The sequence below is a fragment of the Columba livia genome, chromosome 2, assembly GCF_036013475.1.
Source record: "Columba livia isolate bColLiv1 breed racing homer chromosome 2, bColLiv1.pat.W.v2, whole genome shotgun sequence".
Classification (NCBI taxonomy): Eukaryota; Metazoa; Chordata; class Aves; order Columbiformes; family Columbidae; genus Columba; species Columba livia.
In genome coordinates this window covers 67,062,943-67,129,380 of record NC_088603.1, presented here as the reverse complement: position 1 = coordinate 67,129,380, position 66,438 = coordinate 67,062,943, and the positions used below count along the sequence as shown (strand labels likewise).

The window sequence follows — 66,438 nt, the reverse complement described above, 5'->3', positions numbered from 1 at the left end:
TTTCTTACCGCTGATCTATGTTGTTTAGCTTTGGAGGTTTACTTTTCTTGGTTTGGCTGGGTTCTTTGGTTGGTGCTGTTTTCTGACGCTTCTTTAGCACTGGTTGCGTTAGTTTGGTTGAGGTTTCTGGTTTTACGAGCTTGGTTCAGTTTGTTGCGGTCGTTTGAGGTTGGTTTGAGGCAGGTTCTTTGAGGGTGGTTGTGAGAGGCTGGTTGTCGAAGGCTGGTGGGTTCAGGTTGCTTGATGTAGGTGATTTTTGGTTGAAGGTGTCTTCCGTTGGTTGTTGTAGGTGGCGTATCTGAAGCTGTTTTCGTTGAGGCCGTTTTCAGTAGTTTGGTTTAGGTTTGTTTAGATGATTTTAAGTTGGTTGGTTATTTTAGGTTGTTTGTTTTCAGTAGGCGGTTTAGGTGGGTTGGTGGGTGTCTGTGTTTTCAGGTAGGTTGGTTTCGGCAGGTTTGGTTTACATTGTTTAGGTTGCCTGAAGGGTTTCTGTTGAGGTTGGTTCAGGTTGTTTGGTTTAGGTTGGTTTAGTTCCTTTTTGGTAGGTTGTTTTAGGCAGTGTTTTTTACGTTGCATGTTTGAAGATGGGTTCCTTCAGGTTGGGGTGGTTTAGATTGGTTGTTGAGGGTGCTTTAGGTGCTTTGGTTAGATTTACATGGTGTTTTGTTGGTTTTAGGTTGTGTCTGGATGATTTGGATGTGACTGCAATCTCGCTGGGACATGCGTCCCCCCACTAATCACCAGGCTCGATGGGGCTGTTTGTGCTGTCTCAGCAGATGTCCCCGTCCTCCTTCCCTGCTCCACGTGTTTCCCTGCCTTGCTCAAAGAGGACGACCTTCCCCGCTAGAGGCGAACCATTGCTAGGTCAAGGGGATACGGTAGCTGCGCTGTGCTTGAGAACCTCCAAACAAGCTCAGGGTCCATTTGTAGGAGAACCTGGGGTAGTCAAGCTTCCAAGACTGCAGACACATCCAAGTGAGACACTGCATGGGGTAGGGTGGCTGGTGGTTGGAGTTTGGTTGTTGAGGTTTTTTAGGGGGTTTTAGCTTCGTTGTTGAAGTTTAGTTGATTTAGATTGGTTTTTAGCTTGGCGATTGTAGGCTGGTTTCAGTGGTTCTATTTAGCTTTGGGTTGTTTGCTTGAGGTCATTTTGGTCAGGTTGTGTCATTCGATTTCCTGTTTTTGAGGTTGGTTTAGATGGGTTGCTTTAGGTAGTTTTATCCTTTATCAGATTGTTTTGAAGTTGTTTGAGATTGTTTAATGGTTGTTTTAGGTTAAGATTGGTTGGTTTGGGTTTGTTTAGCTTGTTTGGTTACAGGTTGCTTGAGGTTGGCTGAGAAATGCCGGTTTATGTAGTTTTAGATTGTTTTAGGTAGGATTTTTTAGATCATTTGGTTTGGGTAGGTTTGTTTTAGGGTGTTTAGGTTGGTTTCTTTTGTTTGGTTTAGGTTGGTTTAGGTAATTTGTCGTAGATTGTTTAAGGTTCTGCTTAGGTTGTAGGTGGCTGATTGAAGTTTTTGAAGGCAGACTGGTTTAGGTTGTTTAAGGTTGGTTTAGGTGAGTTGTTCTGTGCTGGTTTAGGTAGGCTGTTCTAGCTAAGTTTAGGGCCAACTGGTGGAGCAGCAGGCGCCCAGCCCAAATGGCCCAAAGAAGCCGTGGGAAGGGGCCGTGCTCAGCGCTGCAGAGGAAGGCAAAAAAGCCTTCCTCCCCCCAGCTGCGGGGCACGAGAGGCCATCTTCCTGGTGCTTGAGCAGCGGGCAGGAACCGAGCCAAAAGGGCCCAGAGGAGCTCTGCAAAGTGGTCGTGCTCAGTGCTGCAGAGGAAGGCAAAAAACCCCCGGGGACCAGTGCCAATCTGCCCCGGGGGAAAAAATTCCTTCCTGACCCCAGTGCTGGCGATCGGCTGTTCCCTGAGCATGTGAGCCAGACCTGGCTCCTCGTCCCATGCACAGGCTGCTCACGCCCCCCAGGACCTGCCCAAGCCCTAGCCTATCCTACCCTGTCCTACCTCGAGCCGGAGCCATCTCCCGGACTTCCGAGAGTGCCCAAATGCCTCTGAGCTGATGGTCCTTGGGGGCAAGACTCCTTCCTGTGCCTGGTGGGACACCAGTGGGTGTTGCAAGCACAGAAGAAATGCCCTTGGTCTCTCCACTGCTATCCAGCTCAAAAGGATTTCCATCCGTGAGCTGAGCTTGGAAGGTGGCCCTGCCCGCAGATCACCTTGCAGTGGAGAACCTCCAGCAGCCTCATGCAAGCTCTTCCTCCCTCAGCCCCTGCCCTGTGATTCCACCAGCTCCTCAAGTGCTTCCTCCGGGATGTGTTGCGGCTGCCCCCGGGCCAGCTCTGGCAGTGGACACGGGACCCGGCTGCTCCTTTTGGTCCTGCTCGGGGCATTGTGAGCGCTGCATTGCCGGGTGCTGGCATTGTGACACGGGGGTGACAGAGCCACGCGTGTGCAGTCCCGCCCACCCCAACTCCGCCCAGCACCTTTGGGAGGAAGCCTTTGGGGTGCTGGCCCCAAATCAGTCCCTGTCATCTACAAGACAGGGGAGTAATCAACCTAACCGTGTCCCTCTTTTGCCAAAACACAGTGTGGATTTGTTGCCAGTCCAGCCTTACTTCCAGTACTTCTTCCTACAGCCCCGTTACGAATTCCTGCCCAAACCTGGGAAGAAGAAACAAAATGCCAGAGATTACTGAATGCACCAAGAAGACACAACAGAGATGACGGAGGAAAACAGCAAGAGGGGAAGGAGAGGAGGAGCAGAGGACACGTAAGCAAACAAGATCCTTGAATCTCACCCCATCCGAGGAGTGATAGAAGGGTTCCCAAAGACCAGGCTCTGAATCAAAGCATACCTCGTCAGCTTCTGTCTCCAAGTCTCTCATTTGCTGCTCAGCCTCAGGTCTGCTCTGACAGTAGGCCACACTTCTCTGCCTCATTTCAGCATCTGGATGCTTCAGAAGAAATGTGTGAGCTGCTGCAATAGCCTTTGCAAGGTTGTGAGCCTAAACAGGGATGGGAAAAAGCGGAAGGGGGGGAAAAGGGTTAATGGGGGAAAAAAAAATCAAAGTTTCCCAGTTTTTTCAACAAATCGATTATTGCTGCAGATAGCATAGGTGATGACTTGAAGTTAACAGAAGAGCATTTTTCCCCTCCACTTGCCCTGTTCATGAAGCTGACAAGGCAGAAGCATATACTGTTGCTCCTGTGTGGGATTAGTCTCACAGCAATTACTGAGGCCAGCCTGTGACTGCTGACCAGGAGCCATCACTGCCCGTGTTTACACGGCGTTCGTGTCACTTCTTGGCCCAGCAGCACGCAAGACAATATCCCAAGAACGTATCTGCCTGATGGTGTTACAGAGTTCGAGCAAACGGCAGGGACCTGTGTGTGATCTGCCGCAACAGCTTTTGGAAGGTCGTGAGCCTAAACAGGGGTGGGAAGAAGAGGAAAGGGGAAAGAAAAAGTTAACTGGGAAAAAAAATCCACGTTTCCCACTTTCTGTCAACGAACTTTCCTGCAGCCTCTCTATTCCCCAGCTGACATCTAGGGAAGCCACAGTCTCAGCAGATACAATGTTACACTAGAACTGATACAAATCTTTGGTGGTTTTTTACTAGAGGAGCATGTTTTACTAGGAGCGTGTTACTTTTAATGCCAAAATCGATTATTGTAGCAGATCGCATCATAATGATTGTAAGTTCAAAAGACGACTTTTTCTCCCTTCCTCCCGTACTGCATTTCTAGTATTTACAGAGGGAGAGAGAAAGGAAAAGGCTGAAGTATTTGTAAAATGTTAAGAAACTTTTCCTTTTTTCAGGCAAGGTGCAGGTCCCACGGTGTCCTTTGGTCTCCGACGTTCTCCAGTGGCGTCCTGTGGTTTCCAGCGGCCTTCTTCGGTCTCCCACGGTCTCCAGCGGGCTTCTCTGTGCCTGCATTTATAGCTGTTATTGTCTATATGTACATATTTTTCTAAACTATATTGTCCATAGACACACATATAGGGAGAAGGAGAGAGAAAACCAAAGTCTTAATTGTTTGCTGAAATGTGAAAACCTTCTTCCTTTTTAAACCAAGACACAGAGCCAATGGTGTCCTGTGGTTTCTAGCGGTGTCCTTCGGTCTCCGGACGGTCTCCTGCAATCTCCAGCAATCTCCGGTGGTCTCCTGTGGGCTTCCGTGTGCACACATTGATCGATTTAATTTTCTATTTTTACATGTCTTTATAAACTATACAGTCTGCATACACATATATAGGGAGAAGGAGAGAAAATTTGCCTCCGTTTTTAACGCAAACATTTGTCCAAAGGTGTAAGAACCATGTCTTTGAATTCCCACAATTCCTTCCAACAGACGTTTTATTTACTTCAAAAGAACCACCCTCAGAGGAGGAATCCCGCCACGGCACTATGGGACGAGGAGCAGGAACAGAGGTAACATAGGACCCATCTCAAGTTGGTTTCCACAACTCTCCCCAAGCACAGGATGTTTCGGAAAGATGGACCCAATTGGAAATCACTCTGCGTGTGAAATTGGGACCGTGTTTTTGAAACACGCTGTAGTATTGCTGGAGACACATCCCCTGGTCCCTCTGCTTCCAAATTTGCACGAAGCCTTGTATCAAGTCCCAAGCTCCATTCAAGAGAGTCTGGTTAGGCACTGGCAAAAACAGTGAAGAAAGGAAAACGAATATCCAAAAAATCCCCAAACGTATGCATATGACCAACCATACATCAGTAAAAAGAAATCAATAATTCAATAAAGAACACTGATAGTCAACAGAAAACGAAGGGACAATCCACCGGGTGCTGATCCAGTGCTCTTTCCCCTGCTGTACTCTTTGCATTTCATTAGTGGCTTCGCGGTTGCTCCTGTCACCTGCCTGCGCTGACTGGCACAGTCCCTGTCACTGCCCCAGCTGGCACTTCATCCCCCTCTGCTGCCGGATGGCACAGCAGCCCTGCAGCTCCGCAGCGAGTCAAGCCCAGCGTTGCATCTCCCTGCCCTGGTCACGGCGAAGGGCTCCTGTGCCCAGCCCGGCAGGGCAGCGGCATCAGGTGCTTGCAAAGGTTGCATTTCACTCCAGGAGCCGAAAGCCGAGTTGTTGGGAGTGACCTGGGAACTCGGCTCGTTTGAGAGCCCAGCCTGCAGCCCCGGGACAGCAGCAGCTGTCTGTCCCTCCTCTGAGAGGCGGGGGCGTTTCTGGAGGGAGCGTCACCCTCCGAGGCAGAGGACAGAGCTTATGAAGGCTCGGTGCTTCTGGACTCTGACCCACCACAGGATGTGCAATGGCCGTGGAAGTGGAAACACCGATTTTCTTTAGTGCTGTAGTGTGAAGAATGCAAAACGTGTTTGAAGAGACAGTGCTCTTTTGGCTCCAAGCCAATTCTAGGGATGTTCAAGCGTTTCCGGAAACGGGTGTTCTTGCCACAACCTTCTTGTGAGTTAATGAGAAAATAGGGTAGGAAAAAAATCAGCACATCAAGTAGCTGTGACACACAGCACGGAAAAGTCTCCACCGGCCACTCCACGCACAAGAAAAAGCCCGGTGGAAGGGCGGGGTGGCTCATCGGGGCCACCGGGCTGTCGGCAGCGGTTGTAGCGGCGGCAGCCCCAGGGGGCTGCCCGGCTGGAGAAGAAGGGACAGGGGGCGGGAAGAGTTTTTCCTCCAACTCTCTCTCGGGAGCAGCCAAACCGCGCGACTCCCGCTCGTTCCCGCCTTTACCGGAACACGGGGCGGGGCCGCGGAGCGACGGCTCCGCCATCCGCTCGTCGGGGCTCCTGGGTCGGTCTTTGCGGGAGGCGGCTCTCCCGGTGCCCGGGCTGGGCTGCGCTGGGGTCCGTCTTGTGCCCGGCGGGCGGGCGGGCGGGGAGGGCGAGGCCGCTTGTGGGCACGCGTGGGTGGCGCGGCCGACGCCGCCGCTTGGCGGGCAGCTGGAGCGGGGGCAGCGGGTGTGCCCGCCGGGTCCGGCGGTGTCGGCCGGTACGGGAAAATCCCGTAGAAGATGGTTCAGACTTGTGAGTATTATTTCTGCTTGTTGTTGCTGTTTAATCTTTTGTTTGCTGAGGGAAAACTTGCTGTAAGATCTGTGAGCAAAACGTGTTTTTGGAATATTTGCCAGCTGAGTGGTGTCTCCCTTGGACTTCATCTCTAGGGGGTGATCGGTTCAGGGCAGCCATACCCTTCTCCCCCCTCCCGTCTCGCACCTCCCTCCCCCCCCCCCGTCCACCCTCCCTCCCCGTCTCCTCCCCTCCCGCCTCTCCCCTACTCCCGCCTCGCCCCGTCTCCCCCCCTCCCGCCTCTCCCCGTCTCCCCCTCTCCCGTCTCTCCCCGTCTCCCCCTCTCCCGCCTCCCTCCCCATCTCCCGCCTCTCCCTTCCCCGCCCCTCCCGTCCACCCCCCGGTCCCGCATCTACCATCCCCCCCACTCCGGTCCCCCCCCGTCCCGCCTCTACCCCCCGTCCCGCCTCCCCTCCCCGTATCGCCCCCACCCGCCTCCTTCCCCCCCCGTCTCCCCGCCGTCCCGCCTCCTTCCCCCCCGGCTCCCCCCGTCTCCCCCACGTCCCGCCTCCTTCCCCCCCCGTCTCCCCCCCGTCCCGCCTCCTTCCCCCCCCCGCCGTCCCGCCTCCTTCCCCCCCCGCCGTCCCGCCTCCCCAACGTCCACCCGACTCTCCCTGACTCCCCCCTTTCCCGACTCCAAAACACTTTCAAGGACACAAAACACAAGGCATACAAGTGTTTATGTTCAGTTTATTTTAGCGTCTTGAAGGCTGGTTAGTTCCTTGCACTTCTTTACGGTTGGTTCAGGTGAGTAGGTCTATGCTGCTTTGGATAGGCTGTTCTAGCTAAGTTTAGGGCCACCTCGTGGAGCAGCAGGCGCCCAGCCCAAATGGCCCAAAGAAGCCGTGGCAAGGGGCCGTGCTCAGCGCTGCAGAGGAAGGCAAAAAACCCCCGGAGACGCTTGCTGTCCCACCTCGGGGGGAAAAAAAGCCTTCCTCCCCCCAGCTGCGGGGCACGAGAGGCCATCTTCCTGGTGCTTGAGCAGCAGGCAGGAACCGAGCCAAAAGGGCCCAGAGGAGCTCTGCAAAGTGGTCGTGCTCAGCGCTGCAGAGGAAGGCAAAAAACCCCCGGGGACCAGTGCCAATCTGCCCCGGGGGAAAAAATTCCTTCCTGACCCCAGTGCTGGCGATCGGCTGTTCCCTGAGCATGTGAGCCAGACCTGGCTCCTCGTCCCATGCACAGGCTGCTCACGCCCCCCAGGACCTGCCCAAGCCCTAGCCTATCCTACCCTGTCCTACCTTGAGCCGGAGCCATCTCCCGGACTGCCGAGAGTGCCCAAATGCCTCTGACCTTCAAACACTCCTTCCGGTAGTCCTGTCAAGAATTCCTGACCGAGCCTGGGAAAAAAACCAAAATGCCAGAGATGAGAATTACTGAATGCAACAAGAAGACACAACAGAGATGACGGAGGAAAACAGCAAGAGGGGAGGGAGAGGAGGAGCAGAGAACACCTAAGTAAAGGAGACCCTTGCATCTCACCCAATCAGAGGAGTAAGAGAAGGGTTCCAAAAGACCAGGCTCTGAATAACAAGCATACCTCGTCAGGTTTCGTCTCCAAGTCTCCACACTTCTCCTTTTATAAGGCAAGGTGCAGATCCCACGGTGTCCTTCTGTCCCCGACGGTCTCTGGCGGTCTCCAGTGGGCTTCTGTGCACAGACACATACATCTAGCTCTTATTTTCTATATCTACATATTTCTATTAACTCTCTAGTCTGCCTACAGGGAGAAGGAGAGCGAAAGGAAAAGTCTGAATGATTTGTGCAATGTGAAAACCTTTTGCCTTGAAGGCAAGCTCCAGCGCTGTCCTCGGGTGTCCTGGCGTCTGTGGCGCTGTCCCCCGCTGTGTGGTGGCTCCTGAGGACTCCTCCCGGTGCTCTGGGGCTGCCGAGCAGAAGATGGCAGCGACCCTCCTCGCCTCTTCCCCAGGCCCCAGGGCAGAGGAGATGCCCCGGCATGAGGGCCGGGGGTGCGGGCTGGGAAGCCGGGCTCACCTGTGGCTCCAGAGCGGCTGCTGGTCCGGCCCATCCCCCGGAGGTGGCTAGTGGCGGCTGCGGGGGCGGCGCCGCTTGCGGCCAGGCGCCTGTTTGGGGGCTCTGGGAGAGCCCCCGGCCGTCCTGCGGCGCTTAGGGCACTGCGGCGCCGGAGGCGGTCCGGCCATGCTGGTGCTGGGCCCCAGCAGCCCTGCCTGAGGCGGATCCACCTCCATCGCCTCCTCCTCCTGCCGAGGCGGATCCACCTCCATGGGCTCCGCCTCTTCCCGGGGTGGGTCAATCTCCATGGGCTCCTCCTGCCTGTGGGCGGTGCTGCTGCTCCCGCCAGGCAGCCGCCGTTTGGGCGGCGGAGCCATCCCAGGGGGTCCCTGAGCCTCCTCTCTCTTCTTCGCGTCGATCCGGCGCTGTCGTCTGCGGCCTCTTCTCTCGGAGCGATGGCGCAGCTGGCACAGCTGTGCTCCAACTGCCATCACAGAGGCTCGTGGCGTCCCCAACGGCCGCTGCGGTGGCCGGCATGGCGGCCCCCGGGGCCACGAGGCCCCATTGCGGGGCCATTTTGCTCTGCAGCCCTGTCAGTGCTTAGATTTGGTTTGCCTCTGCTGGAACCGACTCATCGGCCTTTTGTCTTCAGCAAAGAGCAAGAGCTGCAGATCTTTGGACAAGGTGTCTTAGCAGCACGACCAACCCGGTCGCTGTATTGCAGAATTGTACTATGCTAAGGGATTCTGATCTTTCTTTAGTGCTGTAGTGTGAAGAATGCAAAACGTGTTTGAAGAGACAGGGCTTTTGTGGCTCCAAGCCACTTCTATGGATGTTCAAGCGTTTCCAGAAATCCTTCTTGCAACAGCCCTCTTGTGAGTCACAGACTTGTGAGTATTATTTCTGCTTGTTGTTGCTGTTTAATCTTTTGTTTGCCGAGGGAAAACTTGCTGTAAGATCTGTGAGCAAAACGTGTTTTTGGAATATTTGCCGGCTGAGTGGTGTCTCCCTCGGGCTTCATCTCTAGGGGTGATCGGTTCAGGGCAGCCGTGCCACAGAGTAGCAGTTGCACGACTGATACTTGTAACGGGGTTCCTCATGGGTCGCCTTTATTTTGCGTGGGTTGCGTGTTGAACTGCTGGGTAGTTAGTTTGGTTTGACATTTCCTGAAGGTCTAGGCAAAGATTTAAAAAAAGGAGCGGACTTAAAGAGAAGTATGTATTATTTTGTCATGCCATGTTGCTATTTGAAACCTGTGTTGATTATTGGTGATATTCAAGAAATTGCCGAGACTTAGAGGGCAAATCTTGATGTGCTGAGCGGAAGAGTGCAATGGGTCTGTTTGGTTGCCAGGTGGCTTTCTTGACCCATGTGGCCAGTTTATCAAGCTTACACTGCACGCCTGAGAGAGTGAGAGAGATCCCCTCCCTCCTTAAATAATGACCGTGACGCTAATGGGATGAAATACTCGTATCGATCAGCCTGGATGTCAGTCCAGCTCTGTCCCATCTCTGTCCCCCTTCCCCGATACGTCACATCCGTGGGCAGAGCAGTCAGAATGTCCTTGGCTCTCAGACCGGCGCAATTAAAAACATTAGCTCTGTGCTGGGGTGTTATCTCGTGTTCTCAAACTAATTGAAAGGTTTCTAACTCCATGAAGAAAATGAGTTCACTTTCAGTCAAACCCGCACAGTTCCGGGCACGGAGCCCTCAGGGCTCTGTCAGGGCTTTCTTTTCTCTTCTGCCTTCCCTTCCCTTCCCCCCTGCCCGTCCCCTTTCCCTCTCCCTTCCTTCACCCTTCCCTCAAAACCACTTTCCAGGACACAAAACGCAATGGATACAAGTGTTTCTATTTTATTTTGTTTTGTTTTATTTTATTTTAATTTACTTCATTTTATGTTTTTTCGTGTTCTGTTATTCCATGTCATTTCCGTTTCTCACTCTTTTTCAGAGCCAATGCTCACAATCCTTAACACAAGCCCACGTGTAGCCAGGAGCAGGCTGATGCATTCTTCAGTTTAGCTCGAACAAACAGCCCTTGCGGGCTGGCAAAGGCAAGTCCCAGAGCTGCAGAGAGCAGCAGCAGGAATGGAGGCCAAGCTTTGCCAGGTTCCTGAAGAGGGAGGACCTTGAGAATGAGGCGCGGGACTGACCATGCACCAAAGAAGAGGTATGTGGTACTGTGGGATCTTTTCCAAAGCATCACATGTAGCGATGGCGAGCAGATGTTTTGCCTTGCACACCTTGTTTGGCTGCTGTGCTTCTTGGGCAGGGTGCACGAGAAGCGCTCTGGTCCCTGCCAGGCGCTGGTGTTGCCCGCAGGGAGAGGTGCCGAGTGGCAGCTGCGAATCCTTCCTGTTCCTGACAGGACACCAGTGGCTGCTCCAAAGCACTGGGTCCCCATGCAACATCTCTGCGTGCTGCTTCCTACATCTGCCTTCTTGGTCTGTAACTTGCTTGGGTTTTGCTTGTTTCTTTCTACCTTGTTTGGTGTTCTGTTTCTGTTGTTGATGTTGTTTCCATTGTTGTTTTGGTTTTGTTGGGTTTTTCTAAGTTGGTTTCATTTGGTTGGTTTAGGTCAGTTTATACGTTTTTAAGTTTGGTTGAGGTAGGGGGTCTTAGATTGCTTGTTTCAGGTTTGATGGTTTAGCTTGGTTTCGGTTGGTTAGTTTAGGTGGGTTGGTTTAGGCTGTGTGATGTGATTTTCTTACCGCTGATCTATGTTGTTTAGCTTTGGAGGTTTACTTTTCTTGGTTTTGCTGGGTTCTTTGGTTGGTGCTGTTTTCTGACGCTTCTTTAGCACTGGTTGCGTTAGTTTGGTTGAGGTTTCTGGTTTTACGAGCTTGGTTCAGTTTGTTGCGGTCGTTTGAGGTTGGTTTGAGGCAGGTTCTTTGAGGGTGGTTGTGAGAGGCTGGTTGTCGAAGGCTGGTGGGTTCAGGTTGCTTGATGTAGGTGATTTTTGGTTGAAGGTGTCTTCCGTTGGTTGTTGTAGGTGGCGTATCTGAAGCTGTTTTCGTTGAGGCCGTTTTCAGTAGTTTGGTTTAGGTTTGTTTAGATGATTTTAAGTTGGTTGGTTATTTTAGGTTGTTTGTTTTCAGTAGGCAGTTTAGGTGGGTTGGTGGGTGTCTGTGTTTTCAGGTAGGTTGGTTTCGGCAGGTTTGGTTTACATTGTTTAGGTTGCCTGAAGGGTTTCTGTTGAGGTTGGTTCAGGTTGTTTGGTTTAGGTTGGTTTAGTTCCTTTTTGGTAGGTTGTTTTAGGCAGTGTTTTTTACGTTGCATGTTTGAAGATGGGTTCCTTCAGGTTGGGGTGGTTTAGATTGGTTGTTGAGGGTGCTTTAGGTGCTTTGGTTAGATTTACATGGTGTTTTGTTGGTTTTAGGTTGTGTCTGGATGATTTGGATGTGACTGCAATCTCGCTGGGACATGCGTCCCCCCACTAATCACCAGGCTCGATGGGGCTGTTTGTGCTGTCTCAGCAGATGTCCCCGTCCTCCTTCCCTGCTCCACGTGTTTCCCTGCCTTGCTCAAAGAGGACGACCTTCCCCGCTAGAGGCGAACCATTGCTAGGTCAAGGGGATACGGTAGCTGCGCTGTGCTTGAGAACCTCCAAACAAGCTCAGGGTCCATTTGTAGGAGAACCTGGGGTAGTCAAGCTTCCAAGACTGCAGACACATCCAAGTGAGACACTGCATGGGGTAGGGTGGCTGGTGGTTGGAGTTTGGTTGTTGAGGTTTTTTAGGGGGTTTTAGCTTCGTTGTTGAAGTTTAGTTGATTTAGATTGGTTTTTAGCTTGGCGATTGTAGGCTGGTTTCAGTGGTTCTATTTAGCTTTGGGTTGTTTGCTTGAGGGCATTTTGGTCAGGCTATGTCGTTGGGTTTCCTATTTTTGAGGTTGGTTTAGATGGGTTGCTTTAGGTAGTTTTATCCTTTATCAGATTGTTTTGAAGTTGTTTGAGATTGTTTAATGGTTGTTTTAGGTTAAGATTGGTTGGTTTGGGTTTGTTTAGCTTGTTTGGTTACAGGTTGCTTGAGGTTGGCTGAGAAATGCCGGTTTATGTAGTTTTAGATTGTTTTAGGTAGGATTTTTTAGATCATTTGGTTTGGGTAGGTTTGTTTTAGGGTGTTTAGGTTGGTTTCTCTTGCTTGGTTTAGGTTGGTTTAGGTAATTTGTCGTAGATTGTTTAAGGTTCTGCTTAGGTTGTAGGTGGCTGATTGAAGTTTTTGAAGGCAGACTGGTTTAGGTTGTTTAAGGTTGGTTTAGGTGAGTTGTTCTGTGCTGGTTTAGGTAGGCTGTTCTAGCTAAGTTTAGGGCCAACTGGTGGAGCAGCAGGCGCCCAGCCCAAATGGCCCAAAGAAGCCGTGGGAAGGGGCCGTGCTCAGCGCTGCAGAGGAAGGCAAAAAAGCCTTCCTCCCCCCAGCTGCGGGGCACGAGAGGCCATCTTCCTGGTGCTTGAGCAGCAGGCAGGAACCGAGCCAAAAGGGCCCAGAGGAGCTCTGCAAAGTGGTCGTGCTCAGTGCTGCAGAGGAAGGCAAAAAACCCCCGGGGACCAGTGCCAATCTGCCCCGGGGGAAAAAATTCCTTCCTGACCCCAGTGCTGGCGATCGGCTGTTCCCTGAGCATGTGAGCCAGACCTGGCTCCTCATCCCACAGGCTGCTCACGCCCCCCAGGACCTGCCCAAGCCCTAGCCTATCCTACCCTGTCCTACCTCGAGCCGGAGCCATCTCCCGGACTTCCGAGAGTGCCCAAATGTCTCTGAGCTGATGGTCCTTGGGGGCAAGACTCCTTCCTGTGCCTGGTGGGACACCAGTGGGTGTTGCAAGCACAGAAGAAATGCCCTTGGTCTCTCCACTGCTATCCAGCTCAAAAGGATTTCCATCCGTGAGCTGAGCTTGGATGGTGGCCCTGCCCGCAGATCACCTTGCAGTGGAGAACCTCCAGCAGCCTCATGCAAGCTCTTCCTCCCTCAGCCCCTGCCCTGTGATTCCACCAGCTCCTCAAGTGCTTCCTGTGGGATGTGTTGCGGCTGCCCCCGGGCCAGCTCTGGCAGTGGACACGGGACCCGGCTGCTCCTTTTGGTCCTGCTCGGGGCATTGTGAGCGCTGCATTGCCGGGTGCTGGCATTGTGACACGGGGGTGACAGAGCCACGCGTGTGCAGTCCCGCCCACCCCAACTCCGCCCAGCACCTTTGGGAGGAAGCCTTTGGGGTGCTGGCCCCAAATCAGTCCCTGTCATCTACAAGACAGGGGAGTAATCAACCTAACCGTGTCCCTCTTTTGCCAAAACACAGTGTGGATTTGTTGCCAGTCCAGCCTTACTTCCAGTACTTCTTCCTACAGCCCCGTTACGAATTCCTGACCAAACCTGGGAAGAAGAAACAAAATGCCAGAGATGAGAATTACTGAATGCACCAAGAAGACACAACAGAGATGACGGAGGAAAACAGCAAGAGGGGAAGGAGAGGAGGAGCAGAGGACACGTAAGCAAACAAGATCCTTGAATCTCACCCCATCCGAGGAGTGATAGAAGGGTTCCCAAAGACCAGGCTCTGAATCAAAAGCATACCTCGTCAGCTTCTGTCTCCAAGTCTCTCATTTGCTGCTCAGCCTCAGGTCTGCTCTGACAGTAGGCCACACTTCTCTGCCTCATTTCAGCATCTGGATGCTTCAGAAGAAATGTGTGAGCTGCTGCAATAGCCTTTGCAAGGTTGTGAGCCTAAACAGGGATGGGAAAAAGCGGAAGGGGGGGAAAAGGGTTAATGGGGGAAAAAAAAATCAAAGTTTCCCAGTTTTTTCAACAAATCGATTATTGCTGCAGATAGCATAGGTGATGACTTGAAGTTAACAGAAGAGCATTTTTCCCCTCCACTTGCCCTGTTCATGAAGCTGACAAGGCAGAAGCATATACTGTTGCTCCTGTGTGGGATTAGTCTCACAGCAATTACTGAGGCCAGCCTGTGACTGCTGACCAGGAGCCATCACTGCCCGTGTTTACACGGCGTTCGTGTCACTTCTTGGCCCAGCAGCACGCAAGACAATATCCCAAGAACGTATCTGCCTGATGGTGTTACAGAGTTCGAGCAAACGGCAGGGACCTGTGTGTGATCTGCCGCAACAGCTTTTGGAAGGTCGTGAGCCTAAACAGGGGTGGGAAGAAGAGGAAAGGGGAAAGAAAAAGTTAACTGGGAAAAAAAATCCACGTTTCCCACTTTGTGTCAACAAACTCTCCTGCAGCCTCTCTATATTCCCAGCTGACATCCAGGGAAGCCACAGTCTCAGCAGATACAATGTTACACTAGAACTGATACAAATCTTTGGTGTTTTTTTACTAGAGGAGCACGTTTTACTAGGAGCGTGTTACTTTTAATGCCAAAATCGATTATTGTAGCAGATCGCATCATAATGATTGTAAGTTCAAAAGACGACTTTTTCTCCCTTCCTCCCGTACTGCATTTCTAGTATTTACAGAGGGAGAGAGAAAGGAAAAGGCTGAAGTATTTGTAAAATGTTAAGAAACTTTTCCTTTTTTCAGGCAAGGTGCAGGTCCCACGGTGTCCTTTGGTCTCCGACGTTCTCCAGTGGCGTCCTGTGGTTTCCAGCGGCCTTCTTCGGTCTCCCACGGTCTCCAGCGGGCTTCTCTGTGCCTGCATTTATAGCTGTTATTGTCTATATGTACATATTTTTCTAAACTATATTGTCCATAGACACACATATAGGGAGAAGGAGAGAGAAAACCAAAGTCTTAATTGTTTGCTGAAATGTGAAAACCTTCTTCCTTTTTAAACCAAGACACAGAGCCAATGGTGTCCTGTGGTTTCTAGCGGTGTCCTTCGGTCTCCGGACGGTCTCCTGCAATCTCCAGCAATCTCCGGTGGTCTCCTGTGGGCTTCCGTGTGCACACATTTATCGATTTAATTTTCTATTTTTACATGTCTTTATAAACTATACAGTCTGCATACACATATATAGGGAGAAGGAGAGAAAATTTGCCTCCGTTTTTAACGCAAACATTTGTCCAAAGGTGTAAGAACCATGTCTTTGAATTCCCACAATTCCTTCCAACAGACGTTTTATTTACTTCAAAAGAACCACCCTCAGAGGAGGAATCCCGCCACGGCACTATGGGACGAGGAGCAGGAACAGAGGTAACATAGGACCCATCTCAAGTTTGTTTCCACAACTCTCCCCAAGCACAGGATGTTTCGGAAAGATGGACCCAATTGGAAATCACTCTGCGTGTGAAATTGGGACCGTGTTTTTGAAACACGCTGTAGTATTGCTGGAGACACATCCCCTGGTCCCTCTGCTTCCAAATTTGCACGAAGCCTTGTATCAAGTCCCAAGCTCCATTCAAGAGAGTCTGGTTAGGCACTGGCAAAAACAGTGAAGAAAGGAAAACGAATATCCAAAAAATCCCCAAACGTATGCATATGACCAACCATACATCAGTAAAAAGAAATCAATAATTCAATAAAGAACACTGATAGTCAACAGAAAACGAAGGGACAATCCACCGGGTGCTGATCCAGTGCTCTTTCCCGTGCTGTACTCTTTGCATTTCATTAGTGGCTTCGCGGTTGTTCCTGTCACCTGCCTGCGCTGACTGGCACAGTCCCTGTCACTGCCCCAGATGGCACTTCATCCCCCTCTGCTGCCGGATGGCACAGCAGCCCTGCAGCTCCGCAGCGAGTCAAGCCCAGCGTTGCATCTCCCTGCCCTGGTCACGGCGAAGGGCTCCTGTGCCCAGCCCAGCAGGGCAGCGGCATCAGGTGCTTGCAAAGGTTGCATTTCGCTCCAGGAGCCGAAAGCCGAGTTGTTGGGAGTGACCTGGGAACTCGGCTCGTTTGAGAGCCCAGCCTGCAGCCCCGGGACAGCAGCAGCTGTCTGTCCCTCCTCTGAGAGGCGGGGGCGTTTCTGGAGGGAGCGTCACCCTCCGAGGCAGAGGACAGAGCTTATGAAGGCTCGGTGCTTCTGGACTCTGACCCACCACAGGATGTGGAATGGCCGTGGAAGTGGAAACACCGATTTTCTTTAGTGCTGTAGTGTGAAGAATGCAAAACGTGTTTGAAGAGACAGTGCTCTTTTGGCTCCAAGCCAATTCTAGGGATGTTCAAGCGTTTCCGGAAACGGGTGTTCTTGCCACAACCTTCTTGTGAGTTAATGAGAAAATAGGGTGGGAAAAAAATCAGCACATCAAGTAGCTGTGACACACAGCACGGAAAAGTCTCCACCGGCCACTCCACGCACAAGAAAAAGCCCGATGGAAGGGCGGGGTGGCACATCGGGGCCACCGGGCTGTCGGCAGCGGTTGTAGCGGCGGCAGCTCCAGGGGGCTGCCCGGCTGGAGAAGAAGGGACAGGGGGCGGGAAGAGTTTTTCCTCCAACTCTCTCTCGGGAGCAGCCAAACCGCGCGACTCCCGCTCGTTCCCGCCTTTACCGGAACACGGGGCGGGGCCGAGGAGCGACGGCTCCGCCATCCGCTCGTCGGGGCTGCTGGGTCGGTCTTTGCGGGAGGCGGCTCTCCCGGTGCCCGGGCTGGGCTGCGCTGGGGTCCGTCTTGTGCCCGGCGGGCGGGCGGGGAGGGCGAGGCCGCTTGTGGGCACGCGTGGGTTGCGGGGCCGGCGCCGCCGCTTGGCGGGCAGCTGGAGCGGGGGCAGCGGGTGTGCCCGCCGGGTCCGGCGGTGTCGGCCGGTACGGGAAAATCCCGTAGAAGATGGTTCAGACTTGTGAATATTATTTCTGCTTGTTGTTGCTGTTTAATCTTTTGTTTGCTGAGGGAAAACTTGCTGTAAGATCTGTGAGCAAAACGTGTTTTTGGAATATTTGCCAGCTGAGTGGTGTCTCCCTTGGACTTCATCTCTAGGGGGTGATCGGTTCAGGGCAGCCATACCCTTCTCCCCCCTCCCGTCTCGCACCTCCCTCCCCCCCCCCCGTCCACCCTCCCTCCCCGTCTCCTCCCCTCCGGCCTCTCCCCTACTCCCGCATCGCCCCGTCTCCCCCCCGCCCCCTCCCCGTCTCCCCCCCTCCCTCCTCCCCGTCTCCCCCCCTCCCGCCTCTCCCCGTCTCCCCCTTTCCCGCCTCCCTCCCCATCTCCCGCCTCCCTCCCCATCTCCCGCCTCTCCCTTCCCCGCCCCTCCCGTCCACCCCCCGGTCCCGCATCTACCATCCCTCCCCCTCCTTCCCCCCCGCCGTCCCGCCTCCTTCCCCCCCCCGCCGTCCCGCCTCCTTCCCCCCCCCGCCGTCCCGCCTCCTTCCCCCCCTCGCCGTCCCGCCTCCTTCCCCCCCTCGCCGTCCCGCCTCCTTCCCCCCCTCGCCGTCCCGCCTCCTTCCCCCCCTCGCCGTCCCGCCTCCTTCCCCCCCCGCCGTCCGGCCTCCTTCCCCCCCCCGCCGTCCCGCCTCCCCTCCCCGTCTCCCCCCGTCTCCCCCCTGTCCCGCCTCCTTCCCCTCCCCCGCATCCCGCCTCCTTCCCCCCCCCGCCGTCCCGCTTCCCCAACGTCCAACCGACTCTCCCTGACTCCCCCCTTCCCGACTCCAAAACACTTTCAAGGACACAAAACACAAGGGATACAAGTGTTTATGTTCAGTTTATTTTAGCGTCTTGAAGGCTGGTTAGTTCCTTGCACTTCTTTACGGTTGGTTTCTGTGAGTAGGTCTATGCTGCTTTGGATAGGCTGTTCTAGCTACGTTTAGGGCCACCTCGTGGAGCAGCAGGCGCCCAGCCCAAATGGCCCAAAGAAGCCGTGGCAAGGGGCCGTGCTCAGCGCTGCAGAGGAAGGCAAAAAACCCCCGGAGACGCTTGCTGTCCCACCTCGGGGGGAAAAAAAGCCTTCCTCCCCCCAGCTGCGGGGCACGAGAGGCCATCTTCCTGGTGCTTGAGCAGCAGGCAGGAACCGAGCCAAAAGGGCCCAGAGGAGCTCTGCAAAGTGGTCGTGCTCAGCGCTGCAGAGGAAGGCAAAAAACCCCCGGGGACCAGTGCCAATCTGCCCCGGGGGAAAAAATTCCTTCCTGACCCCAGTGCTGGCGATCGGCTGTTCCCTGAGCATGTGAGCCAGACCTGGCTCCTCGTCCCATGCACAGGCTGCTCACGCCCCCCAGGACCTGCCCAAGCCCTAGCCTATCCTACCCTGTCCTACCTTGAGCCGGAGCCATCTCCCGGACTGCCGAGAGTGCCCAAATGCCTCTGACCTTCAAACACTCCTTCCGGTAGTCCTGTCAAGAATTCCTGACCGAGCCTGGGAAAAAAACCAAAATGCCAGAGATGAGAATTACTGAATGCAACAAGAAGACACAACAGAGATGACGGAGGAAAACAGCAAGAGGGGAGGGAGAGGAGGAGCAGAGAACACCTAAGTAAAGGAGACCCTTGCATCTCACCCAATCAGAGGAGTAAGAGAAGGGTTCCAAAAGACCAGGCTCTGAATAACAAGCATACCTCGTCAGGTTTCGTCTCCAAGTCTCCACACTTCTCCTTTTATAAGGCAAGGTGCAGATCCCACGGTGTCCTTCTGTCCCCGACGGTCTCTGGCGGTCTCCAGTGGGCTTCTGTGCACAGACACATACATCTAGCTCTTATTTTCTATATCTACATATTTCTATTAACTCTCTAGTCTGCCTACAGGGAGAAGGAGAGCGAAAGGAAAAGTCTGAATGATTTGTGCAATGTGAAAACCTTTTGCCTTGAAGGCAAGCTCCAGCGCTGTCCTCGGGTGTCCTGGCGTCTGTGGCGCTGTCCCCCGCTGTGTGGTGGCTCCTGAGGACTCCTCCCGGTGCTCTGGGGCTGCCGAGCAGAAGATGGCAGCGACCCTCCTCGCCTCTTCCCCAGGCCCCAGGGCAGAGGAGATGCCCCGGCATGAGGGCCGGGGGTGCGGGCTGGGAAGCCGGGCTCACCTGTGGCTCCAGAGCGGCTGCTGGTCCGGCCCATCCCCCGGAGGTGGCTAGTGGCGGCTGCGGGGGCGGCGCCGCTTGCGGCCAGGCGCCTGTTTGGGGGCTCTGGGAGAGCCCCCGGCCGTCCTGCGGCGCTTAGGGCACTGCGGCGCCGGAGGCGGTCCGGCCATGCTGGTGCTGGGCCCCAGCAGCCCTGCCTGAGGCGGATCCACCTCCATCGCCTCCTCCTCCTGCCGAGGCGGATCCACCTCCATGGGCTCCGCCTCTTCCCGGGGTGGGTCAATCTCCATGGGCTCCTCCTGCCTGTGGGCGGTGCTGCTGCTCCCGCCAGGCAGCCGCCGTTTGGGCGGCGGAGCCATCCCAGGGGGTCCCTGAGCCTCCTCTCTCTTCTTCGCGTCGATCCGGCGCTGTCGTCTGCGGCCTCTTCTCTCGGAGCGATGGCGCAGCTGGCACAGCTCTGCTCCAACTGCCATCACAGAGGCTCGTGGCGTCCCCAACGGCCGCTGCGGTGGCCGGCATGGCGGCCCCCGGGGCCACGAGGCCCCGTTGCGGGGCCATTTTGCTCTGCAGCCCTGTCAGTGCTTAGATTTGGTTTGCCTCTGCTGGAACCGACTCATCGGCCTTTTGTCTTCAGCAAAGAGCAAGAGCTGCAGATCTTTGGACAAGGTGTCTTAGCAGCACGACCAACCCGGTCGCTGTATTGCAGAATTGTACTATGCTAAGGGATTCTGATCTTTCTTTAGTGCTGTAGTGTGAAGAATGCAAAACGTGTTTGAAGAGACAGGGCTTTTGTGGCTCCAAGCCACTTCTATGGATGTTCAAGCGTTTCCAGAAATCCTTCTTGCAACAGCCCTCTTGTGAGTCACAGACTTGTGAGTATTATTTCTGCTTGTTGTTGCTGTTTAATCTTTTGTTTGCCGAGGGAAAACTTGCTGTAAGATCTGTGAGCAAAACGTGTTTTTGGAATATTTGCCGGCTGAGTGGTGTCTCCCTCGGGCTTCATCTCTAGGGGTGATCGGTTCAGGGCAGCCGTGCCACAGAGTAGCAGTTGCACGACTGATACTTGTAACGGGGTTCCTCATGGGTCGCCTTTATTTTGCGTGGGTTGCGTGTTGAACTGCTGGGTAGTTAGTTTGGTTTGACATTTCCTGAAGGTCTAGGCAAAGATTTAAAAAAAGGAGCGGACTTAAAGAGAAGTATGTATTATTTTGTCATGCCATGTTGCTATTTGAAACCTGTGTTGATTATTGGTGATATTCAAGAAATTGCCGAGACTTAGAGGGCAAATCTTGATGTGCTGAGCGGAAGAGTGCAAGGGGTCTGTTTGGTTGCCAGGTGGCTTTCTTGACCCATGTGGCCAGTTTATCAAGCTTACACTGCACGCCTGAGAGAGTGAGAGAGATCCCCTCCCTCCTTAAATAATGACCGTGACGCTAATGGGATGAAATACTCGTATCGATCAGCCTGGATGTCAGTCCAGCTCTGTCCCATCTCTGTCCCCCTTCCCCGATACGTCACATCCGTGGGCAGAGCAGTCAGAATGTCCTTGGCTCTCAGACCGGCGCAATTAAAAACATTAGCTCTGTGCTGGGGTGTTATCTCGTGTTCTCAAACTAATTGAAAGGTTTCTAACTCCATGAAGAAAATGAGTTCACTTTCAGTCAAACCCGCACAGTTCCGGGCACGGAGCCCTCAGGGCTCTGTCAGGGCTTTCTTTTCTCTTCTGCCTTCCCTTCCCTTCCCCCCTGCCCGTCCCCTTTCCCTCTCCCTTCCTTCACCCTTCCCTCAAAACCACTTTCCAGGACACAAAACGCAATGGATACAAGTGTTTCTATTTTATTTTGTTTTGTTTTATTTTATTTTAATTTACTTCATTTTATGTTTTTTCGTGTTCTGTTATTCCATGTCATTTCCGTTTCTCACTCTTTTTCAGAGCCAATGCTCACAATCCTTAACACAAGCCCACGTGTAGCCAGGAGCAGGCTGATGCATTCTTCAGTTTAGCTCGAACAAACAGCCCTTGCGGGCTGGCAAAGGCAAGTCCCAGAGCTGCAGAGAGCAGCAGCAGGAATGGAGGCCAAGCTTTGCCAGGTTCCTGAAGAGGGAGGACCTTGAGAATGAGGCGCGGGACTGACCATGCACCAAAGAAGAGGTATGTGGTACTGTGGGATCTTTTCCAAAGCATCACATGTAGCGATGGCGAGCAGATGTTTTGCCTTGCACACCTTGTTTGGCTGCTGTGCTTCTTGGGCAGGGTGCACGAGAAGCGCTCTGGTCCCTGCCAGGCGCTGGTGTTGCCCGCAGGGAGAGGTGCCGAGCGGCAGCTGCGAATCCTTCCTGTTCCTGACAGGACACCAGTGGCTGCTCCAAAGCACTGGGTCCCCATGCAACATCTCTGCGTGCTGCTTCCTACATCTGCCTTCTTGGTCTGTAACTTGCTTGGGTTTTGCTTGTTTCTTTCTACCTTGTTTGGTGTTCTGTTTCTGTTGTTGATGTTGTTTCCATTGTTGTTTTGGTTTTGTTGGGTTTTTCTAAGTTGGTTTCATTTGGTTGGTTTAGGTCAGTTTATACGTTTTTAAGTTTGGTTGAGGTAGGGGGTCTCAGATTGCTTGTTTCAGGTTTGATGGTTTAGCTTGGTTTCGGTTGGTTAGTTTAGGTGGGTTGGTTTAGGCTGTGTGATGTGATTTTCTTACCGCTGATGTGTGTTGTTTAGCTTTGGAGGTTTACTTTTCTTGGTTTGGCTGGGTTCTTTGGTTGGTGCTGTTTTCTGACGCTTCTTTAGCACTGGTTGCGTTAGTTTGGTTGAGGTTTCTGGTTTTACGAGCTTGGTTCAGTTTGTTGCGGTCGTTTGAGGTTGGTTTGAGGCAGGTTCTTTGAGGGTGGTTGTGAGAGGCTGGTTGTCGAAGGCTGGTGGGTTCAGGTTGCTTGATGTAGGTGATTTTTGGTTGAAGGTGTCTTCCGTTGGTTGTTGTAGGTGGCGTATCTGAAGCTGTTTTCGTTGAGGCCGTTTTCAGTAGTTTGGTTTAGGTTTGTTTAGATGATTTTAAGTTGGTTGGTTATTTTAGGTTGTTTGTTTTCAGTAGGCAGTTTAGGTGGGTTGGTGGGTGTCTGTGTTTTCAGGTAGGTTGGTTTCGGCAGGTTTGGTTTACATTGTTTAGGTTGCCTGAAGGGTTTCTGTTGAGGTTGGTTCAGGTTGTTTGGTTTAGGTTGGTTTAGTTCCTTTTTGGTAGGTTGTTTTAGGCAGTGTTTTTTACGTTGCATGTTTGAAGATGGGTTCCTTCAGGTTGGGGTGGTTTAGATTGGTTGTTGAGGGTGCTTTAGGTGCTTTGGTTAGATTTACATGGTGTTTTGTTGGTTTTAGGTTGTGTCTGGATGATTTGGATGTGACTGCAATCTCGCTGGGACATGCGTCCCCCCACTAATCACCAGGCTCGATGGGGCTGTTTGTGCTGTCTCAGCAGATGTCCCCGTCCTCCTTCCCTGCTCCACGTGTTTCCCTGCCTTGCTCAAAGAGGACGACCTTCCCCGCTAGAGGCGAACCATTGCTAGGTCAAGGGGATACGGTAGCTGCGCTGTGCTTGAGAACCTCCAAACAAGCTCAGGGTCCATTTGTAGGAGAACCTGGGGTAGTCAAGCTTCCAAGACTGCAGACACATCCAAGTGAGACACTGCATGGGGTAGGGTGGCTGGTGGTTGGAGTTTGGTTGTTGAGGTTTTTTAGGGGGTTTTAGCTTCGTTGTTGAAGTTTAGTTGATTTAGATTGGTTTTTAGCTTGGCGATTGTAGGCTGGTTTCAGTGGTTCTATTTAGCTTTGGGTTGTTTGCTTGAGGGCATTTTGGTCAGGTTGTGTCATTCGATTTCCTGTTTTTGAGGTTGGTTTAGATGGGTTGCTTTAGGTAGTTTTATCCTTTATCAGATTGTTTTGAAGTTGTTTGAGATTGTTTAATGGTTGTTTTAGGTTAAGATTGGTTGGTTTGGGTTTGTTTAGCTTGTTTGGTTACAGGTTGCTTGAGGTTGGCTGAGAAATGCCGGTTTATGTAGTTTTAGATTGTTTTAGGTAGGATTTTTTAGATCATTTGGTTTGGGTAGGTTTGTTTTAGGGTGTTTAGGTTGGTTTCTTTTGTTTGGTTTAGGTTGGTTTAGGTAATTTGTCGTAGATTGTTTAAGGTTCTGCTTAGGTTGTAGGTGGCTGATTGAAGTTTTTGAAGGCAGACTGGTTTAGGTTGTTTAAGGTTGGTTTAGGTGAGTTGTTCTGTGCTGGTTTAGGTAGGCTGTTCTAGCTAAGTTTAGGGCCAACTGGTGGAGCAGCAGGCGCCCAGCCCAGATGGCCCAAAGAAGCCGTGGGAAGGGGCCGTGCTCAGCGCTGCAGAGGAAGGCAAAAAAGCCTTCCTCCCCCCAGCTGCGGGGCACGAGAGGCCATCTTCCTGGTGCTTGAGCAGCAGGCAGGAACCGAGCCAAAAGGGCCCAGAGGAGCTCTGCAAAGTGGTCGTGCTCAGTGCTGCAGAGGAAGGCAAAAAACCCCCGGGGACCAGTGCCAATCTGCCCCGGGGGAAAAAATTCCTTCCTGACCCCAGTGCTGGCGATCGGCTGTTCCCTGAGCATGTGAGCCAGACCTGGCTCCTCATCCCACAGGCTGCTCACGCCCCCCAGGACCTGCCCAAGCCCTAGCCTATCCTACCCTGTCCTACCTCGAGCCGGAGCCATCTCCCGGACTTCCGAGAGTGCCCAAATGCCTCTGAGCTGATGGTCCTTGGGGGCAAGACTCCTTCCTGTGCCTGGTGGGACACCAGTGGGTGTTGCAAGCACAGAAGAAATGCCCTTGGTCTCTCCACTGCTATCCAGCTCAAAAGGATTTCCATCCGTGAGCTGAGCTTGGATGCTGGCCCTGCCCGCAGATCACCTTGCAGTGGAGAACCTCCAGCAGCCTCATGCAAGCTCTTCCTCCCTCAGCCCCTGCCCTGTGATTCCACCAGCTCCTCAAGTGCTTCCTGTGGGATGTGTTGCGGCTGCCCCCGGGCCAGCTCTGGCAGTGGACACGGGACCCGGCTGCTCCTTTTGGTCCTGCTCGGGGCATTGTGAGCGCTGCATTGCCGGGTGCTGGCATTGTGACACGGGGGTGACAGAGCCACGCGTGTGCAGTCCCGCCCACCCCAACTCCGCCCAGCACCTTTGGGAGGAAGCCTTTGGGGTGCTGGCCCCAAATCAGTCCCTGTCATCTGCAAGACAGGGGAGTAATCAACCTAACCGTGTCCCTCTTTTGCCAAAACACAGTGTGGATTTGTTGCCAGTCCAGCCCTACTTCCAGTACTTCTTCCTACAGTCCCGTTACGAATTCCTGCCCAAACCTGGGAAGAAGAAACAAAATGCCAGAGATGAGAATTACTGAATGCACCAAGAAGACACAACAGAGATGACAGAGGAAAACAGCAAGAGGGGAAGGAGAGGAGGAGCAGAGGACACGTAAGCAAACAAGATCCTTGAATCTCACCCCATCCGAGGAGTGATAGAAGGGTTCCCAAAGACCAGGCTCTGAATCAAAAGCATACCTCGTCAGCTTCTGTCTCCAAGTCTCTCATTTGCTGCTCAGCCTCAGGTCTGCTCTGACAGTAGGCCACACTTCTCTGCCTCATTTCAGCATCTGGATGCTTCAGAAGAAATGTGTGAGCTGCTGCAATAGCCTTTGCAAGGTTGTGAGCCTAAACAGGGATGGGAAAAAGCGGAAGGGGGGGAAAAGGGTTAATGGGGGAAAAAAAAATCAAAGTTTCCCAGTTTTTTCAACAAATCGATTATTGCTGCAGATAGCATAGGTGATGACTTGAAGTTAACAGAAGAGCATTTTTCCCCTCCACTTGCCCTGTTCATGAAGCTGACAAGGCAGAAGCATATACTGTTGCTCCTGTGTGGGATTAGTCTCACAGCAATTACTGAGGCCAGCCTGTGACTGCTGACCAGGAGCCATCACTGCCCGTGTTTACACGGCGTTCGTGTCACTTCTTGGCCCAGCAGCACGCAAGACAATATCCCAAGAACGTATCTGCCTGATGGTGTTACAGAGTTCGAGCAAACGGCAGGGACCTGTGTGTGATCTGCCGCAACAGCTTTTGGAAGGTCGTGAGCCTAAACAGGGGTGGGAAGAAGAGGAAAGGGGAAAGAAAAAGTTAACTGGGAAAAAAAATCCACGTTTCCCACTTTGTGTCAACAAACTTTCCTGCAGCCTCTCTATTCCCCAGCTGACATCTAGGGAAGCCACAGTCTCAGCAGATACAATGTTACACTAGAACTGATACAAATCTTTCCTGGTTTTTTACTAGAGGAGCATGTTTTACTAGGAGCGTGTTACTTTTAATGCCAAAATCGATTATTGTAGCAGATCGCATCATAATGATTGTAAGTTCACAAGACGACTTTTTCTCCCTTCCTCCCGTACTGCATTTCTAGTATTTACAGAGGGAGAGAGAAAGGAAAAGGCTGAAGTATTTGTAAAATGTTAAGAAACTTTTCCTTTTTTCAGGCAAGGTGCAGGTCCCACGGTGTCCTTTGGTCTCCGACGTTCTCCAGTGGCGTCCTGTGGTTTCCAGCGGCCTTCTTCGGTCTCCCACGGTCTCCAGCGGGCTTCTCTGTGCCTGCATTTATAGCTGTTATTGTCTATATGTACATATTTTTCTAAACTATATTGTCCATAGACACACATATAGGGAGAAGGAGAGAGAAAACCAAAGTCTTAATTGTTTGCTGAAATGTGAAAACCTTCTTCCTTTTTAAACCAAGACACAGAGCCAATGGTGTCCTGTGGTTTCTAGCGGTGTCCTTCGGTCTCCGGACGGTCTCCTGCAATCTCCAGCAATCTCCGGTGGTCTCCTGTGGGCTTCCGTGTGCACACATTTATCGATTTAATTTTCTATTTTTACATGTCTTTATAAACTATACAGTCTGCATACACATATATAGGGAGAAGGAGAGAAAATTTGCCTCCGTTTTTAACGCAAACATTTGTCCAAAGGTGTAAGAACCATGTCTTTGAATTCCCACAATTCCTTCCAACAGACGTTTTATTTACTTCAAAAGAACCACCCTCAGAGGAGGAATCCCGCCACGGCACTATGGGACGAGGAGCAGGAACAGAGGTAACATAGGACCCATCTCAAGTTTGTTTCCACAACTCTCCCCAGGCACAGGATGTTTCGGAAAGATGGACCCAATTGGAAATCACTCTGCGTGTGAAATTGGGACCGTGTTTTTGAAACACCCTGTAGTATTGCTGGAGACACATCCCCTGGTCCCTCTGCTTCCAAATTTGCACGAAGCCTTGTATCAAGTCCCAAGCTCCATTCAAGAGAGTCTGGTTAGGCACTGGCAAAAACAGTGAAGAAAGGAAAACGAATATCCAAAAAATCCCCAAACGTATGCATATGACCAACCATACATCAGTAAAAAGAAATCAATAATTCAATAAATAACACTGATAGTCAACAGAAAACGAAGGGACAATCCACCGGGTGCTGATCCAGTGCTCTTTCCCGTGCTGTACTCTTTGCATTTCATTAGTGGCTTCGCGGTTGTTCCTGTCACCTGCCTGCGCTGACTGGCACAGTCCCTGTCACTGCCCCAGCTGGCACTTCATCCCCCTCTGCTGCCGGATGGCACAGCAGCCCTGCAGCTCCGCAGCGAGTCAAGCCCAGCGTTGCATCTCCCTGCCCTGGTCACGGCGAAGGGCTCCTGTGCCCAGCCCAGCAGGGCAGCGGCATCAGGTGCTTGCAAAGGTTGCATTTCGCTCCAGGAGCCGAAAGCCGAGTTGTTGGGAGTGACCTGGGAACTCGGCTCGTTTGAGAGCCCAGCCTGCAGCCCCGGGACAGCAGCAGCTGTCTGTCCCTCCTCTGAGAGGCGGGGGCGTTTCTGGAGGGAGCGTCACCCTCCGAGGCAGAGGACAGAGCTTATGAAGGCTCGGTGCTTCTGGACTCTGACCCGCCACAGGATGTGCAATGGCCGTGGAAGTGGAAACTCCGATTTTCTTTAGTGCTGTAGTGTGGAGAATGCAAAACGTGTTTGAAGAGACAGTGCTCTTTTGGCTCCAAGCCAATTCTAGGGATGTTCAAGCGTTTCCGGAAACGGGTGTTCTTGCCACAACCTTCTTGTGAGTTAATGAGAAAATAGGGTGGGAAAAAAATCAGCACATCAAGTAGCTGTGACACACAGCACGGAAAAGTCTCCACCGGCCACTCCACGCACAAGAAAAAGCCCGGTGGAAGGGCGGGGTGGCTCATCGGGGCCACCGGGCTGTCGGCAGCGGTTGTAGCGGCGGCAGCCCCAGGGGGCTGCCCGGCTGGAGAAGAAGGGACAGGGGGCGGGAAGAGTTTTTCCTCCAACTCTCGGGAACAGCCAAACCGCGCGACTCCCGCTCGTTCCCGCCTTTACCGGAACACGGGGCGGGGCCGCGGAGCGACGGCTCCGCCATCCGCTCGTCGGGGCTGCTGGGTCGGTCTTTGCGGGAGGCGGCTCTCCCGGTGCCCGGGCGGGGCTGCGCTGGGGTCCGTCTTGTGCCCGGCGGGCGGTGAGGGCGAGGCCGCTTGTGGGCACGCGTGGGTGGCGCGGCCGGCGCCGCCGCTTGGCGGGCAGCTGGAGCGGGGGCAGCGGGTGTGCCCGCCGGGTCCGGCGTTGTCGGCCGGTACGGGAAAATCCCGTAGAAGATGGTTCAGACTTGTGAGTATTATTTCTGCTTGTTGTTGCTGTTTAATGTTTTGTTTGCTGAGGGAAAACTTGCTGTAAGATCTGCGAGCAAAACGTGTTTTTGGAATATTTGCCAGCTGAGTGGTGTCTCCCTTGGACTTCATCTCTAGGGGGTGATCGGTTCAGGGCAGCCATACCCTTCTCCCCCCTCCCGTCTCGCACCTCCCTCCCCCCCCCCGTCCACCCTCCCTCCCCGTCTCCTCCCCTCCCTCCTCGCCCCTACTCCCGCCTCGCCCAGTCTCCCCCCTCCCCGTCTCCCCCCCTCCCGCCTCTCCCCGTCTCCCCCTCTCCCGCCTCTCCCCGTCTCCCCGTCTCCCGCCTCTCCCTTCCCCGCCCCTCCCGTCCACCCCCCGGTCCCGCATCTACCATCCCCCCCACTCCGGTCCCCCCCCGTCCCGCCTCTACCCCCCGTCCCGCCTCCCCCCCCCGTATCGCCCCCACCCGCCTCCTTCCGCCCCCGTCTCCCCCCCGTCCCGCCTCCTTCCGCCCCCGTCTCCCCCCCGTCCCGCCTCCTTCCCCTCCCGTCTCCCCCCCGTCCCGCCTCCTTCCCCTCCCGTCTCCCCGCCGTCCCGCCTCCTTCCCCCCCCCGCCGTCCCGCCTCCTTCCCCCCCCCGCCGTCCCGCCTCCTTCCCCCCCCCGGCGTCCCGCCTCCCCTCCCCCCTCCCACTCGTCCCGCCTCCCCTCCCCGCCTTCCCCCCCCCGCCGTCCCGCCTCCTTCCCCCCCCCGCCGTCCCGCCTCCTTCCCCCCCCCGCCGTCCCGCCTCCTTCCCCCCCCCGCCGTCCCGCCTCCTTCCCCCCCCCGCCGTCACGCCTCCTTCCCCCCCCCTGCCGTCCCGCCTCCTTCCCCCCCCCTGCCGTCCCGCCTCCTTCCCCCCCCCAGCCGTCCCGCCTCCTTCCCCCCCCCAGCCGTCCCGCCTCCTTCCCCCCCCCTGCCGTCCCGCCTCCTTCCCCCCCCCCTGCCGTCCCGCCTCCTTCCCCCCCCCCTGCCGTCCCGCCTCCTTCCCCCCCCCCGCCGTCCCGCCTCCTTCCCCCCCCCCGCCGTCCCGCCTCCCCTCCCCGTCTCCCCCCGTCTCCCCGCCGTCCCGCCTCCTTCCCCCCCCCCCTTCCCCAACGTCCACCCGACTCTCCCTGACTCCCCCCTTCCCGACTCCAAAACACTTTCAAGGACACAAAACACAAGGCATACAAGTGTTTATGTTCAGTTTATTTTAGCTTCTTGAAGGCTGGTTAGTTCCTTGCACTTCTTTACGGTTGGTTCAGGTGAGTAGGTCTATGCTGCTTTGGATAGGCTGTTCTAGCTAAGTTTAGGGCCACCTCGTGGAGCAGCAGGCGCCCAGCCCAAATGGCCCAAAGAAGCCGTGGCAAGGGGCCGTGCTCAGCGCTGCAGAGGAAGGCAAAAAACCCCCGGAGACGCTTGCTGTCCCACCTCGGGGGGAAAAAAAGCCTTCCTCCCCCCAGCTGCGGGGCACGAGAGGCCATCTTCCTGGTGCTTGAGCAGCAGGCAGGAACCGAGCCAAAAGGGCCCAGAGGAGCTCTGCAAAGTGGTCGTGCTCAGCGCTGCAGAGGAAGGCAAAAAACCCCCGGGGACCAGTGCCAATCTGCCCCGGGGGAAAAAATTCCTTCCTGACCCCAGTGCTGGCGATCGGCTGTTCCCTGAGCATGTGAGCCAGACCTGGCTCCTCGTCCCATGCACAGGCTGCTCACGCCCCCCAGGACCTGCCCAAGCCCTAGCCTATCCTACCCTGTCCTACCTTGAGCCGGAGCCATCTCCCGGACTGCCGAGAGTGCCCAAATGCCTCTGACCTTCAAACACTCCTTCCGGTAGTCCTGTCAAGAATTCCTGACCGAGCCTGGGAAAAAAACCAAAATGCCAGAGATGAGAATTACTGAATGCAACAAGAAGACACAACAGAGATGACGGAGGAAAACAGCAAGAGGGGAGGGAGAGGAGGAGCAGAGAACACCTAAGTAAAGGAGACCCTTGCATCTCACCCAATCAGAGGAGTAAGAGAAGGGTTCCAAAAGACCAGGCTCTGAATAACAAGCATACCTCGTCAGGTTTCGTCTCCAAGTCTCCACACTTCTCCTTTTATAAGGCAAGGTGCAGATCCCACGGTGTCCTTCTGTCCCCGACGGTCTCTGGCGGTCTCCAGTGGGCTTCTGTGCACAGACACATACATCTAGCTCTTATTTTCTATATCTACATATTTCTATTAACTCTCTAGTCTGCCTACAGGGAGAAGGAGAGCGAAAGGAAAAGTCTGAATGATTTGTGCAATGTGAAAACCTTTTGCCTTGAAGGCAAGCTCCAGCGCTGTCCTCGGGTGTCCTGGCGTCTGTGGCGCTGTCCCCCGCTGTGTGGTGGCTCCTGAGGACTCCTCCCGGTGCTCTGGGGCTGCCGAGCAGAAGATGGCAGCGACCCTCCTCGCCTCTTCCCCAGGCCCCAGGGCAGAGGAGATGCCCCGGCATGAGGGCCGGGGGTGCGGGCTGGGAAGCCGGGCTCACCTGTGGCTCCAGAGCGGCTGCTGGTCCGGCCCATCCCCCGGAGGTGGCTAGTGGCGGCTGCGGGGGCGGCGCCGCTTGCGGCCAGGCGCCTGTTTGGGGGCTCTGGGAGAGCCCCCGGCCGTCCTGCGGCGCTTAGGGCACTGCGGCGCCGGAGGCGGTCCGGCCATGCTGGTGCTGGGCCCCAGCAGCCCTGCCTGAGGCGGATCCACCTCCATCGCCTCCTCCTCCTGCCGAGGCGGATCCACCTCCATGGGCTCCGCCTCTTCCCGGGGTGGGTCAATCTCCATGGGCTCCTCCTGCCTGTGGGCGGTGCTGCTGCTCCCGCCAGGCAGCCGCCGTTTGGGCGGCGGAGCCATCCCAGGGGGTCCCTGAGCCTCCTCTCTCTTCTTCGCGTCGATCCGGCGCTGTCGTCTGCGGCCTCTTCTCTCGGAGCGATGGCGCAGCTGGCACAGCTCTGCTCCAACTGCCATCACAGAGGCTCGTGGCGTCCCCAACGGCCGCTGCGGTGGCCGGCATGGCGGCCCCCGGGGCCACGAGGCCCCATTGCGGGGCCATTTTGCTCTGCAGCCCTGTCAGTGCTTAGATTTGGTTTGCCTCTGCTGGAACCGACTCATCGGCCTTTTGTCTTCAGCAAAGAGCAAGAGCTGCAGATCTTTGGACAAGGTGTCTTAGCAGCACGACCAACCCGGTCGCTGTATTGCAGAATTGTACTATGCTAAGGGATTCTGATCTTTCTTTAGTGCTGTAGTGTGAAGAATGCAAAACGTGTTTGAAGAGACAGGGCTTTTGTGGCTCCAAGCCACTTCTATGGATGGTCAAGCGTTTCCAGAAATCCTTCTTGCAACAGCCCTCTTGTGAGTCACAGACTTGTGAGTATTATTTCTGCTTGTTGTTGCTGTTTAATCTTTTGTTTGCCGAGGGAAAACTTGCTGTAAGATCTGTGAGCAAAACGTGTTTTTGGAATATTTGCCGGCTGAGTGGTGTCTCCCTCGGGCTTCATCTCTAGGGGTGATCGGTTCAGGGCAGCCGTGCCACAGAGTAGCAGTTGCACGACTGATACTTGTAACGGGGTTCCTCATGGGTCGCCTTTATTTTGCGTGGGTTGCGTGTTGAACTGCTGGGTAGTTAGTTTGGTTTGACATTTGCTGAAGGTCTAGGCAAAGATTTAAAAAAAGGAGCGGACTTAAAGAGAAGTATGTATTATTTTGTCATGCCATGTTGCTATTTGAAACCTGTGTTGGTTATTGGTGATATTCAAGAAATTGCCGAGACTTAGAGGGCAAATCTTGATGTGCTGAGCGGAAGAGTGCAAGGGGTCTGTTTGGTTGCCAGGTGGCTTTCTTGACCCATGTGGCCAGTTTATCAAGCTTACACTGCACGCCTGAGAGAGTGAGAGAGATCCCCTCCCTCCTTAAATAATGACCGTGACGCTAATGGGATGAAATACTCGTATCGATCAGCCTGGATGTCAGTCCAGCTCTGTCCCATCTCTGTCCCCCTTCCCCGATACGTCACATCCGTGGGCAGAGCAGTCAGAATGTCCTTGGCTCTCAGACCGGCGCAATTAAAAACATTAGCTCTGTGCTGGGGTGTTATCTCGTGTTCTCAAACTAATTGAAAGGTTTCTAACTCCATGAAGAAAATGAGTTCACTTTCAGTCAAACCCGCACAGTTCCGGGCACGGAGCCCTCAGGGCTCTGTCAGGGCTTTCTTTTCTCTTCTGCCTTCCCTTCCCTTCCCCCCTGCCCGTCCCCTTTCCCTCTCCCTTCCTTCACCCTTCCCTCAAAACCACTTTCCAGGACACAAAACGCAATGGATACAAGTGTTTCTATTTTATTTTGTTTTGTTTTATTTTATTTTAATTTACTTCATTTTATGTTTTTTCGTGTTCTGTTATTCCATGTCATTTCCGTTTCTCACTCTTTTTCAGAGCCAATGCTCACAATCCTTAACACAAGCCCACGTGTAGCCAGGAGCAGGCTGATGCATTCTTCAGTTTAGCTCGAACAAACAGCCCTTGCGGGCTGGCAAAGGCAAGTCCCAGAGCTGCAGAGAGCAGCAGCAGGAATGGAGGCCAAGCTTTGCCAGGTTCCTGAAGAGGGAGGACCTTGAGAATGAGGCGCGGGACTGACCATGCACCAAAGAAGAGGTATGTGGTACTGTGGGATCTTTTCCAAAGCATCACATGTAGCGATGGCGAGCAGATGTTTTGCCTTGCACACCTTGTTTGGCTGCTGTGCTTCTTGGGCAGGGTGCACGAGAAGCGCTCTGGTCCCTGCCAGGCGCTGGTGTTGCCCGCAGGGAGAGGTGCCGAGTGGCAGCTGCGAATCCTTCCTGTTCCTGACAGGACACCAGTGGCTGCTCCAAAGCACTGGGTCCCCATGCAACATCTCTGCGTGCTGCTTCCTACATCTGCCTTCTTGGTCTGTAACTTGCTTGGGTTTTGCTTGTTTCTTTCTACCTTGTTTGGTGTTCTGTTTCTGTTGTTGATGTTGTTTCCATTGTTGTTTTGGTTTTGTTGGGTTTTTCTAAGTTGGTTTCATTTGGTTGGTTTAGGTCAGTTTATACGTTTTTAAGTTTGGTTGAGGTAGGGGGTCTTAGATTGCTTGTTTCAGGTTTGATGGTTTAGCTTGGTTTCGGTTGGTTAGTTTAGGTGGGTTGGTTTAGGCTGTGTGATGTGATTTTCTTACCGCTGATCTATGTTGTTTAGCTTTGGAGGTTTACTTTTCTTGGTTTTGCTGGGTTCTTTGGTTGGTGCTGTTTTCTGACGCTTCTTTAGCACTGGTTGCGTTAGTTTGGTTGAGGTTTCTGGTTTTACGAGCTTGGTTCAGTTTGTTGCGGTCGTTTGAGGTTGGTTTGAGGCAGGTTCTTTGAGGGTGGTTGTGAGAGGCTGGTTGTCGAAGGCTGGTGGGTTCAGGTTGCTTGATGTAGGTGATTTTTGGTTGAAGGTGTCTTCCGTTGGTTGTTGTAGGTGGCGTATCTGAAGCTGTTTTCGTTGAGGCCGTTTTCAGTAGTTTGGTTTAGGTTTGTTTAGATGATTTTAAGTTGGTTGGTTATTTTAGGTTGTTTGTTTTCAGTAGGCAGTTTAGGTGGGTTGGTGGGTGTCTGTGTTTTCAGGTAGGTTGGTTTCGGCAGGTTTGGTTTACATTGTTTAGGTTGCCTGAAGGGTTTCTGTTGAGGTTGGTTCAGGTTGTTTGGTTTAGGTTGGTTTAGTTCCTTTTTGGTAGGTTGTTTTAGGCAGTGTTTTTTACGTTGCATGTTTGAAGATGGGTTCCTTCAGGTTGGGGTGGTTTAGATTGGTTGTTGAGGGTGCTTTAGGTGCTTTGGTTAGATTTACATGGTGTTTTGTTGGTTTTAGGTTGTGTCTGGATGATTTGGATGTGACTGCAATCTCGCTGGGACATGCGTCCCCCCACTAATCACCAGGCTCGATGGGGCTGTTTGTGCTGTCTCAGCAGATGTCCCCGTCCTCCTTCCCTGCTCCACGTGTTTCCCTGCCTTGCTCAAAGAGGACGACCTTCCCCGCTAGAGGCGAACGAACCATTGCTAGGTCAAGGGGATACGGTAGCTGCGCTGTGCTTGAGAACCTCCAAACAAGCTCAGGGTCCATTTGTAGGAGAACCTGGGGTAGTCAAGCTTCCAAGACTGCAGACACATCCAAGTGAGACACTGCATGGGGTAGGGTGGCTGGTGGTTGGAGTTTGGTTGTTGAGGTTTTTTAGGGGGTTTTAGCTTCGTTGTTGAAGTTTAGTTGATTTAGATTGGTTTTTAGCTTGGCGATTGTAGGCTGGTTTCAGTGGTTCTATTTAGCTTTGGGTTGTTTGCTTGAGGGCATTTTGGTCAGGTTGTGTCATTCGATTTCCTGTTTTTGAGGTTGGTTTAGATGGGTTGCTTTAGGTAGTTTTATCCTTTATCAGATTGTTTTGAAGTTGTTTGAGATTGTTTAATGGTTGTTTTAGGTTAAGATTGGTTGGTTTGGGTTTGTTTAGCTTGTTTGGTTACAGGTTGCTTGAGGTTGGCTGAGAAATGCCGGTTTATGTAGTTTTAGATTGTTTTAGGTAGGATTTTTTAGATCATTTGGTTTGGGTAGGTTTGTTTTAGGGTGTTTAGGTTGGTTTCTTTTGTTTGGTTTAGGTTGGTTTAGGTAATTTGTCGTAGATTGTTTAAGGTTCTGCTTAGGTTGTAGGTGGCTGATTGAAGTTTTTGAAGGCAGACTGGTTTAGGTTGTTTAAGGTTGGTTTAGGTGAGTTGTTCTGTGCTGGTTTAGGTAGGCTGTTCTAGCTAAGTTTAGGGCCAACTGGTGGAGCAGCAGGCGCCCAGCCCAAATGGCCCAAAGAAGCCGTGGGAAGGGGCCGTGCTCAGCGCTGCAGAGGAAGGCAAAAAAGCCTTCCTCCCCCCAGCTGCGGGGCACGAGAGGCCATCTTCCTGGTGCTTGAGCAGCGGGCAGGAACCGAGCCAAAAGGGCCCAGAGGAGCTCTGCAAAGTGGTCGTGCTCAGCGCTGCAGAGGAAGGCAAAAAACCCCCGGGGACCAGTGCCAATCTGCCCCGGGGGAAAAAATTCCTTCCTGACCCCAGTGCTGGCGATCGGCTGTTCCCTGAGCATGTGAGCCAGACCTGGCTCCTCATCCCACAGGCTGCTCACGCCCCCCAGGACCTGCCCAAGCCCTAGCCTATCCTACCCTGTCCTACCTCGAGCCGGAGCCATCTCCCGGACTTCCGAGAGTGCCCAAATGCCTCTGAGCTGATGGTCCTTGGGGGCAAGACTCCTTCCTGTGCCTGGTGGGACACCAGTGGGTGTTGCAAGCACAGAAGAAATGCCCTTGGTCTCTCCACTGCTATCCAGCTCAAAAGGATTTCCATCCGTGAGCTGAGCTTGGATGGTGGCCCTGCCCGCAGATCACCTTGCAGTGGAGAACCTCCAGCAGCCTCATGCAAGCTCTTCCTCCCTCAGCCCCTGCCCTGTGATTCCACCAGCTCCTCAAGTGCTTCCTGTGGGATGTGTTGCGGCTGCCCCCGGGCCAGCTCTGGCAGTGGACACGGGACCCGGCTGCTCCTTTTGGTCCTGCTCGGGGCATTGTGAGCGCTGCATTGCCGGGTGCTGGCATTGTGACACGGGGGTGACAGAGCCACGCGTGTGCAGTCCCGCCCACCCCAACTCCGCCCAGCACCTTTGGGAGGAAGCCTTTGGGGTGCTGGCCCCAAATCAGTCCCTGTCATCTACAAGACAGGGGAGTAATCAACCTAACCGTGTCCCTCTTTTGCCAAAACACAGTGTGGATTTGTTGCCAGTCCAGCCTTACTTCCAGTACTTCTTCCTACAGCCCCGTTACGAATTCCTGCCCAAACCTGGGAAGAAGAAACAAAATGCCAGAGATTACTGAATGCACCAAGAAGACACAACAGAGATGACGGAGGAAAAGAGCAAGAGGGGAAGGAGAGGAGGAGCAGAGGACACGTAAGCAAACAAGATCCTTGAATCTCACCCCATCCGAGGAGTGATAGAAGGGTTCCCAAAGACCAGGCTCTGAATCAAAAGCATACCTCGTCAGCTTCTGTCTCCAAGTCTCTCATTTGCTGCTCAGCCTCAGGTCTGCTCTGACAGTAGGCCACACTTCTCTGCCTCATTTCAGCATCTGGATGCTTCAGAAGAAATGTGTGAGCTGCTGCAATAGCCTTTGCAAGGTTGTGAGCCTAAACAGGGATGGGAAAAAGCGGAAGGGGGGGAAAAGGGTTAATGGGGGAAAAAAAAATCAAAGTTTCCCAGTTTTTTCAACAAATCGATTATTGCTGCAGATAGCATAGGTGATGACTTGAAGTTAACAGAAGAGCATTTTTCCCCTCCACTTGCCCTGTTCATGAAGCTGACAAGGCAGAAGCATATACTGTTGCTCCTGTGTGGGATTAGTCTCACAGCAATTACTGAGGCCAGCCTGTGACTGCTGACCAGGAGCCATCACTGCCCGTGTTTACACGGCGTTCGTGTCACTTCTTGGCCCAGCAGCACGCAAGACAATATCCCAAGAACGTATCTGCCTGATGGTGTTACAGAGTTCGAGCAAACGGCAGGGACCTGTGTGTGATCTGCCGCAACAGCTTTTGGAAGGTCGTGAGCCTAAACAGGGGTGGGAAGAAGAGGAAAGGGGAAAGAAAAAGTTAACTGGGAAAAAAAATCCACGTTTCCCACTTTCTGTCAACAAACTGTCCTGCAGCCTCTCTATTCCCCAGCTGACATCTAGGGAAGCCACAGTCTCAGCAGATACAATGTTACACTAGAACTGATACAAATCTTTGGTGGTTTTTTTACTAGAGGAGCATGTTTTACTAGGAGCGTGTTACTTTTAATGCCAAAATCGATTATTGTAGCAGATCGCATCATAATGATCGTAAGTTCAAAAGACGACTTTTTCTCCCTTCCTCCCGTACTGCATTTCTAGTATTTACAGAGGGAGAGAGAAAGGAAAAGGCTGAAGTATTTGTAAAATGTTAAGAAACTTTTCCTTTTTTCAGGCAAGGTGCAGGTCCCACGGTGTCCTTTGGTCTCCGACGTTCTCCAGTGGCGTCCTGTGGTTTCCAGCGGCCTTCTTCGGTCTCCCACGGTCTCCAGCGGGCTTCTCTGTGCCTGCATTTATAGCTGTTATTGTCTATATGTACATATTTTTCTAAACTATATTGTCCATAGACACACATATAGGGAGAAGGAGAGAGAAAACCAAAGTCTTAATTGTTTGCTGAAATGTGAAAACCTTCTTCCTTTTTAAACCAAGACACAGAGCCAATGGTGTCCTGTGGTTTCTAGCGGTGTCCTTCGGTCTCCGGACGGTCTCCTGCAATCTCCAGCAATCTCCGGTGGTCTCCTGTGGGCTTCCGTGTGCACACATTTATCGATTTAATTTTCTATTTTTACATGTCTTTATAAACTATACAGTCTGCATACACATATATAGGGAGAAGGAGAGAAAATTTGCCTCCGTTTTTAACGCAAACATTTGTCCAAAGGTGTAAGAACCATGTCTTTGAATTCCCACAATTCCTTCCAACAGACGTTTTATTTACTTCAAAAGAACCACCCTCAGAGGAGGAATCCCGCCACGGCACTATGGGACGAGGAGCAGGAACAGAGGTAACATAGGACCCATCTCAAGTTTGTTTCCACAACTCTCCCCAGGCACAGGATGTTTCGGAAAGATGGACCCAATTGGAAATCACTCTGCGTGTGAAATTGGGACCGTGTTTTTGAAACACGCTGTAGTATTGCTGGAGACACATCCCCTGGTCCCTCTGCTTCCAAATTTGCACGAAGCCTTGTATCAAGTCCCAAGCTCCATTCAAGAGAGTCTGGTTAGGCACTGGCAAAAACAGTGAAGAAAGGAAAACGAATATCCAAAAAATCCCCAAACGTATGCATATGACCAACCATACATCAGTAAAAAGAAATCAATAATTCAATAAAGAACACTGATAGTCAACAGAAAACGAAGGGACAATCCACCGGGTGCTGATCCAGTGCTCTTTCCCGTGCTGTACTCTTTGCATTTCATTAGTGGCTTCGCGGTTGTTCCTGTCACCTGCCTGCGCTGACTGGCACAGTCCCTGTCACTGCCCCAGCTGGCACTTCATCCCCCTCTGCTGCCGGATGGCACAGCAGCCCTGCAGCTCCGCAGCGAGTCAAGCCCAGCGTTGCATCTCCCTGCCCTGGTCACGGCGAAGGGCTCCTGTGCCCAGCCCAGCAGGGCAGCGGCATCAGGTGCTTGCAAAGGTTGCATTTCGCTCCAGGAGCCGAAAGCCGAGTTGTTGGGAGTGACCTGGGAACTCGGCTCGTTTGAGAGCCCAGCCTGCAGCCCCGGGACAGCAGCAGCTGTCTGTCCCTCCTCTGAGAGGCGGGGGCGTTTCTGGAGGGAGCGTCACCCTCCGAGGCAGAGGACAGAGCTTATGAAGGCTCGGTGCTTCTGGACTCTGACCCACCACAGGATGTGCAATGGCCGTGGAAGTGGAAACACCGATTTTCTTTAGTGCTGTAGTGTGGAGAATGCAAAACGTGTTTGAAGAGACAGTGCTCTTTTGGCTCCAAGCCAATTCTAGGGATGTTCAAGCGTTTCCGGAAACGGGTGTTGTTGCCACAACCTTCTTGTGAGTTAATGAGAAAATAGGGTAGGAAAAAAATCAGCACATCAAGTAGCTGTGACACACAGCACGGAAAAGACTCCACCGGCCACTCCACGCACAAGAAAAAGCCCGGTGGAAGGGCGGGGTGGCTCATCGGGGCCACCGGGCTGTCGGCAGCGGTTGTAGCGGCGGCAGCTCCAGGGGGCTGCCCGGCTGGAGAAGAAGGGACAGGGGGCGGGAAGAGTTTTTCCTCCAACTCTCTCTCGGGAGCAGCCAAACCGCGCGACTCCCGCTCGTTCCCGCCTTTACCGGAACACGGGGCGGGGCCGAGGAGCGACGGCTCCGCCATCCGCTCGTCGGGGCTGCTGGGTCGGTCTTTGCGGGAGGCGGCTCTCCCGGTGCCCGGGCTGGGCTGCGCTGAGGTCCGTCTTGTGCCCGGCGGGCGGGCGGGCGGGGAGGGCGAGGCCGCTTGTGGGCACGCGTGGGTGGCGGGGCCGGCGCCGCCGCTTGGCGGGCAGCTGGAGCGGGGGCAGCGGGTGTGCCCGCCGGGTCCGGCGGTGTCGGCCGGTACGGGAAAATCCCGTAGAAGATGGTTCAGACTTGTGAGTATTATTTCTGCTTGTTGTTGCTGTTTAATCTTTTGTTTGCTGAGGGAAAACTTGCTGTAAGATCTGTGAGCAAAACGTGTTTTTGGAATATTTGCCAGCTGAGTGGTGTCTCCCTTGGACTTCATCTCTAGGAGGTGATCGGTTCAGGGCAGCCATACCCTTCTCCCCCCTCCCGTCTCGCACCTCCCTCCCCCCCCGTCCACCCGCCCTCCCCGTCTCCTCCCCTCCCGCCTCTCCCATACTCCCGCCTCGCCCCGTCTCCCCCCTACCCGTCTCCCCCCCTCCCGCCTCTCCCTCTCCCGCTTCCCTCCCCATCTCCCGCCTCTCCGTTCCCCGCCCCTCCCGTTCACCCCCCGGTCCCGCATCTACCATCCCCCCCCGTCCGGTTCCCCCCCGTCCCGCCTCTACCCCCCGTCCCGCTTCCCCTCACCGTATCTCCCCCGTCCCGCCTCCTTCCCCCCCCCGCCGTCCCGCCTCCTACCCCCCCACGCCGTGCCGCCTCCTTCCCCCCCCCGCCGTCCCGCCTCCTTCCCCCCCCCGCCGTCCCGCCTCCTTCCCCCCCCCCGCCGTCCCGCTTCCCCAACGTCCACCCGACTCTCCCTGACTCCCCCCTTCCCGACTCCAAAACACTTTCAAGGACACAAAACACAAGGGATACAAGTGTTTATGTTCAGTTTATTTTAGCTTCTTGAAGGCTGGTTAGTTCCTTGCACTTCTTTACGGTTGGTTTAGGTGAGTAGGTCTATGCTGCTTTGGATAGGCTGTTCTAGCTAAGTTTAGGGCCACCTCGTGGAGCAGCAGGCGCCCAGCCCAAATGGCCCAAAGAAGCCGTGGCAAGGGGCCGTGCTCAGCGCTGCAGAGGAAGGCAAAAAACCCCCGGAGACGCTTGCTGTCCCACCTCGGGGGGAAAAAAAGCCTTCCTCCCCCCAGCTGCGGGGCACGAGAGGCCATCTTCCTGGTGCTTGAGCAGCAGGCAGGAACCGAGCCAAAAGGGCCCAGAGGAGCTCTGCAAAGTGGTCGTGCTCAGCGCTGCAGAGGAAGGCAAAAAACCCCCGGGGACCAGTGCCAATCTGCCCCGGGGGAAAAAATTCCTTCCTGACCCCAGTGCTGGCGATCGGCTGTTCCCTGAGCATGTGAGCCAGACCTGGCTCCTCGTCCCATGCACAGGCTGCTCACGCCCCCCAGGACCTGCCCAAGCCCTAGCCTATCCTACCCTGTCCTACCTCGAGCCGGAGCCATCTCCCGGACTGCCGAGAGTGCCCAAATGCCTCTGACCTTCAAACACTCCTTCCGGTAGTCCTGTCAAGAATTCCTGACCGAGCCTGGGAAAAAAACCAAAATGCCAGAGATGAGAATTACTGAATGCAACAAGAAGACACAACAGAGATGACGGAGGAAAACAGCAAGAGGGGAGGGAGAGGAGGAGCAGAGAACACACAAGTAAAGGAGACCCTTGCATCTCACCCAATCAGAGGAGTAAGAGAAGGGTTCCAAAAGACCAGGCTCTGAATAACAAGCATACCTCGTCAGGTTTCGTCTCCAAGTCTCCACACTTCTCCTTTTATAAGGCAAGGTGCAGATCCCACGGTGTCCTTCTGTCCCCGACGGTCTCTGGCGGTCTCCAGTGGGCTTCTGTGCACAGACACATACATCTAGCTTTTATTTTCTATATCTACATATTTCTATTAACTCTCTAGTCTGCCTACAGGGAGAAGGAGAGCGAAAGGAAAAGTCTGAATGATTTGTGCAATGTGAAAACCTTTTGCCTTGAAGGCAAGCTCCAGCGCTGTCCTCGGGTGTCCTGGCGTCTGTGGCGCTGTCCCCCGCTGTGTGGTGGCTCCTGAGGACTCCTCCCGGTGCTCTGGGGCTGCCGAGCAGAAGATGGCAGCGACCCTCCTCGCCTCTTCCCCAGGCCCCAGGGCAGAGGAGATGCCCCGGCATGAGGGCCGGGGGTGCGGGCTGGGAAGCCGGGCTCACCTGTGGCTCCAGAGCGGCTGCTGGTCCGGCCCATCCCCCGGAGGTGGCTAGTGGCGGCTGCGGGGGCGGCGCCGCTTGCGGCCAGGCGCCTGTTTGGGGGCTCTGGGAGAGCCCCCGGCCGTCCTGCGGCGCTTAGGGCACTGCGGCGCCGGAGGCGGTCCGGCCATGCTGGTGCTGGGCCCCAGCAGCCCTGCCTGAGGCGGATCCACCTCCATCGCCTCCTCCTCCTGCCGAGGCGGATCCACCTCCATGGGCTCCGCCTCTTCCCGGGGTGGGTCAATCTCCATGGGCTCCTCCTGCCTGTGGGCGGTGCTGCTGCTCCCGCCAGGCAGCCGCCGTTTGGGCGGCGGAGCCATCCCAGGGGGTCCCTGAGCCTCCTCTCTCTTCTTCGCGTCGATCCGGCGCTGTCGTCTGCGGCCTCTTCTCTCGGAGCGATGGCGCAGCTGGCACAGCTCTGCTCCAACTGCCATCACAGAGGCTCGTGGCGTCCCCAACGGCCGCTGCGGTGGCCGGCATGGCGGCCCCCGGGGCCACGAGGCCCCATTGCGGGGCCATTTTGCTCTGCAGCCCTGTCAGTGCTTAGATTTGGTTTGCCTCTGCTGGAACCGACTCATCGGCCTTTTGTCTTCAGCAAAGAGCAAGAGCTGCAGATCTTTGGACAAGGTGTCTTAGCAGCACGACCAACCCGGTCGCTGTATTGCAGAATTGTACTATGCTGAGGGATTCTGATCTTTCTTTAGTGCTGTAGTGTGAAGAATGCAAAACGTGTTTGAAGAGACAGGGCTTTTGTGGCTCCAAGCCACTTCTATGGATGGTCAAGCGTTTCCAGAAATCCTTCTTGCAACAGCCCTCTTGTGAGTCACAGACTTGTGAGTATTATTTCTGCTTGTTGTTGCTGTTTAATCTTTTGTTTGCCGAGGGAAAACTTGCTGTAAGATCTGTGAGCAAAACGTGTTTTTGGAATATTTGCCGGCTGAGTGGTGTCTCCCTCGGGCTTCATCTCTAGGGGTGATCGGTTCAGGGCAGCCGTGCCACAGAGTAGCAGTTGCACGACTGATACTTGTAACGGGGTTCCTCATGGGTCGCCTTTATTTTGCGTGGGTTGCGTGTTGAACTGCTCGGTAGTTAGTTTGGTTTGACATTTCCTGAAGGTCTAGGCAAAGATTTAAAAAAAGGAGCGGACTTAAAGAGAAGTATGTATTATTTTGTCATGCCATGTTGCTATTTGAAACCTGTGTTGGTTATTGGTGATATTCAAGAAATTGCCGAGACTTAGAGGGCAAATCTTGATGTGCTGAGCGGAAGAGTGCAAGGGGTCTGTTTGGTTGCCAGGTGGCTTTCTTGACCCATGTGGCCAGTTTATCAAGCTTACACTGCACGCCTGAGAGAGTGAGAGAGATCCCCTCCCTCCTTAAATAATGACCGTGACGCTAATGGGATGAAATACTCGTATCGATCAGCCTGGATGTCAGTCCAGCTCTGTCCCATCTCTGTCCCCCTTCCCCGATACGTCACATCCGTGGGCAGAGCAGTCAGAATGTCCTTGGCTCTCAGACCGGCGCAATTAAAAACATTAGCTCTGTGCTGGGGTGTTATCTCGTGTTCTCAAACTAATTGAAAGGTTTCTAACTCCATGAAGAAAATGAGTTCACTTTCAGTCAAACCCGCACAGTTCCGGGCACGGAGCCCTCAGGGCTCTGTCAGGGCTTTCTTTTCTCTTCTGCCTTCCCTTCCCTTCCCCCCTGCCCGTCCCCTTTCCCTCTCCCTTCCTTCACCCTTCCCTCAAAACCACTTTCCAGGACACAAAACGCAATGGATACAAGTGTTTCTATTTTATTTTGTTTTGTTTTATTTTATTTTAATTTACTTCATTTTATGTTTTTTCGTGTTCTGTTATTCCATGTCATTTCCGTTTCTCACTCTTTTTCAGAGCCAATGCTCACAATCCTTAACACAAGCCCACGTGTAGCCAGGAGCAGGCTGATGCATTCTTCAGTTTAGCTCGAACAAACAGCCCTTGCGGGCTGGCAAAGGCAAGTCCCAGAGCTGCAGAGAGCAGCAGCAGGAATGGAGGCCAAGCTTTGCCAGGTTCCTGAAGAGGGAGGACCTTGAGAATGAGGCGCGGGACTGACCATGCACCAAAGAAGAGGTATGTGGTACTGTGGGATCTTTTCCAAAGCATCACATGTAGCGATGGCGAGCAGATGTTTTGCCTTGCACACCTTGTTTGGCTGCTGTGCTTCTTGGGCAGGGTGCACGAGAAGCGCTCTGGTCCCTGCCAGGCGCTGGTGTTGCCCGCAGGGAGAGGTGCCGAGTGGCAGCTGCGAATCCTTCCTGTTCCTGACAGGACACCAGTGGCTGCTCCAAAGCACTGGGTCCCCATGCAACATCTCTGCATGCTGCTTCCTACATCTGCCTTCTTGGTCTGTAACTTGCTTGGGTTTTGCTTGTTTCTTTCTACCTTGTTTGGTGTTCTGTTTCTGTTGTTGATGTTGTTTCCATTGTTGTTTTGGTTTTGTTGGGTTTTTCTAAGTTGGTTTCATTTGGTTGGTTTAGGTCAGTTTATACGTTTTTAAGTTTGGTTGAGGTAGGGGGTCTCAGATTGCTTGTTTCAGGTTTGATGGTTTAGCTTGGTTTCGGTTGGTTAGTTTAGGTGGGTTGGTTTAGGCTGTGTGATGTGATTTTCTTACCGCTGATCTATGTTGTTTAGCTTTGGAGGTTTACTTTTCTTGGTTTTGCTGGGTTCTTTGGTTGGTGCTGTTTTCTGACGCTTCTTTAGCACTGGTTGCGTTAGTTTGGTTGAGGTTTCTGGTTTTACGAGCTTGGTTCAGTTTGTTGCGGTCGTTTGAGGTTGGTTTGAGGCAGGTTCTTTGAGGGTGGTTGTGAGAGGCTGGTTGTCGAAGGCTGGTGGGTTCAGGTTGCTTGATGTAGGTGATTTTTGGTTGAAGGTGTCTTCCGTTGGTTGTTGTAGGTGGCGTATCTGAAGCTGTTTTCGTTGAGGCCGTTTTCAGTAGTTTGGTTTAGGTTTGTTTAGATGATTTTAAGTTGGTTGGTTATTTTAGGTTGTTTGTTTTCAGTAGGCAGTTTAGGTGGGTTGGTGGGTGTCTGTGTTTTCAGGTAGGTTGGTTTTGGCAGGTTTGGTTTACATTGTTTAGGTTGCCTGAAGGGTTTCTGTTGAGGTTGGTTCAGGTTGTTTGGTTTAGGTTGGTTTAGTTCCTTTTTGGTAGGTTGTTTTAGGCAGTGTTTTTTACGTTGCATGTTTGAAGATGGGTTCCTTCAGGTTGGGGTGGTTTAGATTGGTTGTTGAGGGTGCTTTAGGTGCTTTGGTTAGATTTACATGGTGTTTTGTTGGTTTTAGGTTGTGTCTGGATGATTTGGATGTGACTGCAATCTCGCTGGGACATGCGTCCCCCCACTAATCACCAGGCTCGATGGGGCTGTTTGTGCTGTCTCAGCAGATGTCCCCGTCCTCCTTCCCTGCTCCACGTGTTTCCCTGCCTTGCTCAAAGAGGACGACCTTCCCCGCTAGAGGCGAACCATTGCTAGGTCAAGGGGATACGGTAGCTGCGCTGTGCTTGAGAACCTCCAAACAAGCTCAGGGTCCATTTGTAGGAGAACCTGGGGTAGTCAAGCTTCCAAGACTGCAGACACATCCAAGTGAGACACTGCATGGGGTAGGGTGGCTGGTGGTTGGAGTTTGGTTGTTGAGGTTTTTTAGGGGGTTTTAGCTTCGTTGTTGAAGTTTAGTTGATTTAGATTGGTTTTTAGCTTGGCGATTGTAGGCTGGTTTCAGTGGTTCTATTTAGCTTTGGGTTGTTTGCTTGAGGGCATTTTGGTCAGGCTATGTCGTTGGGTTTCCTATTTTTGAGGTTGGTTTAGATGGGTTGCTTTAGGTAGTTTTATCCTTTATCAGATTGTTTTGAAGTTGTTTGAGATTGTTTAATGGTTGTTTTAGGTTAAGATTGGTTGGTTTGGGTTTGTTTAGCTTGTTTGGTTACAGGTTGCTTGAGGTTGGCTGAGAAATGCCGGTTTATGTAGTTTTAGATTGTTTTAGGTAGGATTTTTTAGATCATTTGGTTTGGGTAGGTTTGTTTTAGGGTGTTTAGGTTGGTTTCTCTTGCTTGGTTTAGGTTGGTTTAGGTAATTTGTCGTAGATTGTTTAAGGTTCTGCTTAGGTTGTAGGTGGCTGATTGAAGTTTTTGAAGGCAGACTGGTTTAGGTTGTTTAAGGTTGGTTTAGGTGAGTTGTTCTGTGCTGGTTTAGGTAGGCTGTTCTAGCTAAGTTTAGGGCCAACTGGTGGAGCAGCAGGCGCCCAGCCCAAATGGCCCAAAGAAGCCGTGGGAAGGGGCCGTGCTCAGCGCTGCAGAGGAAGGCAAAAAAGCCTTCCTCCCCCCAGCTGCGGGGCACGAGAGGCCATCTTCCTGGTGCTTGAGCAGCAGGCAGGAACCGAGCCAAAAGGGCCCAGAGGAGCTCTGCAAAGTGGTCGTGCTCAGTGCTGCAGAGGAAGGCAAAAAACCCCCGGGGACCAGTGCCAATCTGCCCCGGGGGAAAAAATTCCTTCCTGACCCCAGTGCTGGCGATCGGCTGTTCCCTGAGCATGTGAGCCAGACCTGGCTCCTCATCCCACAGGCTGCTCACGCCCCCCAGGACCTGCCCAAGCCCTAGCCTATCCTACCCTGTCCTACCTCGAGCCGGAGCCATCTCCCGGACTTCCGAGAGTGCCCAAATGCCTCTGAGCTGATGGTCCTTGGGGGCAAGACTCCTTCCTGTGCCTGGTGGGACACCAGTGGGTGTTGCAAGCACAGAAGAAATGCCCTTGGTCTCTCCACTGCTATCCAGCTCAAAAGGATTTCCATCCGTGAGCTGAGCTTGGATGGTGGCCCTGCCCGCAGATCACCTTGCAGTGGAGAACCTCCAGCAGCCTCATGCAAGCTCTTCCTCCCTCAGCCCCTGCCCTGTGATTCCACCAGCTCCTCAAGTGCTTCCTGTGGGATGTGTTGCGGCTGCCCCCGGGCCAGCTCTGGCAGTGGACACGGGACCCGGCTGCTCCTTTTGGTCCTGCTCGGGGCATTGTGAGCGCTGCATTGCCGGGTGCTGGCATTGTGACACGGGGGTGACAGAGCCACGCGTGTGCAGTCCCGCCCACCCCAACTCCGCCCAGCACCTTTGGGAGGAAGCCTTTGGGGTGCTGGCCCCAAATCAGTCCCTGTCATCTACAAGACAGGGGAGTAATCAACCTAACCGTGTCCCTCTTTTGCCAAAACACAGTGTGGATTTGTTGCCAGTCCAGCCTTACTTCCAGTACTTCTTCCTACAGCCCCGTTACGAATTCCTGCCCAAACCTGGGAAGAAGAAACCAAATGCCAGAGATTACTGAATGCACCAAGAAGACACAACAGAGATGACGGAGGAAAAGAGCAAGAGGGGAAGGAGAGGAGGAGCAGAGGACACGTAAGCAAACAAGATCCTTGAATCTCACCCCATCCGAGGAGTGATAGAAGGGTTCCCAAAGACCAGGCTCTGAATCAAAAGCATACCTCGTCAGCTTCTGTCTCCAAGTCTCTCATTTGCTGCTCAGCCTCAGGTCTGCTCTGACAGTAGGCCACACTTCTCTGCCTCATTTCAGCATCTGGATGCTTCAGAAGAAATGTGTGAGCTGCTGCAATAGCCTTTGCAAGGTTGTGAGCCTAAACAGGGATGGGAAAAAGCGGAAGGGGGGGAAAAGGGTTAATGGGGGAAAAAAAAATCAAAGTTTCCCAGTTTTTTCAACAAATCGATTATTGCTGCAGATAGCATAGGTGATGACTTGAAGTTAACAGAAGAGCATTTTTCCCCTCCACTTGCCCTGTTCATGAAGCTGACAAGGCAGAAGCATATACTGTTGCTCCTGTGTGGGATTAGTCTCACAGCAATTACTGAGGCCAGCCTGTGACTGCTGACCAGGAGCCATCACTGCCCGTGTTTACACGGCGTTCGTGTCACTTCTTGGCCCAGCAGCACGCAAGACAATATCCCAAGAACGTATCTGCCTGATGGTGTTACAGAGTTCGAGCAAACGGCAGGGACCTGTGTGTGATCTGCCGCAACAGCTTTTGGAAGGTCGTGAGCCTAAACAGGGGTGGGAAGAAGAGGAAAGGGGAAAGAAAAAGTTAACTGGGAAAAAAAATCCACGTTTCCCACTTTGTGTCAACAAACTTTCCTGCAGCCTCTCTATTCCCCAGCTGACATCTAGGGAAGCCACAGTCTCAGCAGATACAATGTTACACTAGAACTGATACAAATCTTTCCTGGTTTTTTACTAGAGGAGCATGTTTTACTAGGAGCGTGTTACTTTTAATGCCAAAATCGATTATTGTAGCAGATCGCATCATAATGATTGTAAGTTCACAAGACGACTTTTTCTCCCTTCCTCCCGTACTGCATTTCTAGTATTTACAGAGGGAGAGAGAAAGGAAAAGGCTGAAGTATTTGTAAAATGTTAAGAAACTTTTCCTTTTTTCAGGCAAGGTGCAGGTCCCACGGTGTCCTTTGGTCTCCGACGTTCTCCAGTGGCGTCCTGTGGTTTCCAGCGGCCTTCTTCGGTCTCCCACGGTCTCCAGCGGGCTTCTCTGTGCCTGCATTTATAGCTGTTATTGTCTATATGTACATATTTTTCTAAACTATATTGTCCATAGACACACATATAGGGAGAAGGAGAGAGAAAACCAAAGTCTTAATTGTTTGCTGAAATGTGAAAACCTTCTTCCTTTTTAAACCAAGACACAGAGCCAATGGTGTCCTGTGGTTTCTAGCGGTGTCCTTCGGTCTCCGGACGGTCTCCTGCAATCTCCAGCAATCTCCGGTGGTCTCCTGTGGGCTTCCGTGTGCACACATTTATCGATTTAATTTTCTATTTTTACATGTCTTTATAAACTATACAGTCTGCATACACATATATAGGGAGAAGGAGAGAAAATTTGCCTCCGTTTTTAACGCAAACATTTGTCCAAAGGTGTAAGAACCATGTCTTTGAATTCCCACAATTCCTTCCAACAGACGTTTTATTTACTTCAAAAGAACCACCCTCAGAGGAGGAATCCCGCCACGGCACTATGGGACGAGGAGCAGGAACAGAGGTAACATAGGACCCATCTCAAGTTTGTTTCCACAACTCTCCCCAGGCACAGGATGTTTCGGAAAGATGGACCCAATTGGAAATCACTCTGCGTGTGAAATTGGGACCGTGTTTTTGAAACACGCTGTAGTATTGCTGGAGACACATCCCCTGGTCCCTCTGCTTCCAAATTTGCACGAAGCCTTGTATCAAGTCCCAAGCTCCATTCAAGAGAGTCTGGTTAGGCACTGGCAAAAACAGTGAAGAAAGGAAAACGAATATCCAAAAAATCCCCAAACGTATGCATATGACCAACCATACATCAGTAAAAAGAAATCAATAATTCAATAAATAACACTGATAGTCAACAGAAAACGAAGGGACAATCCACCGGGTGCTGATCCAGTGCTCTTTCCCGTGCTGTACTCTTTGCATTTCATTAGTGGCTTCGCGGTTGTTCCTGTCACCTGCCTGCGCTGACTGGCACAGTCCCTGTCACTGCCCCAGCTGGCACTTCATCCCCCTCTGCTGCCGGATGGCACAGCAGCCCTGCAGCTCCGCAGCGAGTCAAGCCCAGCGTTGCATCTCCCTGCCCTGGTCACGGCGAAGGGCTCCTGTGCCCAGCCCAGCAGGGCAGCGGCATCAGGTGCTTGCAAAGGTTGCATTTCGCTCCAGGAGCCGAAAGCCGAGTTGTTGGGAGTGACCTGGGAACTCGGCTCGTTTGAGAGCCCAGCCTGCAGCCCCGGGACAGCAGCAGCTGTCTGTCCCTCCTCTGAGAGGCGGGGGCGTTTCTGGAGGGAGCGTCACCCTCCGAGGCAGAGGACAGAGCTTATGAAGGCTCGGTGCTTCTGGACTCTGACCCGCCACAGGATGTGGAATGGCCGTGGAAGTGGAAACACCGATTTTCTTTAGTGCTGTAGTGTGGAGAATGCAAAACGTGTTTGAAGAGACAGTGCTCTTTTGGCTCCAAGCCAATTCTAGGGATGTTCAAGCGTTTCCGGAAACGGGTGTTCTTGCCACAACCTTCTTGTGAGTTAATGAGAAAATAGGGTGGGAAAAAAATCAGCACATCAAGTAGCTGTGACACACAGCACGGAAAAGTCTCCACCGGCCACTCCACGCACAAGAAAAAGCCCGGTGGAAGGGCGGGGTGGCTCATCGGGGCCACCGGGCTGTCGGCAGCGGTTGTAGCGGCGGCAGCCCCAGGGGGCTGCCCGGCTGGAGAAGAAGGGACAGGGGGCGGGAAGAGTTTTTCCTCCAACTCTCGGGAACAGCCAAACCGCGCGACTCCCGCTCGTTCCCGCCTTTACCGGAACACGGGGCGGGGCCGAGGAGCGACGGCTCCGCCATCCGCTCGTCGGGGCTGCTGGGTCGGTCTTTGCGGGAGGCGGCTCTCCCGGTGCCCGGGCTGGGCTGCGCTGGGGTCCGTCTTGTGCCCGGCGGGCGGGCGGGCGGGGAGGGCGAGGCCGCTTGTGGGCACGCGTGGGTTGCGGGGCCGGCGCCGCCGCTTGGCGGGCAGCTGGAGCGGGGGCAGCGGGTGTGCCCGCCGGGTCCGGCGGTGTCGGCCGGTACGGGAAAATCCCGTAGAAGATGGTTCAGACTTGTGAATATTATTTCTGCTTGTTGTTGCTGTTTAATCTTTTGTTTGCTGAGGGAAAACTTGCTGTAAGATCTGTGAGCAAAACGTGTTTTTGGAATATTTGCCAGCTGAGTGGTGTCTCCCTTGGACTTCATCTCTAGGGGGTGATCGGTTCAGGGCAGCCATACCCTTCTCCCCCCTCCCGTCTCGCACCTCCCTCCCCCCCCCCGTCCACCCTCCCTCCCCGTCTCCTCCCCTCCGGCCTCTCCCCTACTCCCGCATCGCCCCGTCTCCCCCCCGCCCCCTCCCCGTCTCCCCCCCTCCCTCCTCCCCGTCTCCCCCCCTCCCGCCTCTCCCCGTCTCCCCCTTTCCCGCCTCCCTCCCCATCTCCCGCCTCCCTCCCCATCTCCCGCCTCTCCCTTCCCCGCCCCTCCCGTCCACCCCCCGGTCCCGCATCTACCATCCCTCCCCCTCCTTCCCCCCCGCCGTCCCGCCTCCTTCCCCCCCCCGCCGTCCCGCCTCCTTCCCCCCCCCGCCGTCCCGCCTCCTTCCCCCCCTCGCCGTCCCGCCTCCTTCCCCCCCTCGCCGTCCCGCCTCCTTCCCCCCCTCGCCGTCCCGCCTCCTTCCCCCCCTCGCCGTCCCGCCTCCTTCCCCCCCCGCCGTCCGGCCTCCTTCCCCCCCCCGCCGTCCCGCCTCCCCTCCCCGTCTCCCCCCGTCTCCCCCCTGTCCCGCCTCCTTCCCCTCCCCCGCATCCCGCCTCCTTCCCCCCCCCGCCGTCCCGCTTCCCCAACGTCCAACCGACTCTCCCTGACTCCCCCCTTCCCGACTCCAAAACACTTTCAAGGACACAAAACACAAGGGATACAAGTGTTTATGTTCAGTTTATTTTAGCGTCTTGAAGGCTGGTTAGTTCCTTGCACTTCTTTACGGTTGGTTTCTGTGAGTAGGTCTATGCTGCTTTGGATAGGCTGTTCTAGCTACGTTTAGGGCCACCTCGTGGAGCAGCAGGCGCCCAGCCCAAATGGCCCAAAGAAGCCGTGGCAAGGGGCCGTGCTCAGCGCTGCAGAGGAAGGCAAAAAACCCCCGGAGACGCTTGCTGTCCCACCTCGGGGGGAAAAAAAGCCTTCCTCCCCCCAGCTGCGGGGCACGAGAGGCCATCTTCCTGGTGCTTGAGCAGCAGGCAGGAACCGAGCCAAAAGGGCCCAGAGGAGCTCTGCAAAGTGGTCGTGCTCAGCGCTGCAGAGGAAGGCAAAAAACCCCCGGGGACCAGTGCCAATCTGCCCCGGGGGAAAAAATTCCTTCCTGACCCCAGTGCTGGCGATCGGCTGTTCCCTGAGCATGTGAGCCAGACCTGGCTCCTCGTCCCATGCACAGGCTGCTCACGCCCCCCAGGACCTGCCCAAGCCCTAGCCTATCCTACCCTGTCCTACCTTGAGCCGGAGCCATCTCCCGGACTGCCGAGAGTGCCCAAATGCCTCTGACCTTCAAACACTCCTTCCGGTAGTCCTGTCAAGAATTCCTGACCGAGCCTGGGAAAAAAACCAAAATGCCAGAGATGAGAATTACTGAATGCAACAAGAAGACACAACAGAGATGACGGAGGAAAACAGCAAGAGGGGAGGGAGAGGAGGAGCAGAGAACACCTAAGTAAAGGAGACCCTTGCATCTCACCCAATCAGAGGAGTAAGAGAAGGGTTCCAAAAGACCAGGCTCTGAATAACAAGCATACCTCGTCAGGTTTCGTCTCCAAGTCTCCACACTTCTCCTTTTATAAGGCAAGGTGCAGATCCCACGGTGTCCTTCTGTCCCCGACGGTCTCTGGCGGTCTCCAGTGGGCTTCTGTGCACAGACACATACATCTAGCTCTTATTTTCTATATCTACATATTTCTATTAACTCTCTAGTCTGCCTACAGGGAGAAGGAGAGCGAAAGGAAAAGTCTGAATGATTTGTGCAATGTGAAAACCTTTTGCCTTGAAGGCAAGCTCCAGCGCTGTCCTCGGGTGTCCTGGCGTCTGTGGCGCTGTCCCCCGCTGTGTGGTGGCTCCTGAGGACTCCTCCCGGTGCTCTGGGGCTGCCGAGCAGAAGATGGCAGCGACCCTCCTCGCCTCTTCCCCAGGCCCCAGGGCAGAGGAGATGCCCCGGCATGAGGGCCGGGGGTGCGGGCTGGGAAGCCGGGCTCACCTGTGGCTCCAGAGCGGCTGCTGGTCCGGCCCATCCCCCGGAGGTGGCTAGTGGCGGCTGCGGGGGCGGCGCCGCTTGCGGCCAGGCGCCTGTTTGGGGGCTCTGGGAGAGCCCCCGGCCGTCCTGCGGCGCTTAGGGCACTGCGGCGCCGGAGGCGGTCCGGCCATGCTGGTGCTGGGCCCCAGCAGCCCTGCCTGAGGCGGATCCACCTCCATCGCCTCCTCCTCCTGCCGAGGCGGATCCACCTCCATGGGCTCCGCCTCTTCCCGGGGTGGGTCAATCTCCATGGGCTCCTCCTGCCTGTGGGCGGTGCTGCTGCTCCCGCCAGGCAGCCGCCGTTTGGGCGGCGGAGCCATCCCAGGGGGTCCCTGAGCCTCCTCTCTCTTCTTCGCGTCGATCCGGCGCTGTCGTCTGCGGCCTCTTCTCTCGGAGCGATGGCGCAGCTGGCACAGCTCTGCTCCAACTGCCATCACAGAGGCTCGTGGCGTCCCCAACGGCCGCTGCGGTGGCCGGCATGGCGGCCCCCGGGGCCACGAGGCCCCATTGCGGGGCCATTTTGCTCTGCAGCCCTGTCAGTGCTTAGATTTGGTTTGCCTCTGCTGGAACCGACTCATCGGCCTTTTGTCTTCAGCAAAGAGCAAGAGCTGCAGATCTTTGGACAAGGTGTCTTAGCAGCACGACCAACCCGGTCGCTGTATTGCAGAATTGTACTATGCTAAGGGATTCTGATCTTTCTTTAGTGCTGTAGTGTGAAGAATGCAAAACGTGTTTGAAGAGACAGGGCTTTTGTGGCTCCAAGCCACTTCTATGGATGTTCAAGCGTTTCCAGAAATCCTTCTTGCAACAGCCCTCTTGTGAGTCACAGACTTGTGAGTATTATTTCTGCTTGTTGCTGCTGTTTAATCTTTTGTTTGCCGAGGGAAAACTTGCTGTAAGATCTGTGAGCAAAACGTGTTTTTGGAATATTTGCCGGCTGAGTGGTGTCTCCCTCGGGCTTCATCTCTAGGGGTGATCGGTTCAGGGCAGCCGTGCCACAGAGTAGCAGTTGCACGACTGATACTTGTAACGGGGTTCCTCATGGGTCGCCTTTATTTTGCGTGGGTTGCGTGTTGAACTGCTGGGTAGTTAGTTTGGTTTGACATTTGCTGAAGGTCTAGGCAAAGATTTAAAAAAAGGAGCGGACTTAAAGAGAAGTATGTATTATTTTGTCATGCCATGTTGCTATTTGAAACCTGTGTTGGTTATTGGTGATATTCAAGAAATTGCCGAGACTTAGAGGGCAAATCTTGATGTGCTGAGCGGAAGAGTGCAAGGGGTCTGTTTGGTTGCCAGGTGGCTTTCTTGACCCATGTGGCCAGTTTATCAAGCTTACACTGCACGCCTGAGAGAGTGAGAGAGATCCCCTCCCTCCTTAAATAATGACCGTGACGCTAATGGGATGAAATACTCGTATCGATCAGCCTGGATGTCAGTCCAGCTCTGTCCCATCTCTGTCCCCCTTCCCCGATACGTCACATCCGTGGGCAGAGCAGTCAGAATGTCCTTGGCTCTCAGACCGGCGCAATTAAAAACATTAGCTCTGTGCTGGGGTGTTATCTCGTGTTCTCAAACTAATTGAAAGGTTTCTAACTCCATGAAGAAAATGAGTTCACTTTCAGTCAAACCCGCACAGTTCCGGGCACGGAGCCCTCAGGGCTCTGTCAGGGCTTTCTTTTCTCTTCTGCCTTCCCTTCCCTTCCCCCCTGCCCGTCCCCTTTCCCTCTCCCTTCCTTCACCCTTCCCTCAAAACCACTTTCCAGGACACAAAACGCAATGGATACAAGTGTTTCTATTTTATTTTGTTTTGTTTTATTTTATTTTAATTTACTTCATTTTATGTTTTTTCGTGTTCTGTTATTCCATGTCATTTCCGTTTCTCACTCTTTTTCAGAGCCAATGCTCACAATCCTTAACACAAGCCCACGTGTAGCCAGGAGCAGGCTGATGCATTCTTCAGTTTAGCTCGAACAAACAGCCCTTGCGGGCTGGCAAAGGCAAGTCCCAGAGCTGCAGAGAGCAGCAGCAGGAATGGAGGCCAAGCTTTGCCAGGTTCCTGAAGAGGGAGGACCTTGAGAATGAGGCGCGGGACTGACCATGCACCAAAGAAGAGGTATGTGGTACTGTGGGATCTTTTCCAAAGCATCACATGTAGCGATGGCGAGCAGATGTTTTGCCTTGCACACCTTGTTTGGCTGCTGTGCTTCTTGGGCAGGGTGCACGAGAAGCGCTCTGGTCCCTGCCAGGCGCTGGTGTTGCCCGCAGGGAGAGGTGCCGAGTGGCAGCTGCGAATCCTTCCTGTTCCTGACAGGACACCAGTGGCTGCTCCAAAGCACTGGGTCCCCATGCAACATCTCTGCGTGCTGCTTCCTACATCTGCCTTCTTGGTCTGTAACTTGCTTGGGTTTTGCTTGTTTCTTTCTACCTTGTTTGGTGTTCTGTTTCTGTTGTTGATGTTGTTTCCATTGTTGTTTTGGTTTTGTTGGGTTTTTCTAAGTTGGTTTCATTTGGTTGGTTTAGGTCAGTTTATACGTTTTTAAGTTTGGTTGAGGTAGGGGGTCTTAGATTGCTTGTTTCAGGTTTGATGGTTTAGCTTGGTTTCGGTTGGTTAGTTTAGGTGGGTTGGTTTAGGCTGTGTGATGTGATTTTCTTACCGCTGATCTATGTTGTTTAGCTTTGGAGGTTTACTTTTCTTGGTTTTGCTGGGTTCTTTGGTTGGTGCTGTTTTCTGACGCTTCTTTAGCACTGGTTGCGTTAGTTTGGTTGAGGTTTCTGGTTTTACGAGCTTGGTTCAGTTTGTTGCGGTCGTTTGAGGTTGGTTTGAGGCAGGTTCTTTGAGGGTGGTTGTGAGAGGCTGGTTGTCGAAGGCTGGTGGGTTCAGGTTGCTTGATGTAGGTGATTTTTGGTTGAAGGTGTCTTCCGTTGGTTGTTGTAGGTGGCGTATCTGAAGCTGTTTTCGTTGAGGCCGTTTTCAGTAGTTTGGTTTAGGTTTGTTTAGATGATTTTAAGTTGGTTGGTTATTTTAGGTTGTTTGTTTTCAGTAGGCAGTTTAGGTGGGTTGGTGGGTGTCTGTGTTTTCAGGTAGGTTGGTTTTGGCAGGTTTGGTTTACATTGTTTAGGTTGCCTGAAGGGTTTCTGTTGAGGTTGGTTCAGGTTGTTTGGTTTAGGTTGGTTTAGTTCCTTTTTGGTAGGTTGTTTTAGGCAGTGTTTTTTACGTTGCATGTTTGAAGATGGGTTCCTTCAGGTTGGGGTGGTTTAGATTGGTTGTTGAGGGTGCTTTAGGTGCTTTGGTTAGATTTACATGGTGTTTTGTTGGTTTTAGGTTGTGTCTGGATGATTTGGATGTGACTGCAATCTCGCTGGGACATGCGTCCCCCCACTAATCACCAGGCTCGATGGGGCTGTTTGTGCTGTCTCAGCAGATGTCCCCGTCCTCCTTCCCTGCTCCACGTGTTTCCCTGCCTTGCTCAAAGAGGACGACCTTCCCCGCTAGAGGCGAACGAACCATTGCTAGGTCAAGGGGATACGGTAGCTGCGCTGTGCTTGAGAACCTCCAAACAAGCTCAGGGTCCATTTGTAGGAGAACCTGGGGTAGTCAAGCTTCCAAGACTGCAGACACATCCAAGTGAGACACTGCATGGGGTAGGGTGGCTGGTGGTTGGAGTTTGGTTGTTGAGGTTTTTTAGGGGGTTTTAGCTTCGTTGTTGAAGTTTAGTTGATTTAGATTGGTTTTTAGCTTGGCGATTGTAGGCTGGTTTCAGTGGTTCTATTTAGCTTTGGGTTGTTTGCTTGAGGGCATTTTGGTCAGGTTGTGTCATTCGATTTCCTGTTTTTGAGGTTGGTTTAGATGGGTTGCTTTAGGTAGTTTTATCCTTTATCAGATTGTTTTGAAGTTGTTTGAGATTGTTTAATGGTTGTTTTAGGTTAAGATTGGTTGGTTTGGGTTTGTTGAGCTTGTTTGGTTACAGGTTGCTTGAGGTTGGCTGAGAAATGCCGGTTTATGTAGTTTTAGATTGTTTTAGGTAGGATTTTTTAGATCATTTGGTTTGGGTAGGTTTGTTTTAGGGTGTTTAGGTTGGTTTCTTTTGTTTGGTTTAGGTTGGTTTAGGTAATTTGTCGTAGATTGTTTAAGGTTCTGCTTAGGTTGTAGGTGGCTGATTGAAGTTTTTGAAGGCAGACTGGTTTAGGTTGTTTAAGGTTGGTTTAGGTGAGTTGTTCTGTGCTGGTTTAGGTAGGCTGTTCTAGCTAAGTTTAGGGCCAACTGGTGGAGCAGCAGGCGCCCAGCCCAAATGGCCCAAAGAAGCCGTGGGAAGGGGCCGTGCTCAGCGCTGCAGAGGAAGGCAAAAAAGCCTTCCTCCCCCCAGCTGCGGGGCACGAGAGGCCATCTTCCTGGTGCTTGAGCAGCGGGCAGGAACCGAGCCAAAAGGGCCCAGAGGAGCTCTGCAAAGTGGTCGTGCTCAATGCTGCAGAGGAAGGCAAAAAACCCCCGGGGACCAGTGCCAATCTGCCCCGGGGGAAAAAATTCCTTCCTGACCCCAGTGCTGGCGATCGGCTGTTCCCTGAGCATGTGAGCCAGACCTGGCTCCTCATCCCACAGGCTGCTCACGCCCCCCAGGACCTGCCCAAGCCCTAGCCTATCCTACCCTGTCCTACCTCGAGCCGGAGCCATCTCCCGGACTTCCGAGAGTGCCCAAATGCCTCTGAGCTGATGGTCCTTGGGGGCAAGACTCCTTCCTGTGCCTGGTGGGACACCAGTGGGTGTTGCAAGCACAGAAGAAATGCCCTTGGTCTCTCCACTGCTATCCAGCTCAAAAGGATTTCCATCCGTGAGCTGAGCTTGGATGGTGGCCCTGCCCGCAGATCACCTTGCAGTGGAGAACCTCCAGCAGCCTCATGCAAGCTCTTCCTCCCTCAGCCCCTGCCCTGTGATTCCACCAGCTCCTCAAGTGCTTCCTGTGGGATGTGTTGCGGCTGCCCCCGGGCCAGCTCTGGCAGTGGACACGGGACCCGGCTGCTCCTTTTGGTCCTGCTCGGGGCATTGTGAGCGCTGCATTGCCGGGTGCTGGCATTGTGACACGGGGGTGACAGAGCCACGCGTGTGCAGTCCCGCCCACCCCAACTCCGCCCAGCACCTTTGGGAGGAAGCCTTTGGGGTGCTGGCCCCAAATCAGTCCCTGTCATCTACAAGACAGGGGAGTAATCAACCTAACCGTGTCCCTCTTTTGCCAAAACACAGTGTGGATTTGTTGCCAGTCCAGCCTTACTTCCAGTACTTCTTCCTACAGCCCCGTTACGAATTCCTGCCCAAACCTGGGAAGAAGAAACCAAATGCCAGAGATTACTGAATGCACCAAGAAGACACAACAGAGATGACGGAGGAAAAGAGCAAGAGGGGAAGGAGAGGAGGAGCAGAGGACACGTAAGCAAACAAGATCCTTGAATCTCACCCCATCCGAGGAGTGATAGAAGGGTTCCCAAAGACCAGGCTCTGAATCAAAAGCATACCTCGTCAGCTTCTGTCTCCAAGTCTCTCATTTGCTGCTCAGCCTCAGGTCTGCTCTGACAGTAGGCCACACTTCTCTGCCTCATTTCAGCATCTGGATGCTTCAGAAGAAATGTGTGAGCTGCTGCAATAGCCTTTGCAAGGTTGTGAGCCTAAACAGGGATGGGAAAAAGCGGAAGGGGGGGAAAAGGGTTAATGGGGGAAAAAAAAATCAAAGTTTCCCAGTTTTTTCAACAAATCGATTATTGCTGCAGATAGCATAGGTGATGACTTGAAGTTAACAGAAGAGCATTTTTCCCCTCCACTTGCCCTGTTCATGAAGCTGACAAGGCAGAAGCATATACTGTTGCTCCTGTGTGGGATTAGTCTCACAGCAATTACTGAGGCCAGCCTGTGACTGCTGACCAGGAGCCATCACTGCCCGTGTTTACACGGCGTTCGTGTCACTTCTTGGCCCAGCAGCACGCAAGACAATATCCCAAGAACGTATCTGCCTGATGGTGTTACAGAGTTCGAGCAAACGGCAGGGACCTGTGTGTGATCTGCCGCAACAGCTTTTGGAAGGTCGTGAGCCTAAACAGGGGTGGGAAGAAGAGGAAAGGGGAAAGAAAAAGTTAACTGGGAAAAAAAATCCACGTTTCCCACTTTCTGTCAACAAACTGTCCTGCAGCCTCTCTATTCCCCAGCTGACATCTAGGGAAGCCACAGTCTCAGCAGATACAATGTTACACTAGAACTGATACAAATCTTTGGTGGTTTTTTACTAGAGGAGCATGTTTTACTAGGAGCGTGTTACTTTTAATGCCAAAATCGATTATTGTAGCAGATCGCATCATAATGATCGTAAGTTCAAAAGACGACTTTTTCTCCCTTCCTCCCGTACTGCATTTCTAGTATTTACAGAGGGAGAGAGAAAGGAAAAGGCTGAAGTATTTGTAAAATGTTAAGAAACTTTTCCTTTTTTCAGGCAAGGTGCAGGTCCCACGGTGTCCTTTGGTCTCCGACGTTCTCCAGTGGCGTCCTGTGGTTTCCAGCGGCCTTCTTCGGTCTCCCACGGTCTCCAGCGGGCTTCTCTGTGCCTGCATTTATAGCTGTTATTGTCTATATGTACATATTTTTCTAAACTATATTGTCCATAGACACACATATAGGGAGAAGGAGAGAGAAAACCAAAGTCTTAATTGTTTGCTGAAATGTGAAAACCTTCTTCCTTTTTAAACCAAGACACAGAGCCAATGGTGTCCTGTGGTTTCTAGCGGTGTCCTTCGGTCTCCGGACGGTCTCCTGCAATCTCCAGCAATCTCCGGTGGTCTCCTGTGGGCTTCCGTGTGCACACATTTATCGATTTAATTTTCTATTTTTACATGTCTTTATAAACTATACAGTCTGCATACACATATATAGGGAGAAGGAGAGAAAATTTGCCTCCGTTTTTAACGCAAACATTTGTCCAAAGGTGTAAGAACCATGTCTTTGAATTCCCACAATTCCTTCCAACAGACGTTTTATTTACTTCAAAAGAACCACCCTCAGAGGAGGAATCCCGCCACGGCACTATGGGACGAGGAGCAGGAACAGAGGTAACATAGGACCCATCTCAAGTTTGTTTCCACAACTCTCCCCAGGCACAGGATGTTTCGGAAAGATGGACCCAATTGGAAATCACTCTGCGTGTGAAATTGGGACCGTGTTTTTGAAACACGCTGTAGTATTGCTGGAGACACATCCCCTGGTCCCTCTGCTTCCAAATTTGCACGAAGCCTTGTATCAAGTCCCAAGCTCCATTCAAGAGAGTCTGGTTAGGCACTGGCAAAAACAGTGAAGAAAGGAAAACGAATATCCAAAAAATCCCCAAACGTATGCATATGACCAACCATACATCAGTAAAAAGAAATCAATAATTCAATAAAGAACACTGATAGTCAACAGAAAACGAAGGGACAATCCACCGGGTGCTGATCCAGTGCTCTTTCCCGTGCTGTACTCTTTGCATTTCATTAGTGGCTTCGCGGTTGTTCCTGTCACCTGCCTGCGCTGACTGGCACAGTCCCTGTCACTGCCCCAGCGGGCACTTCATCCCCCTCTGCTGCCGGATGGCACAGCAGCCCTGCAGCTCCGCAGCGAGTCAAGCCCAGCGTTGCATCTCCCTGCCCTGGTCACGGCGAAGGGCTCCTGTGCCCAGCCCAGCAGGGCAGCGGCATCAGGTGCTTGCAAAGGTTGCATTTCCCTCCGGGAGCCGAAAGCCGAGTTGTTGGGAGTGACCTGGGAACTCGGCTCGTTTGAGAGCCCAGCCTGCAGCCCCGGGACAGCAGCAGCTGTCTGTCCCTCCTCTGAGAGGCGGGGGCGTTTCTGGAGGGAGCGTCACCCTCCGAGGCAGAGGACAGAGCTTATGAAGGCTCGGTGCTTCTGGACTCTGACCCACCACAGGATGTGCAATGGCCGTGGAAGTGGAAACACCGATTTTCTTTAGTGCTGTAGTGTGGAGAATGCAAAACGTGTTTGAAGAGACAGTGCTCTTTTGGCTCCAAGCCAATTCTAGGGATGTTCAAGCGTTTCCGGAAACGGGTGTTGTTGCCACAACCTTCTTGTGAGTTAATGAGAAAATAGGGTAGGAAAAAAATCAGCACATCAAGTAGCTGTGACACACAGCACGGAAAAGACTCCACCGGCCACTCCACGCACAAGAAAAAGCCCGGTGGAAGGGCGGGGTGGCTCATCGGGGCCACCGGGCTGTCGGCAGCGGTTGTAGCGGCGGCAGCTCCAGGGGGCTGCCCGGCTGGAGAAGAAGGGACAGGGGGCGGGAAGAGTTTTTCCTCCAACTCTCTCTCGGGAGCAGCCAAACCGCGCGACTCCCGCTCGTTCCCGCCTTTACCGGAACACGGGGCGGGGCCGAGGAGCGACGGCTCCGCCATCCGCTCGTCGGGGCTGCTGGGTCGGTCTTTGCGGGAGGCGGCTCTCCCGGTGCCCGGGCTGGGCTGCGCTGAGGTCCGTCTTGTGCCCGGCGGGCGGGCGGGCGGGGAGGGCGAGGCCGCTTGTGGGCACGCGTGGGTGGCGGGGCCGGCGCCGCCGCTTGGCGGGCAGCTGGAGCGGGGGCAGCGGGTGTGCCCGCCGGGTCCGGCGGTGTCGGCCGGTACGGGAAAATCCCGTAGAAGATGGTTCAGACTTGTGAGTATTATTTCTGCTTGTTGTTGCTGTTTAATCTTTTGTTTGCTGAGGGAAAACTTGCTGTAAGATCTGTGAGCAAAACGTGTTTTTGGAATATTTGCCAGCTGAGTGGTGTCTCCCTTGGACTTCATCTCTAGGAGGTGATCGGTTCAGGGCAGCCATACCCTTCTCCCCCCTCCCGTCTCGCACCTCCCTCCCCCCCCGTCCACCCGCCCTCCCCGTCTCCTCCCCTCCCGCCTCTCCCATACTCCCGCCTCGCCCCGTCTCCCCCCTACCCGTCTCCCCCCCTCCCGCCTCTCCCTCTCCCGCTTCCCTCCCCATCTCCCGCCTCTCCGTTCCCCGCCCCTCCCGTTCACCCCCCGGTCCCGCATCTACCATCCCCCCCCGTCCGGTTCCCCCCCGTCCCGCCTCTACCCCCCGTCCCGCTTCCCCTCACCGTATCTCCCCCGTCCCGCCTCCTTCCCCCCCCCGCCGTCCCGCCTCCTTCCCCCCCCCGCCGTCCCGCCTCCTACCCCCCCACGCCGTGCCGCCTCCTTCCCCCCCCCGCCGTCCCGCCTCCTTCCCCCCCCCCGCCGTCCCGCCTCCTTCCCCCCCCCCGCCGTCCCGCTTCCCCAACGTCCACCCGACTCTCCCTGACTCCCCCCTTCCCGACTCCAAAACACTTTCAAGGACACAAAACACAAGGGATACAAGTGTTTATGTTCAGTTTATTTTAGCTTCTTGAAGGCTGGTTAGTTCCTTGCACTTCTTTACGGTTGGTTTAGGTGAGTAGGTCTATGCTGCTTTGGATAGGCTGTTCTAGCTAAGTTTAGGGCCACCTCGTGGAGCAGCAGGCGCCCAGCCCAAATGGCCCAAAGAAGCCGTGGCAAGGGGCCGTGCTCAGCGCTGCAGAGGAAGGCAAAAAACCCCCGGAGACGCTTGCTGTCCCACCTCGGGGGGAAAAAAAGCCTTCCTCCCCCCAGCTGCGGGGCACGAGAGGCCATCTTCCTGGTGCTTGAGCAGCAGGCAGGAACCGAGCCAAAAGGGCCCAGAGGAGCTCTGCAAAGTGGTCGTGCTCAGCGCTGCAGAGGAAGGCAAAAAACCCCCGGGGACCAGTGCCAATCTGCCCCGGGGGAAAAAATTCCTTCCTGACCCCAGTGCTGGCGATCGGCTGTTCCCTGAGCATGTGAGCCAGACCTGGCTCCTCGTCCCATGCACAGGCTGCTCACGCCCCCCAGGACCTGCCCAAGCCCTAGCCTATCCTACCCTGTCCTACCTCGAGCCGGAGCCATCTCCCGGACTGCCGAGAGTGCCCAAATGCCTCTGACCTTCAAACACTCCTTCCGGTAGTCATGTCAAGAATTCCTGACCGAGCCTGGGAAAAAAACCAAAATGCCAGAGATGAGAATTACTGAATGCAACAAGAAGACACAACAGAGATGACGGAGGAAAACAGCAAGAGGGGAGGGAGAGGAGGAGCAGAGAACACACAAGTAAAGGAGACCCTTGCATCTCACCCAATCAGAGGAGTAAGAGAAGGGTTCCAAAAGACCAGGCTCTGAATAACAAGCATACCTCGTCAGGTTTCGTCTCCAAGTCTCCACACTTCTCCTTTTATAAGGCAAGGTGCAGATCCCACGGTGTCCTTCTGTCCCCGACGGTCTCTGGCGGTCTCCAGTGGGCTTCTGTGCACAGACACATACATCTAGCTTTTATTTTCTATATCTACATATTTCTATTAACTCTCTAGTCTGCCTACAGGGAGAAGGAGAGCGAAAGGAAAAGTCTGAATGATTTGTGCAATGTGAAAACCTTTTGCCTTGAAGGCAAGCTCCAGCGCTGTCCTCGGGTGTCCTGGCGTCTGTGGCGCTGTCCCCCGCTGTGTGGTGGCTCCTGAGGACTCCTCCCGGTGCTCTGGGGCTGCCGAGCAGAAGATGGCAGCGACCCTCCTCGCCTCTTCCCCAGGCCCCAGGGCAGAGGAGATGCCCCGGCATGAGGGCCGGGGGTGCGGGCTGGGAAGCCGGGCTCACCTGTGGCTCCAGAGCGGCTGCTGGTCCGGCCCATCCCCCGGAGGTGGCTAGTGGCGGCTGCGGGGGCGGCGCCGCTTGCGGCCAGGCGCCTGTTTGGGGGCTCTGGGAGAGCCCCCGGCCGTCCTGCGGCGCTTAGGGCACTGCGGCGCCGGAGGCGGTCCGGCCATGCTGGTGCTGGGCCCCAGCAGCCCTGCCTGAGGCGGATCCACCTCCATCGCCTCCTCCTCCTGCCGAGGCGGATCCACCTCCATGGGCTCCGCCTCTTCCCGGGGTGGGTCAATCTCCATGGGCTCCTCCTGCCTGTGGGCGGTGCTGCTGCTCCCGCCAGGCAGCCGCCGTTTGGGCGGCGGAGCCATCCCAGGGGGTCCCTGAGCCTCCTCTCTCTTCTTCGCGTCGATCCGGCGCTGTCGTCTGCGGCCTCTTCTCTCGGAGCGATGGCGCAGCTGGCACAGCTGTGCTCCAACTGCCATCACAGAGGCTCGTGGCGTCCCCAACGGCCGCTGCGGTGGCCGGCATGGCGGCCCCCGGGGCCACGAGGCCCCATTGCGGGGCCATTTTGCTCTGCAGCCCTGTCAGTGCTTAGATTTGGTTTGCCTCTGCTGGAACCGACTCATCGGCCTTTTGTCTTCAGCAAAGAGCAAGAGCTGCAGATCTTTGGACAAGGTGTCTTAGCAGCACGACCAACCCGGTCGCTGTATTGCAGAATTGTACTATGCTAAGGGATTCTGATCTTTCTTTAGTGCTGTAGTGTGAAGAATGCAAAACGTGTTTGAAGAGACAGGGCTTTTGTGGCTCCAAGCCACTTCTATGGATGTTCAAGCGTTTCCAGAAATCCTTCTTGCAACAGCCCTCTTGTGAGTCACAGACTTGTGAGTATTATTTCTGCTTGTTGTTGCTGTTTAATCTTTTGTTTGCCGAGGGAAAACTTGCTGTAAGATCTGTGAGCAAAACGTGTTTTTGGAATATTTGCCGGCTGAGTGGTGTCTCCCTCGGGCTTCATCTCTAGGGGTGATCGGTTCAGGGCAGCCGTGCCACAGAGTAGCAGTTGCACGACTGATACTTGTAACGGGGTTCCTCATGGGTCGCCTTTATTTTGCGTGGGTTGCGTGTTGAACTGCTCGGTAGTTAGTTTGGTTTGACATTTCCTGAAGGTCTAGGCAAAGATTTAAAAAAAGGAGCGGACTTAAAGAGAAGTATGTATTATTTTGTCATGCCATGTTGCTATTTGAAACCTGTGTTGATTATTGGTGATATTCAAGAAATTGCCGAGACTTAGAGGGCAAATCTTGATGTGCTGAGCGGAAGAGTGCAATGGGTCTGTTTGGTTGCCAGGTGGCTTTCTTGACCCATGTGGCCAGTTTATCAAGCTTACACTGCACGCCTGAGAGAGTGAGAGAGATCCCCTCCCTCCTTAAATAATGACCGTGACGCTAATGGGATGAAATACTCGTATCGATCAGCCTGGATGTCAGTCCAGCTCTGTCCCATCTCTGTCCCCCTTCCCCGATACGTCACATCTGTGGGCAGAGCAGTCAGAATGTCCTTGGCTCTCAGACCGGCGCAATTAACACCCCAGCACAGAGCTAATGTTTTTATCTCGTGTTCTCAAACTAATTGAAAGGTTTCTAACTCCATGAAGAAAATGAGTTCACTTTCAGTCAAACCCGCACAGTTCCGGGCACGGAGCCCTCAGGGCTCTGTCAGGGCTTTCTTTTCTCTTCTGCCTTCCCTTCCCTTCCCCCCTGCCCGTCCCCTTTCCCTCTCCCTTCCTTCACCCTTCCCTCAAAACCACTTTCCAGGACACAAAACGCAATGGATACAAGTGTTTCTATTTTATTTTATTTTATTTTGTTTTATTTTATTTATGTTAATTTACTTCATTTTATGTTTTTTCATGTTCTGTTATTCCATGTCATTTCCGTTTCTCACTCTTTTTCAGAGCCAATGCTCACAATCCTTAACACAAGCCCACGTGTAGCCAGGAGCAGGCTGATGCATTCTTCAGTTTAGCTCGAACAAACAGCCCTTGCGGGCTGGCAAAGGCAAGTCCCAGAGCTGCAGAGAGCAGCAGCAGGAATGGAGGCCAAGCTTTGCCAGGTTCCTGAAGAGGGAGGACCTTGAGAATGAGGCGCGGGACTGACCATGCACCAAAGAAGAGGTATGTGGTACTGTGGGATCTTTTCCAAAGCATCACATGTAGCGATGGCGAGCAGATGTTTTGCCTTGCACACCTTGTTTGGCTGCTGTGCTTCTTGGGCAGGGTGCACGAGAAGCGCTCTGGTCCCTGCCAGGCGCTGGTGTTGCCCGCAGGGAGAGGTGCCGAGCGGCAGCTGCGAATCCTTCCTGTTCCTGACAGGACACCAGTGGCTGCTCCAAAGCACTGGGTCCCCATGCAACATCTCTGCGTGCTGCTTCCTACATCTGCCTTCTTGGTCTGTAACTTGTTTGGGTTTTGCTTGTTTCTTTCTACCTTGTTTGGTGTTCTGTTTCTGTTGTTGATGTTGTTTCCATTGTTGTTTTGGTTTTGTTGGGTTTTGCTAAGTTGGTTTCATTTGGTTGGTTTAGGTCAGCTAATACGAGTTGGTTTTGGTAGGCTTTTTGAGACTGGTTGTTTGACACCGTATGACGTTGTTGGTAGGTTGTGTGTTGGTAGGTCACTGAAGGCCGGTTGTTTTAGGTTAAGGTTTGTTAAGTTTGGTTCAGGTTGGCGGTCTTAGATTGCTTGTTTCAGGTTTGATGGTTGAGCTTGGTTTCGGTTGGTTAGTTTAGGTGGGTTGGTTTAGGTTGTGTGATGTGATTTTCTTACCGCTGATGTGTGTTGTTTAGCTTCGGAGGTTTATTTTTCTTGGTTTTGCTGGGTTCTTTGGTTGGTGCTGTTTTCTGGTGCTTCTTTAGCACTGGTTGCCTTAGTTTGGTTGAGGTTTCTGGTTTTACGAGCTTGGTTCAGTTTGTTGCGGTCGTTTGAGGTTGGTTTGAGGCAGGTTCTTTGAGGGTGGTTGTGAGAGGCTGGTTGTCGAAGGCTGGTGGGTTCAGGTTGCTTGATGTAGGTGATTTTTGGTTGAAGGTGTCTTCCGTTGGTTGTTGTAGGTGGCGTATGTGAAGCTGTTTTCGTTGAGGCCGTTTTCAGTAGTTTGGTTTAGGTTTGTTCAGATGACTTTAAGTTGAGACATGGTCGGCTGGTTGGTTATTTTAGGTTGTTTGTTTTCAGTAGGCAGTTTAGGTGGGTTGGTGGGTGTCTGTGTTTTCAGGTAGGTTGGTTTCGGCAGGTTTGGTTTACATTGTTTAGGTTGCCTGAAGGGTTTCTGTTGAGGTTGGTTCAGGTTGTTTGGTTTAGGTTGGTTTAGTTCCTTTTTGGTAGGTTGTTTTAGGCAGTGTTTTTTACGTTGCATGTTTGAAGATGGGTTCCTTCAGGTTGGGGTGGTTTAGATTGGTTGTTGAGGGTGCTTTAGGTGCTTTGGTTAGATTTACATGGTGTTTTGTTGGTTTTAGGTTGTGTCTGGATGATTTGGATGTGACTGCAATCTCGCTGGGACATGCGTCCCCCCACTAATCACCAGGCTCGATGGGGCTGTTTGTGCTGTCTCAGCAGATGTCCCCGTCCTCCTTCCCTGCTCCACGTGTTTCCCTGCCTTGCTCAAAGAGGACGACCTTCCCCGCTAGAGGCGAACCATTGCTAGGTCAAGGGGATACGGTAGCTGCGCTGTGCTTGAGAACCTCCAAACAAGCTCAGGGTCCATTTGTAGGAGAACCTGGGGTAGTCAAGCTTCCAAGACTGCAGACACATCCAAGTGAGACACTGCATGGGGTAGGGTGGCTGGTGGTTGGAGTTTGGTTGTTGGGGTTTTTTAGGGGGTTTTAGCTTCGTTGTTGAAGTTTAGTTGATTTAGATTGGTTTTTAGCTTGGCGATTGTAGGCTGGTTTCAGTGGTTCTATTTAGCTTTGGGTTGTTTGCTTGAGGTCATTTTGGTCAGGTTGTGTCATTCCATTTCCTGTTTTTGAGGTTGGTTTAGATGGGTTGCTTTAGGTAGTTTTATCC

At 53.4% G+C, this 66,438-nt stretch overlaps 9 long non-coding RNA genes across 14 annotated transcripts in view; all 9 read right to left on the bottom strand.

Moving 5' to 3' along the window:
- Window positions 1-5,652, bottom strand: part of LOC135578829 (uncharacterized) — a 5,821-nt gene extending 169 nt beyond the window's left edge. The window contains exons 1-2 of the long non-coding RNA XR_010470960.1: window positions 2,859-5,652; window positions 1-2,664 (exon numbers count right to left, since the gene is read on the bottom strand). The exon at window positions 1-2,664 is cut by the window's left edge and continues 169 nt beyond it. This is a non-coding gene — a long non-coding RNA (uncharacterized LOC135578829). The remainder of the gene's footprint in view (window positions 2,665-2,858) is intronic.
- Window positions 5,653-6,733: 1,081 nt separating this feature from the next.
- Window positions 6,734-8,770, bottom strand: LOC135578816 (uncharacterized). 2 transcript variants are annotated; one of them, XR_010470939.1, is made up of 4 exons: window positions 8,056-8,770; window positions 7,838-7,945; window positions 7,601-7,710; window positions 6,734-7,400 (listed from the first exon to the last, which is right to left on the bottom strand). It is a non-coding gene; the product is annotated as an uncharacterized LOC135578816 (long non-coding RNA). The 2 variants fall into 2 exon arrangements; XR_010470938.1 differs by having other exon boundaries at window positions 7,838-8,760.
- Window positions 8,771-17,597: 8,827 nt separating this feature from the next.
- Window positions 17,598-19,403, bottom strand: LOC135578815 (uncharacterized). 2 transcript variants are annotated; one of them, XR_010470937.1, is made up of 4 exons: window positions 18,920-19,403; window positions 18,702-18,809; window positions 18,465-18,574; window positions 17,598-18,264 (listed from the first exon to the last, which is right to left on the bottom strand). It is a non-coding gene; the product is annotated as an uncharacterized LOC135578815 (long non-coding RNA). The 2 variants fall into 2 exon arrangements; XR_010470936.1 differs by having other exon boundaries at window positions 18,702-19,395.
- A 9,420-nt stretch (window positions 19,404-28,823) lies between these two features.
- Window positions 28,824-30,863, bottom strand: LOC135578818 (uncharacterized). Of its 2 annotated transcripts, XR_010470943.1 has the most exons (4): window positions 30,146-30,863; window positions 29,928-30,035; window positions 29,691-29,800; window positions 28,824-29,490 (listed from the first exon to the last, which is right to left on the bottom strand). It is a non-coding gene; the product is annotated as an uncharacterized LOC135578818 (long non-coding RNA). The 2 variants fall into 2 exon arrangements; XR_010470942.1 differs by having other exon boundaries at window positions 29,928-30,853.
- A 2,194-nt stretch (window positions 30,864-33,057) lies between these two features.
- Window positions 33,058-38,662, bottom strand: LOC135578826 (uncharacterized). The gene is made up of 2 exons (XR_010470957.1): window positions 35,687-38,662; window positions 33,058-35,491 (listed from the first exon to the last, which is right to left on the bottom strand). It is a non-coding gene; the product is annotated as an uncharacterized LOC135578826 (long non-coding RNA).
- Window positions 38,663-39,511: 849 nt separating this feature from the next.
- On the bottom strand, window positions 39,512-41,687 carry LOC135578824 (uncharacterized). 2 transcript variants are annotated; one of them, XR_010470955.1, is made up of 4 exons: window positions 40,834-41,687; window positions 40,616-40,723; window positions 40,379-40,488; window positions 39,512-40,178 (listed from the first exon to the last, which is right to left on the bottom strand). It is a non-coding gene; the product is annotated as an uncharacterized LOC135578824 (long non-coding RNA). The 2 variants fall into 2 exon arrangements; XR_010470954.1 differs by having other exon boundaries at window positions 40,616-41,682.
- A 2,058-nt stretch (window positions 41,688-43,745) lies between these two features.
- On the bottom strand, window positions 43,746-49,369 carry LOC135578828 (uncharacterized). The gene is made up of 2 exons (XR_010470959.1): window positions 46,371-49,369; window positions 43,746-46,175 (listed from the first exon to the last, which is right to left on the bottom strand). It is a non-coding gene; the product is annotated as an uncharacterized LOC135578828 (long non-coding RNA).
- A 998-nt stretch (window positions 49,370-50,367) lies between these two features.
- LOC135578821 (uncharacterized) lies at window positions 50,368-52,412 on the bottom strand. 2 transcript variants are annotated; one of them, XR_010470949.1, is made up of 4 exons: window positions 51,690-52,412; window positions 51,472-51,579; window positions 51,235-51,344; window positions 50,368-51,034 (listed from the first exon to the last, which is right to left on the bottom strand). It is a non-coding gene; the product is annotated as an uncharacterized LOC135578821 (long non-coding RNA). The 2 variants fall into 2 exon arrangements; XR_010470948.1 differs by having other exon boundaries at window positions 51,472-52,402.
- An 8,668-nt stretch (window positions 52,413-61,080) lies between these two features.
- On the bottom strand, window positions 61,081-63,147 carry LOC135578825 (uncharacterized). Its single transcript, XR_010470956.1, has 3 exons — window positions 62,185-63,147; window positions 61,948-62,057; window positions 61,081-61,747 (listed from the first exon to the last, which is right to left on the bottom strand). It is a non-coding gene; the product is annotated as an uncharacterized LOC135578825 (long non-coding RNA).
- Window positions 63,148-66,438: the final 3,291 nt, after the last annotated feature.